Genomic DNA, 71,699 nt, shown 5'->3' with positions numbered 1-71,699 from the left:
ACTGAGATGTGCAAAGGAGTGTGTGTGGCCTGGAACTACAGACTGAGATGTGCAAAGGAGTGTGTGTGGCCCGGAACTACAGACTGAGATGTGCAAAGGAGTGTGTGTGGCCCGGAACTACAGACTGAGATGTGCAAAGGAGTGTGTGTGGCCCGGGACTCCAGACTGAGATGTGCAAAGGAGTGTGTGTGGCAGTCACACACACTCGTGCGGCTGGTTCAGCGTGAGGCTCTGGATACAAAAGCTGCTGGTCTCACAGATTTCAGTGTCTACCCCTCGGCATAGGAATAGCACTGCTTCAGCAGGGCAGCCAGCTAACAGAGGAAGAAGCCTGGCTCACAGCTTCTCCTCTGACTGAGAGAAAGATGAAGGAGAATGGGTACCAAACAGCATCCTTTCACTTTCCAAAACGCCATTTCCAAAACGCCATAGCGCATAGACCGGAAAGGGCAAGAAAACTCAGCGTTCTCTTTGTGGTGTTTCTTCTGGCTGACAACAGTGTCTGATGCAGCTCAGGCTGGCCTCTACCTCCCTAGGTAGCCCCACTGTCCCTCATCTCCTGATTGTCCAGCTTCCACATCTGGGTTTCTGGGTTACAGCCCCTCCCCCCAACCCACGTACCGAAACGCAGCATTTCCATCCAGCAGATACCCTAGCCTGTGGTTCCTGACTTCATAACATCGCACCAATCTGTAATCTTGATTATGTCACTGTGTGGATGTCGTCTGGGGAACCGCAAAACTTAGCCATGTTTGCAGTACCCGAAAAAAAATACTGTAGACACGGCTTGGCACTCTGGCCCGGTGGCAGAGCCAGTAGCAGGCATAATGAGGCCTTTGCCCAATCCCTGCCCAGAGGGAGAAAAATAAAAGTGGGGCAGGGTGGGGGCGGGGCGGCCGTGGCCTACCGGCCTGTGCACTGAGATTCCTAGCCCTGCTGCCTCCGTGCAGGAGCACAGCTCAGGCAGGCCAACCAGGCCCCAGGGGCTTTTAGGAGCCACTGCAGCCTCCCTGCCGGCTGCAGCACTCAGCACCACAGCTTCCCCGCTTTCCTCCCTAAAGGGGGGGCCTCCACAAGGAAGTGCTGACCAAAGCCTTCACCAGCTCATCACAGGCACAGCCACCAGGGTAGGAAGGAGCAGGAAGTGGAACATGAGCAAAGGCCCAAGCAGCCCCAAATACACCGAGGAGCACACCCGGGCTTTCCAGAGCCCAGGGATGAAAAGTACAAACAGCGCTTGAGACCTTGCTAAAAACCACACTTCAGCCGGGCGGTGGTGGCGCACACCTTTAATCCAGTATTCAGGGGGCAGAGCCAGGTGGATCTCTGTGAGTTCGAGGCCAGCCTGGTCCACAGAGCGAGATCCAGGACAGGCACCAAAACTACAAGGAGAAACCCTGTCTCAAACAAACAACAAACAAACAAACAAACAAACAAACAAGAAAACACAGTTTCCCACACCCAGAACTCAGCATAGTGGGATGCCTGTAATCCAGGTACTGGGGGGCCTGGGGCAGGAGGATCTCCAGTCCAAGTTCAGCCTGAGCTACAGGGTGAGGCCTGTCCCAGAGCAAACTCCAGCACAGACCAGCAGTGCTCTTGCTTCTGAGGAGCCACAGAAACACACACTGGCCGGACACTGATAGAGGCTCCTCCCTGCACTAGGCTGTCCCCAGACAGCTCACACTAGGAAATGGCACAGAAGGGAAGTCCTGTCCTCTGCGCAGCACAGCAGAGGGACCTGGCAGAGGACATCCCTTGTGGGAGACAGGACTTGGAGGCCCCGATGGATGCCAGGTTGTCTGAAGCTGTGACGGAGATGTGCCCCACTCCTTAGCAACTTTCTGCAGACACTGGAAGGAGCTTGGAAGGATGGCCAAACGGCTGCCCTGATGACTAGAGGCCAACCAATGTGTATGGGCCCCGACCCTGTGTGTCTACAGACAATGTGGAGAATGTCTGCAAGTCGGTTCACTATATCTGAGGTCAAGCTGTACACTCTGGGTGCATGAAGGATCGCCCTCCCCAAATTCCATCAGATTTGACAGCAAGAGGGCACAAGGGACAAGTTGGAGACAGAAGACAGTAGCAAGGAATGCTGGTCAGATGTGATGAAACTTGTCCTTCAGGAAGTCCCACATGAAGGTTTGAGACTGGCTCTTTAGAAATGTCGGCAGACCTTTTCACATGGAAAGCCAGAAACTTTTGACAGAAAACAGTGCTTAAGTATATGCATCAAGAAATTAGCCGGGCGGTGGTGGCGCACGCCTTTAATCCCAGCACTTGGGAGGCAGAGCCATGTGGATCTTTGTGAGTTCGAGGCCAGCCTGGGCTACAGAGCGAGATCCAGGAAAGGCGCAAAGCTACACAGAGAAACCCTGTCTCGAAAAACCAAAAAAAAAAAAAAAAAAAAAAAAAAAAGAAAAGAAAAGAAAAGAAATTCAATGTTAGATTTAGTAAAGAAATGAGGGCTGGGATGTAGTTCAGTCCCAGAGCCCTCCTAGCTTGTAGAATGTCCTGAATTCCACCTCCACCTGCAGTGTGGAAACACACACACACACACACACACACACACACACACACACACAGAGAGAGAGAGAGAGAGAGAGAGAGAGAGAGAGAGAGAGAGAGAGAGAGAGAGAGAAAGGAAAAGAGATAGTTGTTTTTGTTTTTCCCCAGACAGGTTTTCACTGTGTAACAGTTCTGGCTGTCCTGGAACTCACTCTGTGGACCAGGCTGACCTTGAACTCACAGAGATCTGTCTGCCTCTGCCCACTCCCCACAGTGCTAGGATTAAATGCATGTGCCACCACGGCCAGGCTGAGAGAGGACATTTTGTAGTGTGATTTGAGGGAGAACTTGGTGAGGCCCTGGTTTCTGAGTAAGGAGAAGGAAAACTTCTCATCAGCTGTAGCAATGCATAGTACCTCTTTGCTCTTAAATATTCTGTATTTGGTCTAGGTGTAATAACACTAAGAAGGAAAAATTAAACTTAAATGTTCAGCAATTGTACATTAAACTCCATACAGTGAGAACCACTAAAAGTAGTTATTATAGCCTGGCGGTGGTGGCGCACGCCTTTAATCCCAGCACTCGGGAGGCAGAGCCAGGTGGATCTCTGTGAGTTCGAGGCCAGCCTGGGCTACCAAGTGAGCTCCAGGAAAAGCGCAAAACTACACAGAGAAACCCTGTCTCGAAAAACCAAAAAAAAAAAAAAAAAAAAAAAAAAAAAAAAAAAAAAAAAAAAAAAAGTAGTTATTATAGCTAGCATAAACAAGCCAGAAATTAACCCTCATATGAGTGGTCAGGTAATTTTTAACTAGAGTGCCATGACAAATTAATGGGAAAAGAATACTCTTTTCAAACACAAAGGTGTTTGACTAAGCTGCATGTGCACATACAACAGAGTGAGGTAGGGTGCTTATTTGCCATTATATGAAAAAATAAACTCAAGCCAGGCGGTGGGGGCGCATGTCTTTAATTCCAGCACTCGGGAGGCAGAGCCAGGCAGATCTGTGAGTTTGAGGCCAGCCTGGGCTACAGAGTGAGTTCCAGGAAAGGTGCAAAGCTACATAGAGAAACCCTGTCTCAAAAAACCAAAAAAAAAAAAAAGAAAAGAAAAGAAAAAGAAAAAGAAAAAGAAAAAGAAAAAGAAAAAAAAAAAAAGAAAAAGAAAAACAAAAGAAAGAAAAAAGAAAAATGAACTCAAGGGCCAGGAAACTGGCTTGTAAGTAAAGTACTTGCTGTCCAAGCACAGGACTAGATTCAGATCTCCAGCATCCACATAAGAACATGATGGCACACATCTGTAATAACATTGCTGGGGAGGCAGAGACAGGTGGAGCCCAGAGTCAATGGCCAACCAGTGTCACTGGACCGGTGAGCTTCAGGTTCAGAGATGAACCTTGTCTCAAAAATTAAAGTAGAGCCGGGCAGTGGTGGCGCAGGCCTTTAATCCCAGCACTCAAGAGGCAGAGCCAGGCGGATCTCTGTGAGTTCGAGGCCAGGCTGGTCTACAAAGTGAGTTCCAGGAAAGGCGCAAAGCTACACAGAGAAACCCTGTCTCGAAAAACCAAAAAAAAAAAAAAAACAAAAAACCTAAAGTAGAATGTGATTGAGAAAGACATTTGATATCAATCTCTAGTGCACACAAACGGGGAATCACACATAGACATCATACACACACACACATATAAACACACACACACATAGTCTCAAACACAAGGAACTAAAAATGCATCAGAAACCAAAATAGACCAGTTAAAACCATAAATGCTGCCAGGTGGTGGTGGCGCATACCTTTAATCCCAGCACTTGGGAGGCAGAGGCAGGCGGATTTCTGTGAGTTCGAGGCCAGCCTGGTCTACAGAGCGAGTTCCAGGACAGGCACCAAAACTACACAGAGGAACCCTGTCTCGAAAAGCAAACAAAACAAAACAAAAAGAAAGAAAGAAAGAAACAAGGTTGTATGTGGTGGCACATACCTGTCATTTCTAGAGCAGTGGAGGGTGAGGTAACAGTACCTCAAGTTCAAGACCAGTCTGGAGCACATCATGAGTACCAGGCTAGCCTGGGCTGCAGAGAAAAACACTGCCCCCAAAAAGAAAAAGAAATGGCTTATGTAGGTGGTCCTCAAATAGCAGTTAGATTTCCATCCTGTGCCAATATATCATTCTTCAAAACAAGTACATTTACAAGTTTCAAAACAGGAACATCATACTTCCTAACAAAAATAATCTTGGATAAATGTGATTCACCAGAGGAGCACATATTTGGTGCTTAATCACAAATCATTATTTCTTTCTTTCTTTCTTTCTTTCTTTTTTTGATTGTTTTTTTAAAGATTTATTTATTTATTTTGGGTTTTTGGGGGGATGTTCAAGACAGGGTCTCTCTGTGTAACAGCTCTGGCCGTTCTGGAACTCACTTTGTGACCAGGCTGGCCTCGGCCTTGAACTCACAGAGATCCACCTGCCTCTGCCTCCCAAATGCTAGGATTAAAGGTGAACACTGGGGTGGGTGATGATGGAGCACTCATGGCCAGCCTGGTCTACGGAGTGAGTTCCAAAACATGCACCAAAACTACACAGAGAAACCGTTTAAAAAAAAAAAAAAAAAAAAAAAAAAAAAAAAAAAAAAAAAAAAAAAGGGGGTGAGTGCCACACCACCCAGCAAGATTTATCTACTTTTTTTTTTTTAATGTACATTGGTGTTTTACGTGCATCCATGTTGGTGGGAAGGTCCTGGAACTGGAGTAACAGTTTTGAGCTGTTCTGTGGGTGCTGGGAATTTAACCCGGGTCCTCTGGAAGCTCTTAACCACTGAGCCATCCCTCCAGCCCGAAAATTATTATTATTCTGAATGTAATATCACATGAGATTCAGTTTCACCTTGTGCACGTAAATTGAGGCAAACAGAATCTCAGGCTGAAATGGTATTTTAGTGATATTTTATTTTATTTTTTGGTTTTTCGAGACAGGGTTTCTGCCTCCGAGGGCTGGGATTAAAGGAGTAAGCCACCACCGCCCGGCCTTATTTTATTTTTTCTTTATTCTTCTCTCATACAATACATCCGGCCCACAGCTTCCCATCCCTTCACTCCTCCCAGTCCCCCGCCCGTCTGCTCCCCCCGCCCCCCCCCCCCCCCCCCCCCCCCCCCTCCCCACTCCGCCCGCCCACCCGCCCCCATACACACATACTCCTCCCCTCCGTGAAGCAAGAAGCCTTTGGAAAGGCGCGGGCCCTGAGCATTGCAACTTGTGATTGGCTTAGACGACATTTTCCCTACCCTGCCCTGCAGACCTTCCTGATTGGCTGCCTACATTGCCTCGCCTACTCCGTGCTTGGCTTCTTCTCCTTCCTTTGCCTAGTGGCTTGCGGGTTAGTCTCCCTGCTCCGCTTGCTTGCTCTCTGCCCCTCCTTCCGGTCTAGCGCCGGACATCGTCGCCCTCCTGCCGCCACTCTGCTTTGTTCTACTTGGCTTTGTGCTCAGCCTCCGGAGTCTCCGAGTCTCACGGTCTTCCACTCGAGGTCTCATCTGGCCCCACGGTCTAGCCTCGCAGCAAGGTCAGTTTGCCTCCTCCTCTCGGGTCTCACCGCCCCTCGGTCTCACTGCCTCTCGGTCTAGCCTCGCAGCAAGGTCAGCTTGCCTCGTCTCGGTCTAGGTCGTCTCGTCTCGGTCTTACCTTGTCTCGGTCTCCTCACCTTGCATCTCGGCCTCGCGTCTGGCTCTCACCTTGTCTCGGTCTCCTCCATCTCGGTCTCGCCTCGTCTCCGTCTCGCCTGCCCGTGTGGTTTTGCTTCCTCGTTTATCTCTTCTCCACAGATTTGTGCTCTGCCCCATCAGCCATGGAAAGTGACCTAGTGGTTCCAGAGGGCAGCCAGGATGCTGCCAGAGTGGAAGCGGCAACGGCCTCGTCACCCCCATTCCAGGCCCCGCTTGCTGTAGCTGCCACAGCGCACTCAATTGCCAGGCAGGGTCGGTCGGCCCAGAGCAAGACAAGGATTCAAGACCGGTCAGGATACAGGCTTCCTAACCGGGAGCGGGAAGGGGCCAGTCGGGAGGAGCGCCTCGTTTCTCTCTCGGAGCTGACTCCGTACATCTCCTGTTTTGTTTGCAAAGGTTATTTAATAGATGCAACAACCGTTACAGAATGTCTTCATACCTTCTGTAAAAGCTGCATCATAAAACATTTTGAACATAGCTATAGGTGTCCAAAATGCAACATTGTAGTGCACGAGGCCAAACCTCATAATCACCTGAGGTCGGATCCACAATTACAAGCCATAGTCTACAAATTAGTGGCAGGTCTAGAGGAAAAAGAAAAAAAGCAAAGGCAAGAATTCTATAAAGAAAATTGTCCAGAAACACCAAAACCTGATGCTGTTCCACAGCCAGGCCCTTCAAGCGAAGGGAACACTGAGGAACTTGTGGAATTGTGCCTTAGTTCACGTGAACCTAGTATTTCTTTGTTACTAGAGTCTACAGGCACTAATGCAGACACTGAGCATTTTAAACCACTGAAAATGAAGTTTGTGCAGATCTCAAGAAATGCAACCATTGGACATATAGAAAAATTTCTCAAAAGAAAAATGGGCCTTGCTGAAGCTTATCGGGTAGATATCACGTGCGGTGGTCAGTTGCTGAAGGACTTTCAAACTCTACAAGAAGTCCAGTGTAGAGTAGGGGATGCTGGAATGCAGGGTGATTTGCTAATGCTTTATTACAGTATTGTGCTTTCCCCTCTGAAGGTGACTCGCTAGGGGTAGTATGAAGGGACAGAAAGTAAGAAGGCCTCTGCAGAACTGCATCTTACTGAAGAGTTCTAGAAAACATGGAATCATTAGACTTTGTACTGTTTCTGACACACCTGTGTCCTACACCAGGCATCCTAGCATTTATAGGTACAGCATAGATCAGTGGGATACAAGACATTGACTTTTTAAATTCCTTGGGATTCCAAGAACTGTGAAGTTGAATGTTGCATCTCATCTTTGAGATAAGTTGTTGACAGTTTTCTTTTTGGTTGAGCCTGTTCTCTTTCAATTTGGTTGAGATTCTGCTGTCTGCAATGGCTTCCAGTGGTAGATGTTTTGAACAACATACTAGAGGTTCAAGGCCAGTCATCCATAAATTGCAGCGTAAACTCACAAAGACTACAGTTTTTTTTGCTACTTTTGTATGTTGTCATCATATTTTGAAGTTAACCTGTTTTTGTAACTGACATCAATCCTGAAGAGATGTTATTCAATTCTAAAGGTAAGAATTACTATCTTATGGGAAGAAACTGTCTCCAGTAGGATATGACTGAAGCCATTAGCCTTCAGTATAGTAAGAGCTCTTAACATGCCTTAAAATAAGAGGTGTTCTTCGTGATTTATACATATATAAATTATTAAATATATATTAAATATATATGTTACACACACACCATAGTTGCTCTCTGTGCTACTGGTGTCGTGACATCATGCAAGATTCTCATAGAATGATTACTGATGCCTTGTGATGGTAATGGTACCACTTCTAAAATAGAGAAGTTCAGGTTAACTTGCAACATCTATAGAGTACTTACTTACTGTGTCTTCAGCATGACACTTCTTTTGTTGTTGTTGTTTGGTTTTTGTTGTTGTTGTTTGGTTTTTTCGAGACATGGTTTTTCTGTGTCGTTTTGGTACCTGTCATGGATCTCACTCTATAGACCAGACTGGCCTTGAAATCACAGAGATCTGCCTGGCTCTGCCTCCCAAGTGCGGGGATTAAAGATGTGTGCTACCACCGCCCAGCTCAGCATGGCACTTTTACTGATTTAATGTTTGCTGTCTGTTTTCCTGTTATTTTGTTACTGGGATTAAGAAAATAAGGCTGAGCCGGGCAGTGGTGGCGTACGCCTTTAATCCCAGCACTCAGGAGGCAGAGGCAGGCGAATCTTTGTGAGTTCGAGGCCAGCCTGGTCTACAGAGTGAGATCCAGGACAGGCACCAAAACGACACAGAGAAACCCTGTCTTGAAAAACAAAATAAAAAAAGAAAGAAAGAAAAGAAAAGAAGGTTGTTTGTAAGCTCACTTTTTTTTTAATGTTGAGACTTCAGTTTTAAACACTTTTTTTTTTTTTTTTTTTTTTTTTTTTTGCCAAAAAATTCATGTCCTGGTGCTTTCTAAAAGATACCTTACAGGCTCTGTTTCATGGAAGAAACATTTAAAAATCTGTATTGGAAACTTTAAACACTGGACAAAGAATGGTAATTGTAAAGAACTTGTGAGCTTGCTGGGCATGGGGGAGCATGCCTGTAATGTTAGAGCTTGGGAAAGGAGTGGAGAATATGGGGAGTTCAAAGTCTCCTTCAGCTACAGAAGGAGTCGGCTTTATGGGGAGATGTTGAAAACGGTGAGAAGGGGGCGGGGGCAACTAGAGCATGAGCAGTGTGAGCCTGAGAGTAGATTGTGATACCCCTGTTCTCTTCTTTTGACCATGAGTTGAGCGCTCCCTCATGCTGTGCTACCTGACCACGGTCCCAAATCAACAGGAACAAGCAGCCAGTGGATTGGAACTGTGCAGACTGTGAGCAAACGAACGTCTTCTCTTTTCAGGGTGATTACATCAGTTATTTACTCTAATACCAGAAATCTGACTAACACCATAGTCCCGCATTTACAGTTGATGTTGAGGTACTAGTTAGTGAATTGTAGTGGATTATTATAATCGCATGTTTTTGTAGTTTCCATTTTAATACACATTGGATTAGTAAAGGTGGACACGTTTTCTACTTCTGCCTCCTTCCAGGTTCCGTGTGATGCATCCAGATTTGTACAACACCCTGATGTCTACCTCCCTGTGGGACAGCTCACAAGCACTTTGCCCAGGAGAAGACGCCCATAGCGGGCATCCACTGTACAGACAGGCTGCACGAAGGACCTCTTAGCTACAGCATGACCCCACCGAGCGTTGGCAGTGATGCCGGCCTAGTTGTTTTTGCTATTTGCGTTTTTGTCTGTTTTAGGAGTTTTGTCTTTTTCCCTGCCCACTGCTTGAGCAGGTGAGTGTGTATTCTACGGGCCCGTGCCCTTGGCCTGCGGTTGCTGTCTTTTCTCTTAAGTTTGAAGTAATACAAACTGATTCTGTTGTTTCATGCATGTGTCTGTGTTTGTTTTTGTACTGCCTCTTCTGTGTCATGTTGGACTGGCACACTGCCAAGAAAAGTTCTGGGGAAAGGCTTTTGTAGGTAGTGGCTATCAAGTCAGTCAAGAGTCATAAGGGTGCACACCTTTATTCCCAGCACTCGGGAGGCAGAGGCAGGCGGATCTATGTGAGTTCAAGACCAGCCTGAGCTACAGAGTGAGTTCCAGGGGGAAAAAAAAAAGCCAGGCATTGGTGGCGCACGCCTTTAATCCTAGCATTCAGGAGGCAGAGGCAGGCGGATCTCTGTGGGTTCGAGGCCAGCCTGGTCTACAGCGTGAGTTCCAGGACAGGCTCCAAAGCTACACGGAGAAACCATGCCTCAAACCCCCCCTCCCCCCAAAAAAAAGAGTCATAAGGGTATCTTCCACAGCCACAAATTCTGCAGCTCCATCAAGGTCAGGCTCCAGGGAGACACTTCAAGTTCAAGTTAGAGGGAAAAAAATCCTTGTCATATCATGGAGGTGTATGTCCCTGGTTTGAGAGGCATAACAAGTTAGGCTCAGACTCCTTTTGGCTTATCTCTGGTCCTCCCACCTGGCTGAGACCATATGGGAAGGTTCTGGGGTTTGCTGTTGTGTCTGTGTTGCTGTCCACTGCTGCCTGTTGTGTTGTCTTGGTCCAGTCTTACCCACTCTCCAGCTAAACTGGAGGGCCATGAAAAGGTCTGAATTCTTCCCAGAACCCAAGGATTTCCAGTGTTCATATCCCAGTGAGGGTGTCCACGTGGTACTCTTGGTCGTTTTGAAACGGACCTACTAGTACAGTCAGATTGAGTCTACTCTCCAGGGTCGTCTGTGCTCCAGTGGTTTGTTCCAGAGAGACAGAAGGGAAAGGGTAAGCTCCAGTGAGGAGCTGTCAGGTAAATACTGGGCGGCTGTAAGGACTGGCGGATTGCAAGACAGGGACTCACATTCTGACCACCCACTAACATGGTGAGGCGGTAGATGAGGCTGGAATTTTTCAGCCTAGCAAAATCGGAGTGTCTCATTCACTAGGGAGAGAAGAATCCTCACAGGCCACAGTGGAAAACCTGCAACTTTGAGGGTAAAAATCAGGAGTCAGGGATGGGGGACACACCGGCAACTTACAGCACCTAGGAACCTAAAGGAAATAATAGCAAAAGAAAAAAATCCTGCTGCTCTGGTGGCCTCATGTCCAAGGGCAAAAAGGGAATTCTGGAGGCTGGAGACATGGCTCAGCAGCTAAGGGCACTGTCCCCTCTTCCAAAGGACCCAGGTTCAATGCCCAGCACCCATATGGCAGTTCACAATTGTCCGTAACTCCAGTTCCAGGGAATCTGGTATCCTCACACAGACAGACGTGCAGGCAAAACCCAAATGTACATTAAAAAAAAATCTTTTAAAAAAAGATTAAAAATAAAGATTAAAAGATTAAAAATAAAGAATTCTGGACTTTAATTACTAAGTAAATACCACATGTAGGGAACACAGTCCTCTTCCAGATTACTTACCATTCTGTAAGCAAGCCACTAGAGAAGACTAACGGGAATGTTAAATCATTATAGGTACATAGCATTTTAATACTAGCACATGTTAAAATATATTCGTGCACGGGACACATACCTTTAATCCCAGCACTTGGGAGGCAGAGGCAGGCGCATCGCTGTGAGTTCGAGGCCAACCTGGGCTACAGAGTGAGTTCCAGGAAAGGCACAAAGCTACACAGAGAAACTCTGTCTCGAAAAATCAAAAAAAAAAAAATTTATATATATATTCATGCACCCATAAATTAGAACTAAATTTTCAAAAAATCACATACTTGGATTCAAAGCCGGTTTGGATACTTTCACTGGTTTCAATTTGAAGATCCAAATCAAACAACCTGCAATTTAATTCAGACCTGGCAAAAGGTGAGGCTCCATGCCTTCAATCTAGTAATACAAGCCCTACAACTCAAACTCCACCACTTATCAAAGCAGCAACTGATGTATCACCACATAGTAATAAGTCAGTTCTAGGCCTTGACTACAGGCTAAATGTTCCCTTGTTTTGTGAGCTAGGGGTCTCTCATTGTCCTAGGGCTCACTGCTTAGGTTGTTTGGCTGGCTACCTGCTTATCTCCAACTTCTCGAGTGCTGGGAATGCAATCATGCATTTTTGTTGTTGGTTTTGGTTTTTTGAGACAGGGTTTCTCTGTGTAGCCCTGGCTGTTCTGGAACTCGCTCTGTAGACCAGGCTGGCCTTGAACTCACAGAGATCTGCCTGCCTCTGCCTCCCAAGTGCTAGGATTAAAGGTATGCACCACCACCGCCCGGCTTTGTTTTCTTTAATGTGGGTTCTGGGTGAAGGAGGATCAGGGGTAGTTGGGCCAATATTGAAAACAGGGACTGGTTCCTTAAGGAGGAACTATTCTCTGCTCTCCTCCCCCAAGGATGTTGGATCCCTTACAATTTGCTAACTGAAGGTGGGCAGGACCAATGAGGGAGAGAGATCTGCCTGCCTTTCTCTCCTTGGTGCATTAAAGGCCACCCACTAAGCAGGTTTGAACTGCTCACTCTTGCTTTTTTAAAAAAAAAAGAGAAAAAAAAAAAAAAAAAAACAGGGTTTCTCTGTGTAGCCCTGGCTGTCCTGGAACTTGCTCTACAGACCAAGCTGGCCTTGAACTGAAGTCACAGAGATCAGCTTGCTTCTGCCTCCTGAGTACTGGGATTAAAACATTGTACCACTACTGAGCGTCCTGAATTGCTTTTTCAATGGCAATCATCTGTAGATTTATCACCTGAATGATGATATGAAGTGACTAAGGTAATGCCATCTTATTCTGACTCCATTTTATGTCTGCTTAAATAGACCCCCACCCCCACCCCCACCCTGCACCCCCACACCGGCATAGCCACATCCACCCTGGCAACATTTTGGGGCTGTCTGTGCCCCTGACCGTGGTCCAGATGTATTAACCAAAATAATTAATGTTTATGTGAAATAAAACTAAAATAACTGCCGGGCGGTCGGTGGTGGCGCATGCCTTTAATCCCAGCACTCGGGAGGCAGAGCCAGGTGGATCTCTGTGAGTTCGAGGCCAGCTTGGTCTACAGAGCGAGATCCAGGAAAGGCACAAAGCTACACAGAGAAACCCTGTCTCGAAAAACAAAAAAAAAAAACAAAAAAAAAAAAAAAAAAAAAAAAAAAACTAAAATAACTAGAGGAATCTTAAATCAAAAATAATCTTAAATTGATTTAAATCTTAAATACTGCTAAGTTCTGCAAAAAGACAGATGTTACAAGGTTACTCCAACCCCAGGCTCTCCAGCCGAACACTGATGTAATTGTCGTCTTTGTGGGTTTTGTCTTTAAAAATACTGTACACCTAAGCTTTGGCACCAAGAGGCATTTTGGAGGTGTTAGCTTATTCTTGGTCTGGTTGTTATTAAAGAAGGGTCAGGGGTAGTTGGGCCCATACGGAAAACGGGGACAGTTTTATTTATTTATTTATTTATTTACTTTAATGTGCATTGATGTTTTGTCTGTGTGTACGCCTGTGTAGGGGTAGGGATGCCGGGTCTCCTGGCACTGGAGTCACAGGCAGTTGTGAGTCACCATGTGGGTGCTGGGAATTGAACCTGCGTCCTCTGGAAGAGCAGTCAGTGCTCTTAACCTCTGAGCCATCTCTTCAGCTTCAGGACTCATATTCTTATTTGGCTTAATTAGTGTGGTGGCCACTAATCTGACATGGATCATTTCAGATAAAGCCTATACTTTTGTTTTTTGGGTTTTTTTTTTTTGGGGGGGGGTTCCTCAGAGGGTGTCATATAGCCTGGGCTGGCCTCAAGCTCATCATGTAGCTGAAGCTAGCCTTGAATTCCTGAGACTATGGGTATATGCCACTTATGAGGGTTTTATTCTTGTTTGGATTGCATCCATTACACAGTATCATAAAGTAGGGGGGAAATTGCTTTGAGGTAGTTTGGGGATTATTTTGGGCAGACAACAAAGTATAGAGAAGTGTTAAAGGAAGCAAAGCCAACATAAATGACAGTGGCCAGGAGGGTGGAGTGGGACACTTTACATTCTGTATTGTAAGGGTGTACTTTAGATTATAGGAAGGCATCTGCATGGGTATGTTAATGGCTTAACTTATGGAATGTTAACCATTTGTTCTGAGTTAACTCCCCTCTCCTAGGACAGATGCCTCTGGAGGAATACAGGTTGATTGTTGTTACAGGTCTGACCCCAGAGATGAGCACTCAGACGCAGTTCAGAGCCAATTGAAAGTCTTTACTCCAGGCAGTCGGGACTACACTCAGGTATTCGGGACCCAAGTGTAGCCTTGAGTGTTTAGGATAAGGGGTTTTTAAAGGTCAAAACCTCATCCTGGTATCTCACTTGGCAGTTGCCGGGTGTGTGTGTGTGTATGTGTGTGTGTGTGTGTGTGTGTGTGTGTGTGTGGTGGTGGTGTCTGCACAAACAGGCAGTTTAACAGAAGCTAAGACATATTAGCTGGGGCATCTTGACCTTAGGTTCCTAGGACAGAGTTGGGTAAATTTCCACAGGATTCTCCATCAAGGAGCTCAAAGTCAAGTTAAAACTAAAATGGCCTCAGCAAGAATCCAAGGTGCACTGTCTGGCCCTGTCATTATTATCCCCAAAAGCTAACTAGACTTGGTGTTTGTCTATGTGCTTGAGCCCAGACGTCCACAGAATAAGAGGAAAAAAAAAAAATGTGCCTGAGCCCAGACATCCACAAAATAAGAGAAAAGACTGCCGGGGATGATAACAAGACAAGCTCAGACATCACAAGTCTCAGAAATGTGGCTGGCCGCCTGACCAGAGGGGCAACCTTGAGCTCTGGAGTGACTGATTCCTCTCTTTCCCCTACCAGCCTCCTTCCTGTAGCATGTGCTCTGGAGAGATGAGGAGGTGAGCAGGGAGGGCTCTTTTGTTTTGAGTCTTCATTTTTAAGACCTGCCTTCTCAGACTGCTGGCTCTTTTGTGTAAAGCACATCTTGAAGAGTCAATGCCTGTCTCTGCCCCGTGGCCTCTGGGGTGACAGCCAGAACAAAAGGCCAGCATCCTGGCTACACAAGAATGTGTGCTTAAACGGGCCAGGCTACAGGTAAATCACGAGCCCTTAAGGGTGTTCTGTGTCTGATTGAAGGCCATGAAGATTATTTACAATCACGCGTGCATCATCCGGGCCACCCTGCCAGTTGCCCCTATGTTTTGTAGCAATTTCCTAAGAACTGAAACATTCCCTCCAGGAGGGAGAGGGCTTCATGGGGGTGGGGGTGGGAGGTGGGGGTGTCTCTTGCAAATAGAAACTTGCAAGACTCTCAAAGGCTTCTCCCCAGCTTCACAGAAACAGTAAACAACTACTGGAGGAGACTGCCTAGCCCAGCTGTCTAGGGGCTAGATGAGCTCTGGCAGGTTTTGCAGGGCTCCAGGGGTGTGTACCTTTCTCCAGGGTGAGGGATTCACTGCTTTTGGTTAGTACGTGTAGCTAACCACTCACCCACCCTCCTGTCCGAAACCCCAATTAAAGCTCAGAACCGGTTCCCCAAGGTGAGCTTTGGTACAGTCTTACTTTGCTCTGTCCTGTGTGTACCCTTTCTGGGTTAAGTAGATCAGTATGTGCTGCAATCCCCCAGGAAAAGTTCGTCACAACGACCTGGGTGACCCAAGAGGGACTTGACAGAAGCAAGGATAAGGTGGGGAGAAGAAGGTACTGCATGGTCCTTCCTGTCTATAGGAAGCAAGGCATGTATGTAATGGAGGTTGAGCAAGCTGGAGCGGGGAGTGGAGACTCATCTGAGGAGGGAATTCCGTACGTAACTAAGGTTGAGCCATTGGGAGTTGGCGGGTGAGAGGAATCCCAGGCAGGCAGTCTTCATCTTTGTGATTTGGGGTGGCGCATGCCTGGCTGATGAGTGGACTCTAAGGCGTGACTATGGAGATGGTCTGAAACGGTGAAAGATTCCGAGTAAATTTTGGTCTTCGAGAGTAGCACAGAAGGGCTGAAAGTATGAGCTAGCATCTATGGAGGTTGCCTGGCTGTTGCTGTGTGTAAGAAATGCTTCTGAGGCAGGGGCTGCAGCCCAGCAGGGACCTGTTAGTGTAAAGGAGGAATTACAAGAAAGACAGACACGTCTTCCATGTTGGCCTCTGATTTGGCAGGCATATTTGATAAAGAAAGGATGAGATAGAGGGGTTAGTTTGCCATTTCTTACTTTCTTTTGTTTTTCGCGATAGTTTCTCTGTGGAGCCCTGGCTGTCCTGGAACTTGCCCTGTAGACCAGGCTGGCCTCGAACTCACAGAGATCCACCTGCCTTTGCCTCCCGAGTGCTAGGATTGAACGTATTTGCCAGTTTTGCCGTTTCTTATAGCTGTGGCAATGAAAGGAATGTACAAGTTAGGTGTGTGCTGAAGAGCCCTTCCTGGGATTGAAGAACTTGGAACCCCTGGAACCCATGGGATGAACTAAAAAGTGAGGAAGAGGAGGAGAAGGAGACTTTGGTAGAAATGAGAAAAGATACACTTTGAGTCTAATCTTTAATAGAGAAGAAGGGAAAAATCTGTGATCCAACATGGGGGGAGCAACCCTTAACAATATTCCAGCACAAAACACCTATGATGCTGGTTTTCATGTTTTTGTGGACGCATTGTATGCACTGGGGATTGAACTCAGGTTCTCAAGCTTGCCTGGCAGGCACTTTATTAGCTGAGCCATCCCTCCATCCCCTATCTCAGATTTTTTTTTTCTTTTTTGAGACAGGGTTTCTCTGTGTAACAGCCCTAGCTGTCCTGGAAATCACTTTGTAGACCAGGCTGGCCTCGAACTCATAGAGACCCTATCACAGATTTTGACATGCCTTCCCCACTAATCCTGATCACTTCATGCTTTTAGTTTAAAGATACATGTCTCTTCTTTGCACTTGAACACAGAGGCTGCTGGAAGGCTACAAATTGCCCTAATTTAATATTGCTATGTATCAGGGAATAAACAGGTAGACCCGAAAAACGAGCAGATGTGGGACTCGCTGATCAACACTACAATCAGCCACATATTCATTTATTAAGTTCATAGACAGAGTTCAAGGTCCTGAAAAACTATCACAATGTAGCTGCAAAAATAACCGAACTTCCAACATCTAGGCAGACAGGAGAACGTTTTAAATACCATGAGAATTTAGGAACAGGTGCAAAGGAAAGAAGTTAACCCAATGACAGAAAAAATAGTGCCACCAGGTAAGGCTTGCCTGGTGCAGAGTGCTGACAAGTATTCAACTAAAAAAAAAAAAAGTATTTGGAAAGTACAAGCTAAATCAAAAGAAAACAAAGTATGCCTGTATTTCCCGGGTTCGCTAAATGGGTGCGAGCAGCAGGAATTCCGTAGCTTCTGCGGCTCGCTCCCAGCCCCCCAGTGGAAAGGACAATTGAGTTAGTTGTTTGCTTCCGGAGTTTAAAGAGCTTAAGGCTGCATGCAAAATGGATGGTTTCACAATAAGCATTCTACTAACACCCTACTGAAGAACTCAGTCGGGATTCTCACCTAGTCCATAGAAATGCAAAATACACAGAGCAGGTAAAAGATCACCTTCCCACACCCTTACCGTCTCCAGGACTTTAAAAGGAAAATTGACATTAGCATCTCACTAGGGGTTAAGGCCTTACTACAGCAGCTTGCTTTGACCGTGTTAGAATACTTTCCTACAAGTCTTAGCGAGTCAACACGAAATTTGCAAGATAGCAATTGTTCAGAATACTAACTAGAAATTTTCACAACTGATACATATTTAGGAAACCAGTCTCTTTAAGTAACTTCCTTTAAATAACATATTTTGGTACATTATTAAAACTCATGTTTCTATTTTTTAAATGCAATCTAAATGTACATTTTATGTAAGGAAGTGATAGCATATTACAACTAGCAAACAAAAACAAGTCTTTTTAACTCCACAAAACATACAAAATATGAAATTATAACACTATTTAAGAAACATTTTTTCTTGTTTTTTTTCCCTCGAGACAGGGTTTCTCTGTGTAGTTACGGTGCCTGTTCTGGATCTCGCTCTGTAGACCAGGCTGGCCTCGAACTCACAGAGATCCACCTGGCTCTGCCTCTCGGAGTGCTGGTGTTAAAGTTGTGTGCCACCACCGCCCGGCTTTTTTTTTTTTTTTTTTTTTTTTTTTTGTTTCCTAGACAGGGTTTCTCTGTGTAGCTTTGCGCCTGTCCTGGAACTCACTGTAGACCAGGCTGGCCTCGAACTCACAGGGATGTGCCTGGCTCTGCCTCCTGAGTGCTGGGATTAAAGGCGTGAGCCACCACCGCCTGGCCCACCGCCCGACTTTATCTCCTCTTATTTACTGTTGTCTCATACTCAGATGGTCCTACAGCAATCCAGTTCCATCTATCTGGGTTCCTCGACCATCCTCCAATGCCTGGAAGTCAGCAGGAGTGGAGACCCTAAACCCCTTTACAATCCCAGTGTCAGCTAGAAGCAGATAGATTGACTTGATGCCCATATTCTAAATAACTTTAGAGTCTCAACTCTTGAGGGGAAAATATTAGCTAGCTAGATGTTAGCAGTCTTGGAGGCTACTCTCTCCCACAGAATCTTCCTCCTTCAAAATTTCCGGGACTGGTCAGGCAGGTGTCGCACAGCTTTTATCCCGGCCCTCAGGAGACAGAGGCAGGCAGGCAGATCTCTGAATTCAGGGCCAGCCTCATCTACAGGGTGAGTTCCAGGACAGCCAGGGCTACACAGTGTAACCTTGTCTTGAACCCCCACACACACACACACAGACACATAACACACAAGCACACAAGGTCCCATTGATGAAGATGCCACTCTTGTCTAGAGAAAAGAGTTAACAAGGAGGACAACTGTGCCCACCCCTTCACCTGCTGTGAGAAATAATGGTACTCACTTTATAATAACAGTACTGGAGGGTTTTACAAGAACAAAGTTGAGTGGGTAGGATTGGGGGAATAGATCTAAAAGGAGTGGGGGGTAGGGGTGAATATGAACAAAATACAGTGTAGGAAAAAGAACTAAGAAAAAATAAGGGCAAAAAGAGTGTTGGAGACTCAGAGCAGTGAAAATCAAGCAGTTTCCGACTTTGCATCAATCTGGAATGGCAGGTGGGCTGACTGAGTGCACTGAGAAATTTATACACCCCAACACACCACCTTTCCTCTGGAGGGCACAGTCTTTACACTTCATCCAGGTATTATCTTTCCCCGAGTTGCATTTGTTTTTTCCTCAACAAAAAAGCTATGCATGGCCGGGCGGCGGTGGCACAGGCCTTTAATCCCAGCACTCAGGAGGCAGAGCCAGGTGGATCTCTGTGAGTTCGAGGCCAGCCTGGTCTACAGAGTGAGTTCCAGGACAGTCAGAGCTACACAGGGAAACCCTGTCTCGAAAAACAAAACAAAACAAAACAAAACAAAACAAACAAACAAACAAAAAACTATGCATGGGTTCATCTCTCCATTTTTACATCTTGTTTATTTGAAAGCTTATCAGATGCATAACCTTGCAGGCAAGTTTGGCTATGAGTAATTTAATTCTCTACATTTCTAGGTGGTGGTGGTGAGTGTAGTTTAGCAGAGTTGGGGGGGTAGGGAATAGGTAGTTCTAGCAAGGACTGGTGTTTTCTGCTCATTTGTAGCTGGACTTAAAGCTTGATGAACCTTTTTTTTTTTTTTTTTTTTGGTGAACGTTTGAAAATGAAGCATCCCATGGCATTCTAACACCTATCTGAGAGAAACCAAAGTCAGGAATGTTAGCCAGGGCCATGCTATTTTGCAACATTCTTCCAACTTGTTTTTCTGGATTCTTGCTCTCTCCACCCTCATAGCTGATTCAGCTTAAAGGCCTCAGGCTAACAGGCTCCCTTCTCCACTGCCAGCCAGGATGAGACAGCAAGTATGTACATCAGTCATGTGGTGTAGGACTTCTCCTTTCCTCTAAAACGGTAAGAGGGACCCTCTGCCATGTGGGCTTTATCATTCCAAAGAGCCCCTGCCATGCTGCCCTGTCCATCAATGGCATTAATAATCTCTTACCAAATAGGGAAAAACTGAAGGTCTGGGCGTCCTTCACAGTGTAGTTTATCAAGGAGATGATCTGGAGCACAGCCAGAGCCAGGAGGTTTCCAGTCACTCTCAGGAAAACAATCATTTGGGGGCCCCAGAGGGCAGAGAAAGGGAGGACGAAACAGGTGGCCCAGGTTGAGGAATCTGCAAAAGAGTCCACGAGGCTCTGGCAGCCATCTGGATCAGAGCCATCCCTCCTCTTTGAGGCATCTCCACCAAATCAAGGACATTTGGAGGTGATGCTCCAAATGTCTGGCTGCAGCCAGCCACCAGCAGGAGGAGGATGGTGAAAGTGTTGAGCAAGAAAGAGCAGGACAGGAGCCACCTGCAGGGCCAACAGGCCAGGCTGCAGGCAACGTGGCCAGGGGGAGCCGCCACAGACAGCAGCGAAGAGTTCCCCACAAATGACATTTTGTGCAGATTCTGTATCATGCAGCTTGGCTGAATTTGTGAGTTCTAATAGTTTCTAAGTGGAGTCTTTGGGGTTTGCCGTGTAATGCTATGTCGTCTGCAAGCAGTAGTAACAACACATCCTGTCTTCCAATTGGGCGCCAGTCATTACTTTTCCTTGCCTAACTGCTCTGCTTAGTACTTCTGCTGAATAAATGTGGTGGAAGTAGGAATGCTTGTCTAGTTCCAGATCTTAGAAAGCTCCCCCCATTCAATATTAATTAGTGTCAGCTGTAGGATTATTATATGTGGCCTTCAATATGTTGCACTTTCATTCTATACCTGTTTGTTAGGAGAGCTTATTACACTCTCCTCCTCTCCTCTCTTCTCCTCCCCTCCCCTCCCCTCCCCTCCCCTCCCCTCCCTTCCCTTCCCCTCCCCTCCCCTCCCTCCTCTCCTTCTCTCTGATCCCCTCCCCCCTTCCTTTCTTCTTCTCTTTCTCTTGTTTTTTGAGATAGCGTCTCACTATGTAGCTATGGCTAGTCTGGAGCTCACCTATCCACCAGGCTGGCCTTGAACTTGCAGATTCTCCTGTCTCTACCTCCCAAGTGATGGGATTATAGGAAGGCCCCATTATGCCCAGCTCTTTCTCCTCTTTTGTTGAATCATTTGAAGATTGGCGTCAGTATTTGGACCTCCTTCCTTCTCTCCTTCTTCCAACCACCATGCTTGCCTCCTTTTTGTTTCTTGATTGTTTACTTTAGCTTTTGTTTGTAGGTTCCATGAAGTACCCTTAAAACAACTTAAAGTTGCAATACTCTGTTTCAAGATGCTAAAACACTTAATTTTGATAGGAACCTTTCTACATATTAGCCCATTCCTTCTTCTGATATTGAAAATTTGAAATAACAATTTGAATCTCTTTGTTAAGTGCACCTTCATAAATCACTGTAGTCATTTGAACAGTTTTGTCTTTGAAATATTCATGTGAAAACTTTGTTAGCACATGACTCTATGGTTCTATTCTGTTTGAATCAGAATGTGTACTTAACTTCTGTGAACCAACACATTATACTCTTTGATTCTGTGCCCTCATCTCTCCATTCGGCAAATTATTTGAGAAACTAGAGTTGTTGTCTTCACGTAAATCGCATAAAATGTTGGAACAATTGTTCCATTCAGTTCAGTGTTTGTTTCATTTATGATAAGTTCTGTTCTTTGTTTTATCCAAAAAGTGGAATCACCCCCAGGCAGTGGGCCCCAACTTGTAGTGAGTTTCCTTGACTAATCTTCTTGTTATTTTGTCGCGATCCCTGACCCCCCCCCAACCTGCACCTGAGGACCGAACCCACAGCCTGGCTAGCAAGCAACCTACCGCTGAGCCAAATCCCCGACCCCTACTAATCTTCTTATAGTTGCTGCTCAGACAGTTTTCCTCCTATTGTTTACAAACTATTACTTTCCTATATTCACTCTCCTATATTCAGACTGTTTTCTTTTACCTTGATGAGTTCCACTTTTACATGGTGTGCTAGAAAATTATTAGTATGAGACAAAGACGATACAGCCAGCTTGCACACATCACCTGGGTTTCCTCAGGGAATGACATTTCCAATAAATGAAGAACAATACCCAAGCCACATTAACATTGCATGTTACCACATGTAACAGGCCCAGTCATAGAAAGGCAGAGAGAACTCTTCCATCCTTACAATGACATCCCTACTCCTTTACGTATGACCTTTCTCTGCAATTTGAAAGAGATGAAATCAATGTTTTCTAAGACCTGTGATGTTACAGTAAGAACAATATGGAGGGGTTGGAGAGATGGCCCTGCAGGTAAAGAAGGTACATGCCACCCTTGAACTCTATATAAAGTGAAGAGGAGAGAACTGACTCCACAAAGTTGTCCTCTGACTCCATACACATGCCACAGCAATACATGCCTGTGCACACAGACACACATATTAATAATAAATTTAAAAATAACAAAGAATACTATAGAAAACATTTTAAAAATATTGTCATGGGAACAATGGAACAGTCCCCAAAATGGGGTTAACAAAAAAGCCTTTTCCAACTGTACATTAGACAGAGAATTAACATCAACGAGGGATTAACAAGTTCTTTATAAAGAACTTTACAAACTAAACCTCTCAAATTCCCACAAATTATCCAGCCAGTAAGTGAACCAAACACACACACATGAATGCAAATGCAAATGGTCAATATTTGAAAATGGGTCCATCATCCTAAACCATCTGGGAAATGAAAATTAGAACGATTTTGATATTCCATGTCAACCCAGTGACAAGGATGTGGAGAAAGAAAAGCCTTTATTCACTGTTGATGTCAAGCATTGACTGGTACAGCCGCTATGGAAGTCAGAGTTCTGAAAAGATTAAAAATAGAACTGTTAGGCTAGGCATACACATTTAATCCCAGCAGCACTCAGGAGGCAGAGGCAGGCGGGATCTTTGTGATTTTTTAGGCCAGCCTGGTCTACAAAGCAAGATCTAGGACAGCCAAGGTTATGTAGAGGGACCCTGTCTAAAACTGCCCCCCCCCAAAAAAAAGAAGAAAAGAACCAAACATAATGTCGTATATGGATGCAAATGCTACAGTGAAATCCATTGCTTTGTTTGCTAATTTAAAAAATTAGTTTCAAAGACGTCATGAATAATAAGGAGGTAGAATAATATACTTAGTATGTTGTTATATGAAGTAATGTGAATATTCTGCATGTGATAGTAGATCACAGTTTTCCAGGATGTAGTGGCTTATGGATGTCTTCTCAGCACGTGGAAGGCAGGAGGATTAAAAGTTCCAGGCCACCCTCATCTACACTGGGAATGCAAATTTGAGGCCAGCTTTGTCTCAGACAACAACAACAGCAGCAATAGCAACAACAACAACAACCACAACAAGGAAAAGAGCTAATGGATGCTAATTTCATGGATTATTTTATTTTATGTGTGATAAATTTTGTTTATTTCCCTCATAGTTCGAATTAGTCATTATGGTGAGCTTAAGCAAACCCACTCAAAGTAGAAATACTGTACAAACAAGAACACATTAAAAATATGTAAGAAACATCAAAGGGTAGAGAAGAAATTTCTTGGGCACCAAAAACAAAGAAATCAAAGCTACTACAGGGAAGCCCGGGCAAGAAATGTGGCCAAAGGGGGGGTTGGGGGGGAAGGGCTGCCTGCAGGAAGCCAAGACATCTATCCAAAAAGAAAGGGCTGATTCACCGCTCCACAGCACCACATAAAAGTGCCTTTTCCTGTCACTACCGCCCTTCTGTGCTGAATGTTAGCTCAGTCCAAGAGAGGAGATGTTGTGCTCCTACTGCATCTTGCCTTCCCTTCCTATCCTTTTTCTTTCCTAATGTTTAGCTAGTCATGTCTTTCGCCTGTTTCTCCTGTTAACTCTTTAAGACCATAATTACTAAGGCTCTGTTGTTTATATGCAAAGCAAGTTAGGTTTCTTCTGAATTGTTTGTGGTATATTTTATCATAAGTTTTTATTTTAAACGTATATATTTAAATGTATATTTAAGGACTTTTGTATTGGAAAAATTACTGCAGCCAGGCAAAGTGGTGCACGCAGGAGGCAGAGGCCAGTTAGACCTCTGAGCTCCAGGCACTTGTATAGTGTGTTTACATTAACTTTTGCATAGAAAAAAAAATCACTCCTATCTATTCTGTTCTCCCCCGTCCCCCGCTATCTCTTCTCTGTTCTCTCTGTCTCTGTCTCTGTCTCTGTCTCTCTCCTGTGCACGTGCTTCACCCCAGGCCTGGTTCTTTTGTCTCCCCTCCTCCTACTAAAGCTCTGATACCCGGGGTGGAGGTGGGAGGGTGGGTGGGTGGGTGGGAGGGGAGTAAAAAAAAAAAATCAAAAGTAACAGGAGTTTGGAAAAAGTTGATTCCAGCCTTAGTGGGTGATCTTGGGAATGAGTCAAGATTTCGGTAGAGGAAGTAACCTCAGATGTAGTAAAAGTGTCAAAAGTAGAATTAAGAAGGCGTTGGGGATTTGCCTCAGTGGTAGAGCGCTTGCCTAGCCAGCACAAGGCCCTGGGTTTCGTCCTCAGCTCTGGGGGGGCGGGGGAGAAAAGAAAGAAAGCAGTCTAAAGATGTTGCTGAATTGCTGCAATTGGAGAGATGGCTCAGCAGGTAAGAGCACCTGCAGCTCTACCAGAAGCCACGGATTTGGTCCCCCCCCTCCTCCACCCCCCACCCCGACCACATGGCAGCTCCACTGCCTGTAACTCCCGTTCCAGGGGATCCGACACCTTTTTCCAGGTTCTGCGAGCATATGCTCACACGCATGCACACGCATGCATGTCACACACACACACACACACACACACACACAGAGAAAAAAATCTTTAAAAAGATATTACAGAATTGCTGCAATCTTATAAACAAAACTTTAATGGATGAGGAGTTTGCTTTCTTACAAGAAAAAGAACAGGTTACTCGAGATGGCTTTTCTGCCTGATGAAGATATTGTTAGCATTTTATATCACAAAGAATTTAAACCGTTCCATTCACTTAGTTGATAGCACAGCAGAAGTGCATGAAAGCACTGACTGCAATTACAGCTCCAACATAGCATGCTACAGAGGACGTTTGCATGGCAGGAGGAGTCAGCTGATGTAGCAAACTATATCGCTTTATTTCAACAAACGCTCAGCTACCCCGTCACTGTGGGTCAAAGGAGGCACAGAGTCACAATGACTTTCAGGCAAAGGGTTTACTCAACCCCATGGCACAGTATGTCTGCCGCAGTGGTTCAGGCCACCCAGGGAAAGCAACGGGCCTTGTCTTAAGGTCCTGTAGTGAGGGAGAAGTGTGCCACAAGAAAGCCTCAAGTTGGTTGACATTACCAAATTGGGTTAAAGGTCACTGTAAACTTTGTAGTTTGGCCTGGGCCAGGTGCTTGGAAAGTCTTCAGCACATCTCAGGATAAAAAAGCATCTGAAAAATTCTTCAGGGCAGCGAGCCTCGTGAGTGTATGACTTATGAAGTGTGCCAGTGCCCAGCAGCTTCTAGGCCCTGAGTGCCAGGGAAGCTGAGTGTGCCCTTGCCCGCAGCTCTCTTTGTTTAGGGCTTTGCTACCTGGAAGGCCCATTTCTGAGATGGACACACTCCTTACTTACCTGACATAGTATTTTCAGCCTTATTGTCCATGTAAAAGGAACAGAGGGACAATTTTATAGAAAAGGAGGTGGTGGCGGAGGCTAGGTGGCACTGAGATCACTCTGGCCACTTGCTGCTGACGTCATTATCAGGTGGCAGTCTTTGACTCAGAGGTTGGTGTCTCAGTTCACACGTCAGGAGGATAGTGCTCACGTGTTGCATGGTGCTTTGGGTAAATCTGGATAGCAGACGGACTAGAGAAGGACCTATGGGTATAAAAACCAAAATGGTTATTATCAGAGTGGTGACAGCTGGCAGAAGACAGTCACTCAGGGTGACTTCTGAAACCATTTGTTCCAGAATTCGGAAAACCACTTCCAGTTTTTGAAATAAGTCAGCTTTGTTGCTACAGCCTGACCCAGTCGGAATGATTTATAGAAAAGCACCACTGCTTTCCCCCAAAGAGGCAAAGTCCCCTTTTCTGTCCCTAAGTGATTTAGGCCTCTTCTGTTTTGGAGAGTGATTTTTAAAAATATTTTCTTTTTAAAATATTTATTTTATGTGAATGAGTGTTTTGCCTGCACGTACCACATGAGTGTCTGGTGCCTGCAGAGGCCAGAAGAGTGTGTTGGACCCCTTAGAACTCTCAGAAATAGGAGTTACAGGCAGTTGCGGGTGCTAGGAACTGGTGTGGGACCTGAATTCTTATCCCCCCCCCCCAAAGCTGGAAGGAATCAAACCTAGCAAGGATCTAGCAAGGAACCAAACCTAGATTCTCTGGAAGAGCAGCAAGTGCTCTTAACCTCTCAGTTAACCCTCTACTCTCAATCCTAGATTCTTGTTAGACATTGAGAACCTTCATCAAGGATTGATTGTATGTTTTCAATAAGGAATGATACACTTAGACCTCCTAGTCCTGTGCCAACATCTGCCATTACCCTATTATGATAACAAAAGGGTAAGAATCAGTTATGTGTCTTTTATCCTATATGCAACCAGGCAAAGGAGACAGGAAGCTCTGGTGATTGGTAGCAACAGTTATGCTGGGGGCATGAGTTTATCAGGGTGGAGGTCCAGTCTAGTTGATGGAGACACAGGTCAAGGTGGCACTAAAGAGGAAGCCTTGTTCAAATACACAGAGGGTAAGGCTAAGGGAGAGGAAATGGAGTAATGGAAAGTATCCTCATTTTGGGGGGTTTGGGATCATTCTCCCAGACTGAAAGGGAGCCAGCTAAGGTTGCCCCCATCAAGTGTTGAAGTATGATGTCATGGAGTGCACGTGGAAGCCAGAGGACCCCAACGTTCAGGAGTCAGTTCTGCCCCTGTGCCTCCTTCTCCAGCCTAGCTGACCAGCAAGCTTCTGCCTGATTCTCCTGTCTCTGCCTCCCATCTCACCGTAGGAGTACCAGGGTTCCAGATGTGTGCCACTGCCTGCAGCTTTTGTTGCTGTTGTTGGTTCCAGGAACCAAACTCAGGTTCTCAGACTTGCAGTGCAGGTGCTTTGACCCACTGATCCATCTATCTCCCTGGCCTGGCCCTACGATCTTGAACTAGGAGCCATGAGCTGTCTGCTCCTCTGCCAACTAGACGAGGCAGACTATAGGAGGCGTCGGCTGGTTGGAGGTCCTGCATCGAACAAACAAGGGGAAGGACAGGACAGAATCCCGAAAGCCTCCATTCTCCTCAGGTGTGCTTGCAGTCTCACACACCACAGAAAATCACACAAGCTTAAAAAAAAAAAGCGTCCAAGACACAGACCCATGAAAATGTATAATCTGTTTTCTCTCCCTTCCTCCTCTTTCTTTCTGCCCCTGTAGCTCGACACAGGGTATCATGTAGCTCAAGGTAGTCTTTTTTTGTTTGTTTGTTTGTTTTTTGTTTTTTTGAGACAGGGTTTCTCTGTGCAGTTTTGGATCTTGCTCTGTAGACCAGGCTAGCCTTGACCTCACAGAGATCTGCCTGCCTCTGCCCCCTGAGTGCTGGGATTAAAGGCGTGCTCCACCGACACCCAGCTCCAAGGTAGTCTTAAACTCCATGGGTAGGTGAGCATGACCTTCAACTTCTGATCCTCATGCCTCTACCTCCTGCTATGATTACAGGCAAGTGTCACCAAGAATGGTTTCAGGATTTATTTGCACAGGGATGCAATCATCATACAACTGGGAAGGGTGATCCTTTTGCAAAAGATGCTGAAACAATTGACCACATTAAAACAACAACAACAACAACCCAATACCTCACTCATTCTACAAATGTTCATTCAAGTGAATCCTAGATTCCAAGGTACAGAAGAAAAGTTATATGGCATCTATGAGGAAAAAGAAAAGATAACGTGTGCATTGTTTAGAAATGGATTGAAGGAACAATCCTAATGCTAGTCGGTACATCTGGGCTTCCCCGGAGCATCTGCAGCCATGAAACCACTTTACACACAGAGTAAAACACAGAAGTGAGTGAAGATGCCAGGACCAGTTTTTCTATTGTCAGAGAAAAGTTTAAAAATCAACTACTACCTCCATCTCAGACTAGAATTAGAGATACTTCTGTGTATTCATGCTTACTTTAATAGGTAACACACATAGCCTTACAGTGAGATAACTAAACAGACACCAGAATTACTATATACACATATTTCTTTTCTGGCTCGCTGCTTAGACCGTCCAGAAGCAGTGCAGACTCACCAGGACATCCAATACTCACACTTTACCTTCTAAATCCATTTTTCAACCAAAAAGTATCCAAGTGTGAAAGCTATGTGACCCTGGTGAATGGACAAGATGGGCCCCAGGAAAAAGGGAGAAATAAATACTGAGTTCTAAATTAGGAAAGGGAGCAGGGCGCAGGGGTATGGAATAGGGCACTACCATGAGACCCAAGGACATAATTTATAAGACTAAGACATAATACATCAAGCAGATGAGACATACTCCCTGCCAGTCACAAAGCTAAGGAATGTCATGAAACACTAAAAATTAAAGAATACTACAGGAATAAAGACAGTTACATGGAACAAGACGTCTGAGGGACGACACAAAAACCACCTGAGGGGAACATGATTATTTAGGACACCAGGCTATGTATGACTCCCTGTCAAACGCCCTGTAAAGCTGGGGTATCATTCTGAGAAGAGCAAGTCACTTGCTCTGCCTTCAACTCCAGAGCAGTGGGGCACAGGCTGAACCCTGAAAGGCACAACCCAGAAAGGCACCCTCAAGAAAACCGATTTGGAACACAATGGGGGAAAGCAAAAGGCTAAGGATGCTCCCAGTCACAATAGAGAAGTTGGTGGTGAGTAACAAACAGGAAATTCTAAGGAGCTGAAAGCAAGGAGGAGAATAAAGAGCCATGGGGCTAGATTCAGCAGAGAAAACTAGTCTGACTAGTCTGACTAATCACTCAATCTGCCCCTTATGAAAGCTCCCTAAAGCAAGTGACAGACCAAATAAGAAGAGAAAAGACTTGCAAATGGAAGCAGTCATGAGCCTCGCATAATTCGGAAGCTTACATATGCCCATTTTCCATAGAGGAGCAGAAAAGTGGGGGATGTATACAGTTTGGGGGGTACTATAGTGATTTATATGGGCCTTCACTGAATTTAGAGAAACAAGGAATAGGCTAGGACTTTCTATTGAGCCTACAGACCAGTGGTTCTCAACCTGTGGGTTGCAAACCAGTTAACAAACCTCTATCTCCAAAAATATTTATAATGCAATTCACAACAGTAGCAAAATTACAGTTATGAAGTTGCAGTGAAAATAATTTTATGGTGGGGGGGGCTCACCACAAAATGAGGGACTGTGCTGAAGGGCTGCAGCGTTAGCAAGGTTGAGAACCACTGCTCTAGACAGACAACTGCTGGTGAATGGTTTTCTTTGGAATACTGAATGAAGCCTGAGACCAAGGCAATGATGTACAGCAAAGGGCTACTACCTGGGTCTTTCTCCCTGTGATACAAATCAGTTTAATGAAAACCTAAGGAAGAGCCTGGGATGGTGGTGCATGCTTTCTTAGTCCAGGGCCAGCCTGGTCTGCAGAGTGAGTTCCAGGGCAGCCAGGGCTACACAGAGAAACCCTGTCTTGAAGGAGCAAAAGAAAACTCAAGAAAGAGGATAGAGGTAATTATTGCATTCCTCAGCAGGTCTGGGCTTTATAAGGAGACCTATACTTTTCTAGTATCTTCTGCTCTCGTTTAATATAATGAGCATAACAGGGCACCATATTTGGGAGTGGTCATTCTTGGGCTCCTTCATAGGCCTCAAATACTCCCTTGTCAAAAGGACATACATTTATCTGCATCACACTGTGGGTGAATTTTACCAAGAGCCACAGGAGGGGTGAGGGAGCCAGTTCAATGAGTCAAGCACTGGCTATGCAACCATGAAGACCTGAGTTCAGATCCCAAGCACGTCTGTAAAAGCTGGGCATGGTGGCACACTGCAGCACAGTGGCAGACAGGTGGGACTCCACGGGCTGGCCGGCCAGCTGGTCTACCTGAAGTCCAACGAGAAACTCAGTGTAGCGGTTACTTTCCTACTGTTGTGATAAAAACAATACAGAAGAAGGAAATGATTTGGGCTTATGGTGCCGGAGGGTTAGTCCATGAAGGTGGAGTGGAGGCTGCAGGCACGGCAGCTGGAGCAGCAGCTGGAGCAAGCGTGACGCAGAGACAGAGAAGTCACATAGCTCCAGGCTTTAAACCCACAAAGCCTGCCTCCAGTGCCATGCTTCCTCCAACCAGGCTGTACCTCTTCAGCCTTTCCAAACCATGCCATCAACTAGGGACCAGGTACTCAAAGGCCCGGGGCCTATCTCATTCAAGCCACCACACCCTGACTCAAAAACATAAGGGAAGGGAGGTTGGAGAGATGGTTCACCAGTAAAGAGCATTGGCTGGTCTTCCAGAGGACCCAGGTTCATTCCCAGCACCCATATGGTGTTTTATAATTGCCTGCAACTCCAGTTCCAGGGGATCCAGTTCCCTCTTCTGGCTTCCACTGGGGCACCAAGCATACAGTGGTATGCAGACATGCATGCATGCAAGACACCCATACACATAAAATAAAATGCATTTCAAAATTTCAAAAGGAACAAGTGGAGAGTAATAGAGGAAGACACCCGAAGTCAACCTCTGAACTCCAAATAAGCTAACACGCACACACAATCACAAAATCACGCACACAAGTACCTGGGATAAAAACAATAGATTCTCTTGTAATTAATACAAACTAGTGGTTAGATATGACAACAAGAGCAGAGATTAAGCTTAAGTTCAATGCTGTTCCCTCCTAAGACTGACATCGAGGATAAAGTGCAAAAAAAAAAAAAAAAAAAAAAAAAAAAAAAACAAAAACCCACATTAGTTGAAGTCCTATCAAGTCACTCAGTGAAGAAAGTAGACCAGACTTTAAAAGGACAGGAAGAAACAGTACTCAAAATCCCTACAGTGAGCAGGGTGTGGGTCATCAAGCCTACAACCCTACACTCTGGAGGCTGAGCAAGAGGACTGCTGTGAGTTCAAGGCAGGCCTTGGCTACTAGTGACTTCTAGGCTAGCCTGTACTACAGAGTAAGACCTTGTCTCAGAAATACCCTCCAATAAAATAAATCAATGCAGCATATTACCTAAAATCTTTGGGTTTCAGCCAAAACTGCAAGATATCCAAGGAAACAGGATGGAATTTTATCTACAGAACAGGAGCCTCAGTAACAGAAAATGACTGGAGAGAACACAGCTTACCCAGGCAGCCTGGGACTGTTGATGAGGACAGGAGCTAGAAGATGTTCAAGCAGCTTAGGGAATGCACCTTGAAAGCAACAGCTCTGAGTTTTGTCTTTGCTCAGAAAGTGGGAAATGCCCTGTCTCTGGCTGGAGGCCAGGAATGCAAAAAGGACCACTGTCGTAAGAGAAAGAAAAAATAATTTATGGATGTCAGCAGTTAAAAGAACAGCCATGGCAACACCCCACGCAAAGTATGACCAATTAAGACAAAAGGAAGTGTCTCCTTGGAAAACATAAACTCTCAGAGTTTGGTGAAAACAAAAAGATCAGCAGAAGCATGTTTTAGTTACTGTAGGAACCAAATCCATACCAGAAAGGCTTCCCCTGTGCACAACGAATCACCAGGCTTTAGTTTCCTTTAAACACCAGCTCTTCAGGTAGGCATGGTGGCTCTTGTTGTAACCTCAGCATCCGGGAGGGAGGCTGAGTCAGGAGGCCTGCTGCAAGCTTAGGGCCCATCCAACATGGCGACTGCCCGGCCACCTTGAGCTACAGAGTCAAACTCTGTCTTTAAAACAGAAACAAACAAACAACAAAAACATCAGCTCGCCATGAGAAGCAAAAGTCGCTTCCCAACTATTGCCCTGATTCCATATTGCCCTGATACCAAACTGCAAGCGAGTGAAGAAAACATAAAAATACAGATCAGTATCTCTTGATACAAAACCTGTACCAAAATATGAAACGAAATCAAACACTGTGTAAAAGGAACTAGAGGTTGGGAGATAGCTCCCTGGGTAAAGCGCTTTCTGGATAGCATGGGGGTTTGAACTCAGATCCCCAGCAACCATGGCTTTTGTTGTTGTTGTTGTTGTTTTGTTTGTTTTAAGGCAGTACAACAGTGTCTTCCTCCCCCTCCCCCCACAAGCTGAGGACCAAACCCAGGGCCTTGAGCTTGCTAGGCAAGCACTGTACCACTGAGCTAAATTCCCAACCTCTTGTTTCCTGTTTTCCTTTTCTTTTAATTTTGATTTTTTTTAAAGTGTCTATTAGTCACATGGTAACTCACAATTCACTGTAACTCCAGTTCCAGAGAATCTGACACCCTCACAAAGGATACATACAGGCAAAACACCAATGCACATAAAATAAAAATAAATTATATATAGATATGTATACACACAAAACAAAACAAAACAAAACAAAACAAAAAAACCCTCTCAGCTAAATAGGAATAGAAGATAATGCTACCACAACCAAGGGTATGCACATATAAATCGGCAATGCTTCAAGGCTGACATATTTCTCTAAAGATTGTAATTAAACGCTGGGTGGTGGCGGCACACACCCTTAATCCCAGCACTCACGAGGCAGAGGCAGGTGAATCTCTGAGTTCAAAGCCAACCTGGTCGACAGAGAGAGCCAGGACAGCCAGGGCTACACAGAGAAACCATCTCAAAAAAACCACAACAATAAAATAGACCTTGGGTACAGGGAGAGTGATGGCATGGAGCGGCCCAAAATTCTTTAAGACTTTTACAAAGCACATGCCCCAGTTACCTTGAACTATCAACTCGACACAGCCTACAGTCCTCTGAGGGATTGCTCAGATCACATTCGCCTAAAGCAAAAGGTAGTCTCAATTCCCTGGGTGGGTGGTGCTGGCTGTAATGCTAGCTAAGCATGGGCCTGTGGGCGAGCCAGCCAACAGCATTCCTCCATAGTTTCTCCTTCAAGCCCCGGCTTGAGTTCCTGCCCTGACTTCCCTCAATGGTGGACTTACGATGTGGGAGTGCAAACCAAATAAACCCTTTCTCCCTCCATGTTGCTCTTGGTCAGCATATTATATGACAACACTAGAAAGGAGACCAGAACATAATAAAGGCAAAAGACACAGTTTAAATAGACCAACATGGGAGAGAGAGACGGCAGCTCAATGGATAAAAGCACTCCCTGCTCTTGCAGATGACTAGAGCTCCATTGCCGACATCGTGTCAGGCATTTTGTTCACTTTCTGTAACATCAGCTCCGGGAGCTGATGCCTCTGACCTCTGAAGGCACCTGCATGCACACACACACACACAGATATGCAAACATATGCATAATTTTTGCTTCTTTTATTTTGTTACTTTTATTCATTTAAAATTTCAATTTATTTGGGCTGGAGAGATGGCTCAGTGGCCAAGAGCATTGGCTCCTCTTCTGAGGATCTGGGTTCAATTCCCAGCACCCACATAGCAGCGCACAACTTTCTGTAACTCCAGTTCTGAGGATCTGGCACCCTCACACAGACATACATACTTTGGCAAAACACCAAAGCACGTGAAATAAAAATAAATCTTTTTCAAAAAGCAAATAAAAATTAATGTATTTATTTAATTTATATATGTATGAATGTTTTTCTTACATGTATGTTTATGCATCATGTACCTGGTACCAAAGGAGGTCAGAAGATGGGTTGGATGCCCTGGAACTGGAGTTATAAGGGATTGTGAGCTGCCGTGCAAAAGTCCGACCATGCTAGAAAAAAAATGTCACCAAAAAATGTAGAAATGGATGTGGGCCTGTAATCCTTCTGCTGATGGATACACAGGTTCTTCCTTGTTACTTGCCACAAAAAGAAAATAGCACAAGCATCCTCTTTAGCTATCCATACCCTTATTTATATAGTGATGTTTTTCTTTTCTGAAGGATGGATCCTTAAAAGTCAGACTACTGAGTTCCAGGTATTGGACCTTGGTATTCCATATACTTGGTCAAGTAATATCTGTATTTTTATTTCCCTAAATATTGCTACATTAATGCTTCCAAATGGTTGTAACAACTCATACTTTATTCAGCAATACCTAAGTAAGATAATGAAATTTCTTTAGACAAAATAAGCATCCAACAACAGAACATAAGTCCTATTATAACAGGCATTCAGATGCTTCCAGACCACATATTCAGTATTATATACTCGGGTCCTCATTTAGGGTACATATGAAAGGCATAGAAAAAAAAAAAAGCCTAATATACCATATTATATGTATGTTACAAACAAGTTAGCTTTATCAAAGTACTAAGTTTTGATAAGAAAGAGCTGAGGCCCAAGAAGTTAAGCTGTTCTTGGAGGCCTCCGGGAGCTGGAGTAAACACTCCATTTTGGAGACTCGCGGTATCTGTAAAACCCCAATTAGACAAAGGAAAACGAAAGGAAACCTCTACACCGGGTCTTTCCTAGGAATCGGCCTCACCGGCTTCACGGCTTCATCAGTGGAGGTCGGGTGATGCAGGGACTGAACATTTATCATGTACTGTGAAGTAGGGGAGAAATAGGGAATGCAAGCCGGCTACTCCGCCCGCTCGGCAGAACACGTGGTCCGCAGCCCGGGCCACCTCTCTGACGGGAGCGAGGCCGGCACTCACCCTGACACATTATAACTGGCCAGCTTCTCCACTCTCCTTATAGAGTCATCCTCTAGCTGCTTTGCTAATCCCGGGAAGTAAGCAAATGTCCCGCCGCCGCCATTTTACAAGTTATACAAGCCTGGGTCTCTGGCACTGAGAAGGGGGGGGGGACAGGAAAAGGGGGCATGACACAGATGAGCATGCGTCTCAGCCAAATAGTCCCTGTGCCGCTCCCGAAATGGCTCCGCGAGTTACGTGACCCGGATGGTCAGCAGCAGCTTCCGCAGATGACTGGCCACTTGCGGTTCATCTCACGGCGTCCTGTGTTTGCTCCTTTCATATGTTCCCACTCTTTTTGCCCTTCTTTCCTTTGTTTTCCTTTTCTCCTCCGGAATTTCTTTTCTTTTCTGCTTCTGTAGAAGATGGGCTTGTGTCTTATCCTGAGACCTGTATCAGAGCAACTTCTGTAGTTTTAGCCGTCAGCATTGCTATAGTGGCTGTAATTGCTGTGGCTATCCACATGTTACAGGTTAGTTGGAGAAGTAAATTATAGGTTTGGGAATGTCCCCTAACTTTGAATAAAGACTTTCACTGTTATACCTTGTCTCTAGGACATTTATAGGGCAAGGGCACGGGGCCGAGGCTGACAACTTTTGGGCATTCTCACCAATACTGGTTACTACACGAATTAGAAAGGGATGCTGGGTCATCAATAAAGGAAGAGAACAAAAACCCCCGTTTTAAAAAGAAGACTCTCATTTTACCTATTGTACCAAGAGGCACAGGGGCAGGAGACCACAGGCTCCGTGGTTAAGGGTACAAAATGCTCTAGCAAAAGTTGAAGTTCAGTTGCTAGCACCCATGAGGGTAAGCCACCCTCCCCCACAGCTGAACTCACATGCACATACTGCTATACAGGCAAATATACATACATGAACATGACTGAGCACAATAAAGGCACCTGCCTCAAAGCCTGATGACCCGAGTTCAATCTACCTCACAGGATCCACATTATTCAAGCAAAGAACTGTCCATCTGATCTGCATACATGTCCTTTGTGATACTCGAGTGCATGCACGCACATAGACACACACAAAATAATATATATTCATACTTCTTTTTTTTTTCTTCTCTCTGTTTTTTTCTGAGACAAGGTTTCTCTGTGTAGCTTTGGTGCCTGTCCTGGATCTCGCTCTGTACACCAGGCTGACCTCAAACTCAGAGATCCACCTGGGTCTGCCTCCCGAGTACTGGGATTAAAGGCGTGCGCCACCACTGCCCGGCAAACAAACATTTTTTAAAAAGACAGACAGACAGAAAGAGGAAAGATGTATGGAAGGAAGGAAGGAAGGAAGAGAAAGAAAGAGAGAGAGAGAAAGAAAGAAAGAAAGAAAGAAAGAAAGAAAGAAAGAAAGAAAGAAAGAAAGAAAGAAAGAAAGAAAGAAAGAAAGAAGTCTCATTTAAATTCAGGCAATGAAGTTCATACTACGGAGTCCTGGGACATAGGACCCCCAGTAACAAGGATAGAAGCCCACTGAGATAGTCAAATTCCATGCTGACTGCTTTCACAATATTATGTACTATCCCACTGCACTCCATGTACATATACACACTGAGTTTTGCTTTTTCAAGAGAAGGTCCACAAACTGCCTATAGCTGAGGATAACTGTGAACGTTCCGTTCCACCTGTCAACATGCTGGGATTACAGCAGTGAGCCAAAAACGACAGCAGTTAGCCAACAGGTCTAGCTTAAATCAGAACTTCGCCAAAGAGACTTGTTTCTTAGTCACAGGTCAAAGAAGAGCACCAGAAATGTACGTTTATAGTAATGAAGTGATGCTTATGTTGCTGATCTTGGGACCTGACCTCTGAGGAAAGTGATATATTGTTGTTAGCATTGTTGGAATGTGTTTGTGGGTGGTCTTGTGAGTTCGATGAGACCATCAAGCAAGGGAAGCCAAAGACAACCTTACGTGTCAGTGGTTTGAGACAGGGTTTCTTTGCTTTTCCACTATGTATGTGAGCCCAGCTGGCCCACAAGCTTCAAGTGGGTTCTCCTGTCTCAACTTCCCACGTCACTGCAGGAGTGCTGGGATTATACATGCGGCTTTTATGTGGGTTATAGGGAGCTGAAGTTAGGGTCTCATGCTTTTGCAGGTCAAGCACTTTTACGCACCCAGCCATCTCGTCAGCCTCAATTTGTTTTTGAGATATGGTAACACAGCCTGACATGAAACTCATGGCAATCCATGGGAATTATAGGTGTGAAGCACTCTTCTGGCTTTATTCATTTGTCTTCATGGTCTTTCTGCATGTGTCTCTTTTGAAGTTGTGACTGTGGTTTGTTTTTCCCTTCAATGAGCAGTACTAGAGATGAAGACTTGGAGGGAAAGGTCCTCACTACAAAGCCAGAAGAGATACCATCTCAACACGTGTTCAAATCACATAGAAATATAAGAAATAAGAAAAAAAGTCTTCCAAATGTTGGTGGGTGTTTTTGCAGAGGAGCTGGGTCCAGTTTCCAGCAGCTTTAAGGCAGCTTACAAGGGTCCTTAACCCCAGCGTTGGGGACCTGGCACTCTTTTGGATTCTGTGGGCACCAGGCACAAATGCAATGAAATGGTTTCAGAAAGCTCAGAATAGCAAACAAATCAAGCAAAAATATGTGTCTTATCCCAGCCCCTCTTGAAGGTAAAGGAAAGCAGCTGGAAGAAAAACCAGTGTGGCAAGTTACAGGAGGGTGTACACCACCAGTAGCCAGATCTGTGTCCACTGAAAATCTTCGGAGACTTATAATGCCTGAGTTATTGACTTAACATAAGGCCATGTAAGTGAAAAAGTGATTAAAAATGCATTGCGGCCTGTAAGATATCCAATCATGGATATTACATCATATCTCAGTCTGCCAGTTTCTCTTAGAGGTATGGTTATGTAAACAGGATTTGTAGATTTGGAAGTGAACTGTGGATACAACATGGTCACATCATCTGGGTAAAGGCACCAGACACATAACTCGTGAGACAGAACATTTTTTTTTTTTTTAGCAATAGTCCATTTATTAGACTTTATAGAAGCAGGAGTCACAGAAGGAACTAACAATCCACATGGAAACTTCAGAATCTTTTATTTTTAGTATTTCTACATATTAGATCCAGAGAGGGACATGAAGGCCACACACATGAAGCTGAACCGTGTTGGAGCAATTTTGATTTGAACTATTCTGATAGGTGTGGCTGTTGAGAGCATCTTATTTTTGCTTTGGACTACATGGGCAACTATACTCACATGCACATACACTCTCCCAAAACGTACATGAATAAACATTTAAAACTAAATATGAATAGCTGGAAAAGACTTTCTGCCGTATTATAGGTAGCTCCAGTTCTTACATTACGATCTTTGGTACATTGTCAGTTGATTCTGTGAAGGGTGAGATAGGTATCTTCTATGTGCGGATACCCAACAAGCTGAGCATCTCGTCAAAGATGCTGCATGTCTCGAACATAGTTTTGGCACCTGTCAAGGATCCAAAGGCTATAGCTGTGTGCTTGACTGTAGGTCTATCCTACTATTCTACAAGCCTGACTGTGGCAATTCCATGTTGATTTTGTGGTACAACTTGTTCATTTATTCATTTGAAGCTGGAAGTCATGTAGGTCAATCTGGTCTTCGCAGATCCCTGAGCCTTGAGAGAAAGGGCTTGATAAAGACATCTCATCTAGGACCAAGTGCTACCTGCTGTGTTAACCAGGCTGGCCACTGAGATGCACCTGCCTCTGCCTCCCAAGCGCTGGCTGGGATCAAAGTCATGCGCTACCACCACCACCACACGACTTGGAGGACCATTTCTTATTTAACATCCCTTTGTGGTTCTTTCCTTTTTAGTGGTCCTGTCACCTCTTTTTTGGCTGCTAAACTTCTTCTCCTCTGACTCTTCACGTTTACCTGAAGAAACCTTCAACACTGCCATCTTACCCCAGATGTCCCGCTGTAGTACTTTTTGTCTTGATGTTAAGAATGTACAATGAATTGCCTAGTTAAGTGTACATGAACTGAGCTTTAACACGTATCATTTCATGCTTCTCATAAGACTAGAGAATGTCTCCCAACCCTGACACCTTGAAGCATATGGTGTGTGCTAGAATAATGAGGTTTGCAGGAATTGGGGCTATGTATTAGACAGGGCCTAAGTTTAACTCTTCTATTTGATGATTCTCCCAAACATCCCCACAAAGTGGCACACTGCCTCGCATCCGCTGTGATCAGTACCTCGAAAGTTCTACAACAGTCTTTCATCTTCGGACAGCTCATTTAGAAATCCTTGTTTGTATGAAGCCACATACATTGTGGATGTTCTCAGCTGTAAGGAGCCCTTCCTTGGGTCATATTTTTTTTCTGTAACATGTTCCTGTCTTTGACTACTTATCACTGGTAATGATTTTGGAGTGTTCCCATGTGCCTCCAATTGGTCCATCAAAGTTTCTATTAGCGTTATTGCCTTGAAGCAAGGCAAACTCGGACTAGGTGAACTCTTACGATTCCAGGAAGCTGAATGGTTTTCTTTCATCATTTCTCCTGCTACCAAACTTAGACAAAGTAGCCTTTGGCCGTCAATTCAGATCTTAATCTTTCTGGACTCCAAGTCTGGCTTCAAATGCCTTTGAAAGGTTCCTGCCGCCATCTGCTGGCTTATCCAGGCTGTGTATACCATTCATTTATTTCTTACTTTCATTTTCTTTTGTTGACACAAGGTTTCTTCATTTTGCAATAGAGATCCTTCCATCCCATTGGAACCACTACGATGTCTGGATTAGTGAATTTCGGGTACTTGGAAGGTCCTTAAACAAACAATTTTGTGTTCTTTGTTATTCACCTGATCCCTAAAGATAACTTAGAATTAAATTTGATTTATTTTGTTTCACTGCATCAACAAGACAATGTGTTCTTCGATTTTTCTAACATCTGGTGTATAATCTCTTTCAAGTGGCTATCCAGTGTTTTTCAGTGAATAAAACTGGACAGTTCCCTAAGTAAACTGTTTCTCTAGGGCAAGCACTATAGCACTGAGCTGTTCCTCACCCTTTGCTTTTGGCTTTTAGGAATTCTTTTCCATCCCTGTGAGTAAACTTCTTTACCGCATTTTTGGTTCAAAGTATGGAGTCATCAGATTCCCGGAGTAAGTATAAAAATGGTAAAGATCCAAAACTCTGAGCTTAAGCAGTACAAATAGGAACCAAGGAGCGATTCTGTGAAGCAATCAATCCCTTTCCTTACTTCGAGCTCGCCAAATAATCCGTACGAACTTTTAGTCTCCAAGCTGAGGAGCGATACAAGGCAAGTAATCCGTGGGAACTTTTAGTCTCCAAGATGAGGAGTGGTACAAGGTGGGATGTCCAAGTATATGATATATTGAAAATATGCATATACACGGTGTGTGACCGCATGTACATTATACAAATGCTTACGTGCCTTTAACATAAATGACGAAATAGAGGTTAATCCTTCAATATTACATAAAATCATGAAAAATTGTGTTTTCTGTTATAAGTTTTGGTCCCAGCGTATTCTTTACGTTAATTATTACTTGTTAAGAATACAGTTTGACCTAAAGCACCAATAGGAAGCCAGAGAGTTACGTGTTTGTGGCCACTCCTCTTCTCTCTCTCCGCCTTTCAGCGCCTTGGGTCCGTTAAAACGTAGCAAGTTGCCTGCTGCAGCCATTTTTCCTAGTTTCCGTGGATGTGAGGCACTTTAGTGGTCTCTCTCCATATAACGGGGTCCCTGGGATCATTTTTAGTTCCCCTACCACCATGCCTTATGGTGTCTTTAAGAAAATATATCAAGATTTTTATGTTCTGGTAGGCTTTTTCTGACAAGTCCTCCTTATTTTTGGATATCTGTAATATTTTTAGACAGTTTTTCATTTTTAATGAATATTTCCTTGTCATGCCTTTTGGTTGACATGTCTGTTTGGTGGACTTACCTTTCTTTCATTCCATTTCTATATTTTTGCCCATCGGGGCCACGGATACCTGTGTGTCCTCCTTCTCTTTCCTCTCACTCCATGCCCAATGGGGCTGGGGAACTCGCCTGCCTTCTAATTCTTTCTGTTCTTTTTTCTCTCTCTCCTCCTTCTCCTCCTCCTCCTCCTCCTCTTCTTTTTATTCTTATAAACTTGCCCATCCGGGCTGTGGATACCTGCTTTTATTATTTTTTTTTTCCTTAGCCCATCGGGGCCGTGGATACCTGCTTTTTACATAACCCCTATCTCTTGGTCCATCGGGACCTCGGATACCTGCGTTTAGTCTTTTTCCTTGCCCATCGGGACCTCGGATACCTGCGTTTAGTCTTTTTCCTTGCCCATCGGGGCCTCGGATACCTGCTTAATTTTTTTTTTCTTTTCTTTTTGCCCATCGGGGCTGTGGATACCTGCTTCAGTTTTTTCCATTGCCCAACGGGGCATTTGGTGGATGGACGTATGTTGGTTTTGTGAGTTATTGCACTGTCTGGAATATCCATACCTTTCTGTTTTCCGTCTTACTGCTGCTGATGCTGATCGTTTGGTGGTGTGAGTGAACCTATGGCTTAGAAAAATGACTTTGCGCTTAAGCTGAGTGGGTGTTCAGGGCGTGGAGGGTTTTGTAAGTTACTGCGCTATCTGGAATATCCATACCTCTCTGTTTTCCGTCTTGCTGCTACTGATGCTGATCGTTTGGTGGTGTGTGAACGAACCTATGGCTTAGAAAAATGACTCTGCGCTTAAGCTGAGTGGGTGTTCAGGGCGTGGAGAGCCCGTGTCCGCCATCTTACAGTTGCTGCGTGACATGGCCATTCCCGAGCCAATTACGGCAAGAATTAGGGAGTCGAGGTGGACAGTGTGCTGGACAGAGGCAAGGATGTGTGCTGCACCAGGTGCTAAGGGCTTGATAAGTGTGGGTTTGGACTTGATTTGTGGGGCTTTTTAGTAATAATCACGGTAACCGGAAGTAGAAAACCACGGCGCGCTCTCGTTTGCGTGTCACGGTGTATGTAAGGTGAAAGAAGCGGAGGACTTCGTTTTCGTGAGTGGTGTTAGGTGAAAGAAGCGGAGGACTCCGTGTTCGTGTGTGGTGTTAGGTGAAAGGACCAGGACTTCGAGATAGGGCTCGAAATGGGCATTTCGATATTCCTGGGGGGGTCTGCCCGGCTCCAGGACGTGCTTGGTAAGGTCCACAACATGGCGGCCCGGGCACTGTACTCGACAGCCCAATCTTTAGCCTAACATGGAGCATGGCGGAAGGGCATTTAGGTTATACAAGAGAAGATGGCGGATTGAGCTCTTGCTGCAGTATAACGCAGCGGGCTTTTTTTTTTCATGTGGCAACTTGGTGGCTGAGTTAGCCTAGGGGACAATGTAGCACATGCTCTTGAGCGTCAAGATGGCGGTGTGTGTCACATGATCAACCCTTGCGGGCATTTTTTTTAGTACAGCTTGGCGGGCTTTGTCCAGGCGTGGCAGCCTTTGTCCAGGCTTGCGGGCTTTTGCCAAGGTGAACTTGGTGCATTAAGATGGCCAGTGGTTGGTTCTACCTTGTGCCACTCGAAGCCTAATTGGAAGTGTTGGTTGCCTCTTGACTTAACTAGTCAAAAGTGGGTACTACTACGTGGTGTAGAGGATGGAAGTAGTCGGTGAAGAGTCACTGTCCTGCTTGAGTTACCTTGGCACCTCACGTCTGTCTTTAGTCATCGTCATTTGAAGTGTCTACCCGGGTGCGAGAGCACATGCTCGTACTTCTAACATTTGAGGTGTTGAATGATGATCCAATCTGAGACTTGAGGCCGGAGGGAGGTTCCTGAGGTTGAGGTCGATGTGGGTTGTACATTGAAACCTCACCTATAAAAGGAAGAGAATCAGTGATGAGGTCAGGTTAAAGTATCTCTCCGAGGAGAGTGCCTAAGGTGACTTAAGACAGTCGACCCTCCTATTTGCCTAAGATGGTCTTTTGCATTGCGCTATATAAGGCGGTGCAACGCTAAGCCTCACCCCATTCCTTTGTATTAGTTCCGCTTGTATTGGTTCCGCGGCTTAAGAACTGTCTCCTCACTCCCCGGCCTCTTATTTAGCCAGCACTGCGATCTGAAGCCGTTCTCCAGGTCTGCGATCTGAAGCCGTTCTCCTCCAGGTCTGTGATTTTAAGCCGTTTTCCAGGCCTGCTGTGGGCACAGGGGTGATCCTGGCCAGAGTCATAATGGACTACAAATAAATCACTGGCCAAGATGTGGAATCCTACCTTCCTCCAGAGGATCATCTACCCTATGGCTAATGCTAGGGGTAAATTTTGATTTACGTGAATGTTTTGGATGTCAGCAATAAGTCTGGATAGTGCGGTTTGCTAGTGCTTGAATTTAAAGCTGGAGTGATTATTACAGAAATGTATTTAGAAGCTTTGTTTACTTGGAGAGTTCATTTTAATTACCTTTAATGAGTTTTCACTCAGAATCCTTGAAGTTTTTAGTTTCTTCTAAATTCATTAACTTTTTTGGCAGATGATACTCAAATTATTTGGCACTTAAATTTACTTTCTTTCATAATGACCTATTGAACTACTCTTAAAATTCTTAAGAGTCGCTGGGCGGTGGTGGCGCACGCCTTTAATCCCAGCACTCGGGAGGCAGAGCCAGGCGGATCTCTGTGAGTTCGAGGCCAGCCTGGGCTACAGAGTGAGCTCCAGGAAAGGCGCAAAGTCACACAGAGAAACCCTGTCTCGAAAAACCAAAAAATAAAATAAAATAAAAATAAAAATAATAAAAAAATAAAAAAATCTTAAGAGTCTTATGACACAGATACTGTTAATGTAAAGTTAATTTTATAAAAAAATCTTAAGAGTCTTATGACACAGATACTGTTAATGTAAAGTTAATTTTATAAAAAAATCTTAAGAGTCTTATGACACAGATACTGTTAATGTAAAGTTAATTTTATAAAAAAATCTTAAGAGTCTTATGACACAGATACTGTTAATGTAAAGTAAAGTTAATTTTGTGATTGGATCTCAAAGGGAGTACTTGAAGATCTACACCAGTCCAGGCTTTGCTTTTATTGCCGTCTTTGATGCTACATTGACTAATGACTTGACTTATCAGGCAGGAGCCTTGAGTGGTCTGGTGTCCTCTATCAGACTACTTACTATTGGAATAGTAACGCCCACATTTTAACTTTCTATGGTTTCTTGCCTTTGTAGCATCCTTATACCCCCCCCCCCCGCAAACACTGATGTCCCTGCCCCAGCCCCAGCCCCTGGCCTAGCCCCAACCCAGCCCCGCCCAAACCCACCCCAGCCCCACCCATGCCCATGCCCTTGCCCCTGCCCCAGCCCCAGGCCCAAGCCAGTCCTACCCCAGCCCCAGGCCAGTCCTAGCCACAGCCCGGATTCTCTCAACCCCAGCCCCAGTCCCAAAACCCACCCTAGAGACATTCCAATCTTCATTGATTGAGTGCTAAAAATGCAGTGTCCATAACTCATCCTGGCAAACTGAGCTCTCCTGTCTATCCCCTCCGTGCTCATTGCCTGAGTCCCAATTTTCACTTAATGGACACAGTCCTTCCTACTGGTACACGGACTCAAAGTATTACAACAAAGAACTCTTGTCCCACATGTTAATCAAGAAATGCCCACTGAACAAGAGTTTCATTTCAGAGAATTACCATCAAGGCACCATCTCCTAAATCTCCTTTCTTTAAGGAAGGAAAAACTAGTCTGTCATTGCTGCAGTCCTCACAGTCCCAACTGGCTGAGCAGCGCTCAGTAGCCTGTTCTCACACACTGTCTTGAGCACTCTTTGCACTGAGTGATTCTTATTGTCCATAATTTACCCACTGGATTAGACCCCAGCTAGTCCAGCCCCATTTGCGTTCAGCAGAGGGGCAGACACAAGTCTGTTAACAGACAGTTAAGGTGCTCAGTCCCAGTTCTCAAGGCCTTGAATATTAAGGGGCTACTATATCCCACTGCATGGCATCATGGGTGCTATCACCCCTCGTTATATCTTTTAAATTGATGGACATAAATTCGTTTGTCCATGGTAGTGTGTACCAGTCCCATCAGCTACCCTTATTTCAGATTGTAGCCGAAAACTCTGCACTGGGACAGTTTATGTGGATAATCCTGATGAGGAAGTGAACCTTTTCTCAAAGTCCTTGTACAACTTTAGCTTTACGTTAAGAGGGTGCTTATTACCTAAAATAAAGCCTCTTATACAATTGTGCAAAACTCTAGTTGCTCAAGTCTGTACTAACCAAGATCCCATACCCTCACACCCCAATGGGTGACAATGGGGGTGAGGGGGCAACCGACAAGGCCCCTTCTTTGTTCTGGTCTTTTGGCTGTGCTTGGGATCAAACTAAGTCTTGTGCGTGCTAGTAAAGCACTCTGCCATGGAGCTACAGCTCCACCTGGTGGCTGTTTGAGAATAAGCATCTTTATGACGCTCGGGGCTGGCACTTAGTTCTTCTGCTTCTCGGTCCCAATTACTGCAACTACGGGCATTGCCACCACTTCTGCCTGTCTTTATGTGCACATTTGCATTTGTCCATCTTCCTGAGCATTGGATAAAGAAACCAAACTCAGTCATTTCTTTATTTATCAAGACCTTTGAACTCAGATTCAATCTGTTCTGTTCTTAATTTCCAGGCTGGCCCAGAACTTATTTATATAACCCAGGCTGGCCTTGAGCTTAGGATCAAGCCTTTACTTCACAAGTGCTGGCATAATTGGTGTCTACCACCATGGCCTGCAGTCTCTCAGGCTGTGATGTGCATACTTCATTTTGCTGTAGTAGTTAGTATGCACTGGGTAAAGACCTTAACCATTCATTTGTATTGCGGCAGGAGGTTAACTAGTACGTAATTAAGATCCTTAAAAAGGTATACGTGCACAGTGTTAATTGTCTCGAACATATTATGTCCACAGCCGTGCCTTTTAGATCAGGACCCCTGTACGTACCAAAACAAAGAGGCTCACTAACACTATAGTCTCTTTCTTGAAACTATAGAAATGATTGTAATATTGCCAATGGCCCTTCACTTAATGGAACTATGTGCTGTTCACTTAATGCTTTCTCAACCTGCTAATGTACATAATGGCAATTTCAGAAGGATCAGTTTTACTCTTACTTTGAAGTACAGCAGTGGTGTTGACCTATAAGGTCCTATTTTGTGGCTTGCTAATAATGTCTGATTGTATTTGTCCTTTTCTGTTTGCTACAGAAGGAAATCATTCCCCACCCTTATGCCTTTCCCTTTCATCAGGGAATGCACATTGCCAAAGATCCTTATGTCTGAACAGTCAAAGTATAAAACTATAATGGCCACAATCATGCACCTTGAATATTAGTGGGCCATAAATGGCACATGACTCATTCCATTGAATAAGATTCTACTCTCAGACCTTTTGCAGTACAGCAAGGGTCACTAATCTCTTGACTTCTCCATCTTCCTGGACACTGGATAAGGATATCCTCTCCTTTCCACTGCCTTTGATTCCCAGAAGTGTCCATTACTTTAAGATCTTAATATTGTATAAAGGGTGTGGCTTTAATTAACCACACTATGTCCCTTGAACATTAATGTACTTAATAGGGACATGATTCATTCATTTTAATAAAAATATTTGGACAGTTATCCACAACCTTATTACTTTGAGGACCTTTGTATCTCTTTTGCACTACTGCAAGGGATACTGTTTTTCCCAAGGTCCCTGATAGTGGAGCATTAATACAGTGGAAATTATCTTTTGTCTTTGTCAGTAGACAAAGTTATACTCTTTCATTTGCACTATGGCAGGGTATGCTGATCAACCAAGGCTGCCTTCTTTGGGACTGTTAGTATGCACTGTATGTTTTATGTATGAATATGCATTTCCTCCTGCTCTGTGCACTAGAAAAGGATCCCACTCACTTCCTTATCACCTTCAGCGGGAAGTGGAAAGTTCACATGCACAGTGTCTAAGCACTTCTTGTATCAGAAACCTTGTACCCTCTTCCTCCGCTTTAAAGCAGAAAGAGGCTTTTACACTGTGCCGTTCATTTGGACTTCAATGTGCATTAATGCAGTTGTCCATCCTTACCTTTGGAGTAGGATTTACATCCTTATACTCCTTTGACATCAGAGGCATGTTAACATTTTTTTCAGCACTTCTCTTATATATATATATATATATATATTTATATTAATATGTATACTTATACATATGGACTTGTGTGGCAGAAAAGGTTCCTAAGTTTCTACCTTTTGACTGGGGCTGCTGAGGAGTGGTTAATTGTTTAGAACCTCAGCATCTGGATGATTACAATGCAACAATGTCAGTGGTCGAGTACTGATTACTAGTTGGACCTCTGTACTCTCTTTGCATACCATCAGGGATACTGACCAACCAAGCCCCCGAATTGTTAATGTGCATATTTGTAATTACAAATGCCTAGAATACTATGTTCTCATCCTCCCTTTGCATTACCGCAGGGGCTGCTGGTCCATCTAAAATGTCTGGGACTGTTAATGAGCACAGTGATTATGACCAATGGCTTATTTGGGGACTATTAATAGGCACAATGGCAGCTCTTGGTGGTTTATTTTCTCCTCTCATTGGCATAGTAAAGTAAAATATCGCAGTATGTCAATGCTTTTTCCCCCCCACAACGACCCAGATTTCCATCCCCTTTGCATTTCCAGTACACAAAATCCTAAATGGCCACGACCTCATACTTTATACAGTTTTCCCTCTGCCCGGCCCCTTGTCCATGGGATACTCTTATTATGACTGGCCTTCTCTTGACTTCAAGTCAGCAAGCCCAGAAGCCATCAGTTACCCGCTTCCTATGGCTGCAATGGTTCATTTGCACTCTCCTTGGTCCTACCCATCGAACAGAAACACTTCCACTGCATTATTCTGTCAGTTGCCCAAGGCACCTTGTGTGTCGTGAATGAACACGGTATTGATTGAGACTACTTTGATGTGTTTATACACGTTAACTATCAAAAGCAGGCCAAAACTTGGTGGATGGACCTTCACTATTTAGCTTGCATTTCTTAATTACTCCAATTCCAATTGCATTCTAGGGCCAGGAATCATTCCATTCCTGCCTACCTTGATTAATGCTTTACTGTGCAAAAATATTCCAGGCAAGTTGCTCAGGGAGCTGAATTGCCACCTTTTATTTGGGGCTTTCCTTGTACAGTATCAAACTGAAAACTGTCTCCCAGAGAAGGAGGAGGAGCTAGCACTTGGTTTACAGTGTTCCTCCAGGAGCCAACTGCCTGCTTAAGAACCGCAAACTTGCTTCATTTTTGTGTGTTGCTATTGTTAGAGTGCCAACTGCCAGAAAAGTTCTTGATGGTTGATTCCTTAAGAAAGGCGTTTGGATGGCAAGGTGGAATGGACTGTGCGATCATTAGCTTTTCTGAAGTAAAAATATCCGTTTCTATTATATATCTGATGACCAGCGGTGTCTCTCATTTCCTGAGGGTGGCGAGTCTGTGGACAGATCACTCTAACTGTTGCTGTTCCAGTACCATCAAAGCAGTTGTGGACCGGAATGCTTAAGACCAGCATGTCTGTTTGGTCTGTACTACCAGTTTAAAAACAAAAATCAACCTTTGTGTGACCTTTAGTGTCATTATCTTTTAGGAAAATGACCAAACTCTCTAATCTTCAAATTTGGTCAGACATTGAACACCAGCCCCTGCTTATTTTAAAAGGGTAGCTGTGAATGGATGAAATGAGAGACGATGTTAAGTTGCCTTTGAAAATTCTAGGTCATCACATTTGATTAATTCACTATTATCTGCCATTAAATTCTGGCAATAATTTGAAGTAGCTTAAAAAAAAAAAGAACCACCCTAAAGTGGGAACTTTAAAATGATGGAGCGTGTTTCCCCCACTTACATGTTAAAACATATAGGCCAAGATCTCATGATTCTTTTGAGAGTATACTTCAAAGAGAGATCTGCCTAGTAAGAAGAGGGTTTTGCGGCCGCCGAGTATTTGAGCTTTTTGGTTTTTGATTTTTTAACTAGTGTGTGTGAATGTGGCTGTGTGTGTGTGCTCACATGTGCACTCGAGTATCTGTACAAGTATTCACATGGTGACCAGAGAGCAACTAGTTTTTCTATCTTGTGGGTCCTGGCGATCAAACGCCGATCGTCAGGTTTGGCAGCACGTGCCTTTTCCATCGGAACCATCTTGCCAGCCCGCTGCTGAGCTTTTAATGTGACATTGCTGATGAAAACAGGCATCACAACAGCAGCAATTCTTCAAAGTTACTGAAGAAAAAAAAAAGATACTATTTTTCTGAGAAGGATATCAAGAAATCCACCCAGTTCACGATCCAGCTTGAACTTCGGCTCTTCAGACAGCTACAGTATAGACTAGCTGTTTCAGACTACAGTAAGTACTACTTTGTGGCTACTAAGCAATCTTTCCCATTCCACTTTTTCTCTTATGAGAAGTCAGAGGGACTCAGTTGCTAGCTCTTCTCAACTTGTGCACGATGCAGACGTATGCCAATGAAAGAGTAGAGTTAATATTGTGTACCCAACCCTATGCCGGGGTACACTGAAGTGAGAAGCATAATTCCTTCCCCGAAATGCTTGTGTTGTTGAAGACTTAATGTAATATAAACACACTTGAAACCATTTTAGGAAATGATGGCCAAGTGTTGTCTCGTGTAAATTATAAGTACTTTAGGAAGCCTACTGGGGTTGGAAGGTCATGACTTCTTAAAGAAGAAAGTGACTACTTTGCACCCTTGATCCAGATTTGAATGCCACCTGTTTCTACCTCTTGGAGGCAAGGAAAGATATTAAGAGTAAAGGACCCAGCCATTATATTTGGCTATACGCCAGTGATGGCAAGGGATGGTCACCGAGTCCCAGAAGCTTGAGCTTGGGAATTTGGCTCTTTCAACCATTTTTACTGCATTTTCTGTCCCAGAACAGATGACAATGGGTCATACAGATCAGAGGTAACTTTAGTTGAAGTTGTTTTCCCAAAAGGGCTATGGAGAAGAATAAGTTTCATGAGCAAACCTTGCTATGGTCTACCGTATGCTGTAGTAGTATGCACCCTTCTCCTCCCCACATTTTTCTTTTTCTTTTTAAAATTAATTCATTCAGGGGGCTGGAGAGATGGCTCAGGGATAAGAGCATTGGCTGCTCTTCCAGCGATCCTGAGCTCAATTCCCAACAACTGTATGGTGGCTCACAACCATCTATATAGTGTTCTGGTGCCCTCTTGTGGCCTGCAAGCAGATATACAGGCGGAACTGCATACATAATAAGTAAATCTTTTTTTTTTTAGGTAAATACATATCATTAGTGGCTGATTATTTCAATTCTTTTTTCTCTTTTTATTTTTCTTTATTAAGAAATTTTCTACTCACTCCTCATGCTATCCACAGACCCCCCCTCCCTCCTCCCACCCCCAATAAATAATCTTTAAAAAAATTATTCATTCATCATTCATTAATTAATTTTGTTTTTGTTTCTTTGAGACAGGGTTTCTCCATGTAGCCTTGGTTGTCCTGGAGCTCTGTAGACCAGGCTAGCTTCAAACTCGAGATCCACCTGCCTCTGCTGCCCGAGCCTGCCTCTGCCCTCATTTGGAGGGCTGCCTCCTAAGCAGACCACTGCCTTGGATACAAGGGAAGACTGAGCTGCGCTGTGCTGCCTTTTTTGTTTGTTTGTTTGTTTTTGGTTTTTTGGAGACAGGGTTTCTCTGTGTAGCTTTGCGCCTTTTCCTGGAACTCACTTTGGTAGCCCAGGCTGGCCTCGAACTCACAGAGATCTGCCTGCCTCTGCCTCCCTAATGCTGGGAATAAAGGCGTGGGAATAAAGGCGTGCGCCACCACCTGCGGCGCTGTGCTGCCTTTGTAGTGCTGGGATGAAAGGCGTGTGCCCTCACTCCCACCCCTCCCAAGTGTGTCAACAGTACTTTAAATTAAAAAAAGCTCACACTTATTCCTGCTGTTGGACAAGGACCAGCTGAAAAAACATCCTTCAACGTTTTGCATTTGCTTTCTTCTCCCCCAGGGCATGCAAATGATTTTCCCACCATCCAAATGCTTCCCATCCTCTGGCTGACCAGGGGAGAATATAGTGGTATTGAATCCCGTGGGAAACAAGTATCGTGGCATTGTTTTTCAAATAGTTCAAATAAGCATTTCAAGTAATGCTTTTGAAGGAACCTTCTTTTCAAAGAAGATCTAAAGAATGTAGTTAGAGCACTGACTCTTAAAAACCAGCTGAAGCTAGATTGCTGTCCCAACCTAGCATCCCTGGCCACGCCTATACCCAGGCTTGCTGAGGCTCCCAGAGCTCGCAGCCTGCCCCCTATGGACAGAAATAGAGGTTAGAACTGGTTTGAGTCCAGACAATAGCTCAGAGGAAGCTGCTGCTGCTGCTGCTGCTGCTGCTGCTGCTGCTGCTGCTATTCACGATCAAAAGCAGTGGCCAGTCCCCTATTCAAAAGAGAGATCAGGTTGTGTGAGCAGCCGCTCATTGATCGGGGCCAATTCCTTCAAAGCAACCTGGCACTACGTGACCCCAATGGCACCATAAGGCACCCACTGCTTCATTTAGCAGGGCATCTGGAGAACGAGTTTGTCCCTGGTAGAGATGTCCATCAGGAGGTGCTACGCCACAAAACTAAGGATCCGGAAGCCATATTTGGTAGGAAGTAGAAAGAGTCCCACCAAATTGTCCCCTGATCTAGCCCTCACTGTCAGCAATCATGGAATGGAAAGCCAGCCAGCCACTGTCTTCAGGCTGCCTGGAATACTACATTAAGAGTGAGCTTTCTCCCAAGCTGTCCAATGGCTCGTTCCAGACTTGCAGGAATTTGTAAACAAAGACCCCGGTAGTTTCAGAAGGTGCTTATGAGCCATACCTTCATTAAGGGGTGGGAAGTGGAAGCAGTGGATTCGGCCGGCTGCTTGTACAAACCCCTGTGGTAGAAGCAGACCGGGGCCTCCACAGGGGCACTGCCCTGTATTTTAGCCACTGCCCAGCCTGCATCCTGCCCTCCCAGTCTAGTGAGCCTGTTCTCTCTGCCTCTTGCCCTTAGTCCACCGGCTCACTCCTAGGGAAGATGGCTATATTGGTGTAGTTTATCAGGGAACTTTGTTACTTAAGTTTAAACAAAACGTAATGAGAAAGCCCACTAAAACAAACAAACAAACAACAAAAAAGAAATGAAAAAGGTCTTTGAAATGTAAACATGTTTTTCAATTTCAAAGACTTTTCTCTTCACAACTCTTAGAACGTGGGGGATTCATAAGAACATACCTACAACTCCTCAGTTCTTACCATTCCAATTCAAGAAACACAAGTCTGTGCATATGCATATTGTATTGCTAAGAATCAAATTATCTTTTGGTATCAGGGTATAACTACCATTGGAATTTGTTTTCCAGGGATGAATTGGAGTTGGTTTTGTACCCTGACTGAAGAAGGATGGCCTGGTTTTAGAGGGATGAATTCCAGACAGCATCCAAAGGTGAGTATTGAGTTGGAGTTGATAACTTGGTTGATTGAGATAATCTCTGCCTTTTAAGGGTCTAATACGTCAGGTTCTAATTCCTAGACATTTTGTTTTCTTTTACCGTTTGGGTTTTTCTCAAGAGTTTTTGTCATCTAATGAAAGCCTTGTCTTTCTTCACAGGGACAATCCCAGCATGAGACACTAGGATTGCCAGCAGCTGATACAGGCTTCATTCAAATTCAGATCTTTCCTTTTGAGACTCCGGACAAGCCTAGCTAATCTGAGCAAATAACTTGCAGGCCACATGGAGAAAAAGGTACTTTGGAAAGTTCTTATTCTTGGGTTTCTGTCTTTTTTTTCTTTTCTTTTTTTCTTTCTTTCTTTCTTTTTTTTTTTTTTTTTTTTTTTTTTTTTTTTTTTTTTTTTTTTTTTTTTTTTTGGTTTTTCGAGACAGGGTTTCTCTGTGTAGCTTTGTGCCTTTCCTGGAACTCACTTGGTAGCCCAGGCTGCCAGGCTGGCCTTGAACTCACAGAGATCCGCCTGGCTCTGCCTCCCAAGTGCTGGAATTAAAGGTGTGTGCCACCACCGACCAACCTCTGTCTGGTTTTAAGACCTCTTTCTTGTGAAAGCAGAAGCAGCAATTCCTACACCATTTTCTCCTTGCATATGAGCGCACATTTCCAACGTCTCCCATGTACTTGGTCTGTCTCCGTTATTCTGAGACGGGCTCCACTGAGGTGGTGAGGGCAGTAAGCATGTGTGATCTCTGTTTCGTCAGAGAAGGAGAGAGGCAAGTCAGTACAGCACACCTCCTCTCATGCAGAGGCAGTTAGCCAGTGAAGACACTTGCCTCGAAATTGTTCCCACCATTCTAAGGCTGAACTGAATCTCTAACAGTTGTTTGGAAAAGCCTAAAAGACAGAGCACCAGAGGAAGCGTGCCTGTCTGTGAAGGCGAGCTCCTGGCCTTTTGGATTTGATAGAGTAGATGTAGCTGTTATCACAACTGACATTTTCTAGGCCTGTCACAATTCTGGCTTCTCTGAATATCCTCCAACTCTGGAGGTGCGATGCTACACCAGTTGCTAGAGACGCACCACAAGGATTGAGCAAAACACAATTCTGTTCATTTCGGTGGTGTTCCAGCAGTGTGGCTTAAAGCACAAACTAAAAGAGAGAGATGCCCCACAACCAGGTGACAGGCACTTTGATTGACGTGGATCGCTCAGTTTTAAAAGAACACTTCTCAGAGGAGTCAGAGGCAACATGACCGAGAATTCCTTTTTTTTTTTTTTTTTTTAAATCAAACTTTGGGGAGTCTGATGCCAGGCTGTTTATTACCAACAAATTTAAACACAGTACCATTTTGGGGAAAGGTGCCCTGGTGTAATACAGTCCCTGGTGCACAGGAAAGCATAATTGTATCAAAAGTCAACTCAGGGTCCATGTCATTTCCTCCAAGAAGATGCCCTCTAGAGGTAGGCTACCTGTACAGCTTAGTGGCCTAGGGAAGCCTGGACTTCATAGTTGCTACTTGGCTGAACTCAGTAAAGCCCGAACACGGGCACAAAAAAATTACAGGAAGCAGCAGAGGACAACAGAAGGGATGGGGTGAGGGCAAGTGTGGGAACCCAGCTGGGTGACTGGCTCCCACATTTTACAACAAGGTACTCGTAAGGAGAGAGGAATAGAGATATTAGACAGAAGAATAGAAGGGAGAGAAACAGACAGAAACACAGGATAGCCTCCGGAGGGCCTGGATCATTATCCACCGGCCCTTTCTGTCTCTTCTAAAGTGCTATTTATAGGAATGCCAAGGGGTGGAGCAAAAGCCCTCTCCTAGCTCAGCCAAGTGTAGACCCTTCCAATCACCTTGTGACCATGCATGTGGTCAAGCCATTCTGCTGGGTGAAGCAAGCTCAGTTCTCACCAGGAAACATTTGTGGGCCTCTACAACTCCGCCTTCTTGATATAATAAAGGGCCCCTCTGGCCCCGCAGATAGACTGTGCCTGTCTTAGGTCATTCTTCTTGATTAATTTTACATACATACATTCAGGAAATTATCAAGAAGAAAATTGCCCATTTTGGGGGTACAGAGCTTAACTCAGCTCTGGCCCACGTCCCTACTAAGAGCTGGCAAACATCCACAGTGATCTCCATAGCTGCCACACCTCCCAGTAAAGGAGAAGAGGATAATAAAGATGGGATACCTTTTTTGGAATGGGTCTAAGGTGACTACAGCAGTCTCAGCTGCACTAAGCCCTTTTCAAAACTCTCTTTTAACAGTGTAATTTTCAAGAGACTATTTTGATTCCCAGCAGAAACAGTCATTTCAAACACTTTAAAATATCCACTCAAGTAAACAAAACCCATGCTAATTATAAAGACACTTTTAGCTGTTTAAGTAGCTCATCTGTACAAACTAACTCGATTGTGCAAGGCCTACTCGTTTCTAAACAGAAACTTTTAGGAAGACAGAAAAGCTCCCCTAATGATGACACCTTAAGTATCTGAAGGTAAAAGAGTAATAAAAACAATTTTAGTATGAATATCACTATACACTTTTTTTTTTTTTTTTTAGGAGTCGAAGGGGTTTATTACATCTTACACTTAAGGGCACAGTTCATCATTGAGGGAAGTCAGGATAGGAACTCAAGGCAGGGACCTGAAGCAGAAACCGTTCGGGCTTATCGTCTGGCTTTTTCTAGCTATTTTATACAGCCCAGGACCACCTACCCAGGGATGGTGCCACCTGCAGTGGGCTATACTCTCTTGCATCATTTACTAATCGAGATAATTCCTCATGGACATACCCAATGACCAAAAGATAAAAGACAGTTCCTTAATTGAGGCTTCTCCTCCAGGTGACTCTAGGCTGCTTCAAGTTGATAGTTAAGAGCAACCAGGAAACTAGGCAAATTTCTGAGCTACATCACCACCACCACCACCACCACCACCACCATCATCATCATCATTTTGTGATGTTGGGGATGGTATCCAGAATCTTGCACATACTAGGCAGGTACCACTGAATGACACCCTCCACACCATTATTATTACTGTTACTATTTTGTGGTGCTGGTGATGGAAACTAGAGATGCTAGGCAAGCACTTTAGCACTAAGCCACCCCACCCCCCATCATCATCATATTGTGTTTAGAAAGGAAGCGTCCTGAACATTCTAACAGTCTACCACCAACAAAGTCACCCTATGAGTATGCCCGGCCTCCATACTCTTTTTTTAAAAACTTTCTTTTAAATGCCGAATGCCGTTTATTGAAGGGGGTAAGAGGTCTTAAATACAGGCTTACAGCACAATGGGAGAACCCCGGAGGGCAGAAGTTCACTACCGATGTTTTACAATCTTGCATCTAAGCTTTTAACACGCATTAAGCAGGATACACAGACGAGGAACTTCCCTTAAGCATTCAGGAGGGTGGAACCCGGCAGGGAATTAGCTCAGGGAGGATATCAAGGTCAAGGTCAGCAAGCAAGGCAACAGTTACCCAAAACGGGGGCCAGGGCCCTACAGGTCCCCCCTTTACTAATAAATGAGCTTCTGACTTAGGTTGGGTGGGACGTCAGCAGGTCACCTTACCCGCATGACGGAGAATTCTTACAAAACTCAGGGGATCTGGATGGAGTGTTTTCTAAGTGGCTTCATAGCCTACTTGGTTGATAAAAGCTTGGCTCCTCCTTCCACTGGTTTCAACTCTAATTTTGTTAACCCCTTTCTCCCCAGTGTATTTGATAAATGTACAAGGGCTTAAACAATCTACAATCTAAAGGATTACTCATGGGTAGACAATAGAGACAAAGGAGCTCAGACGGGACAATTCTCATGTTCCTAAGTCAATACCATAAAGATCTAAAAATCTGTAAGGGTCTACCCTCTGAGCCATACCACCAACCACCACCAACGAAAAGTCTACATGATTAACACAAGTGCTGGATACTACACAATGCTTTCCCAATGTACTTGATTTCAAGAATTGTTTTTTTCTTTTACCTCTTTTCCAGATCTTCCCCCAGAAGTATGGGCTTGTTGCTTTGCAGTGCTGGTGACCTATTCCCTTTGACGATCCCTAGGAGGAGATGGGGCATGAGGATCCTCCAGGGGAATAGCTCACCACCACTGGGCAACAGCCCTAACCCAGGGGGTTTTAGTGAGACACTTTGCTGAACCCAGCAAGGAAGATAGAGTCAAAGACAGCCACCCTACATCAAAATAGGTAAGTTTGCTGAGACAGTGTAATAGATCATTTTAATTTTGATGTTGTTTTTCACTGTAGTCGGCCTTTTGAGTTTTATTTTTTTTTTTAATGTATGAGTGCTCTGTCTGCATGTATACTTACATGCCACAAGAGGGCATCAGATCCTACTATAGATGGTTGTGAGCCACCATGTCCTGGCTGAGAATTGAACTCAGCACCTCTGCAAGAGCAGCCAGTGCTCTTAACCACTAGGCCATTGCTCCAGCCCCTGTAGTCAGCCTTTTACTTGAGTTATGCTTTGTTTTGTTTTTAATTAATTTATTTTTTTGATGTATGAGTGCTCTGTCGGCATGTACACGTACATGCCACAAGAGGGCATCAGATTCCATTATAAGTGGTTATATGCCACTTTGTGGTTGATGAGAATTGAACCCTAACCCTGACTGTGATAAATAATTTTAATTTTCATCTTGTTTTCCATAGTAGTCAGCCTTTTTAAAATGTATTTTTAATAACATTTATTCTTATTTAATGTACATTGGTGTTTTGCCTGCATGAATGTCTGTGTGAGGATGTCAGATCTTGGACAGTTGTTAGCTGCCATGTGGGGACAGGGAATTGAACCTAGGCCCTCTGGAAGAGCAGCCAGTGCTCTTAACCACTGGGCCATCTCTTCAGCCCCTGTAGTCAGCCTTTTACTTGAGTTATGCTTTGTTTTGTTTTTAATTAATTTATTTTTTGATGTATGAGTGCTCTGTCTGCATGTACACGTACATGCCACAAGAGGGCATCAGATCCCATTATAAGTGGTTATACGTCACTATGTGGTTGCTGGGAATTGAACTCAGCACCTCTGCAAGAGCAGCCAGTGCTCTTAACCACTGGGCCATCTCCCCAGCCTTATACTTGAGTTCTATTTATCATTTTCCTGTGTCTGTTTTGATAAGAACAGCTTCCTGACTAACAGGGAAGCATCTTGGTGGAAGGCTGTGAAAGTGGATATGTAGCATAGGCCTGCACAGTGAAATAGAGAACTGTAACTAAACTGTGCATGTGGTTCTTTCTTTCTTCTAGGAGAAAAGCTGCCACAGTAGTGGCACTGACTTCACGAGCAAGTCATTCTGTTTCATCTAGTTCTCAAAGCCTCCCTGGGAGCTCTGTTGGAGAACTTTACCAGCTGTTTACATACCTCAAGATTCATTGTGCTAGCGACGAGACAGAATATACGGTAAGTAGCTTATCTTTTTACGCTAATATTGGTGGTGACGAATGCCTCTAAGTACAAATAGAAACCTGGCTGAAAATGACACAGAAGTATCTATTATCCGGCAGATAATACTCTCTAGTGCTTCCTTCCTGACATTCACACAGCTTCTTTTGTTCTTTGTAGCTCCGTCTAGTAAATCCTCATCCTTCCTCAAAGCAGCACAGAGAGCTGGGTCTTCGGAGGGATCACAAAATGTGAACACAGGAAAGCAAGTCAGCTCTATGACCCAAGGATCAACATGGCTGCCTCTTAACACAACAGAATGAAGTAAGTTGCCCGAATTGCAGCCCTCGGAGGATTTGCATTTGCTGGAAGGTGGTGCTGGGTGGAGTGTGGGGGTCTAATGGGGTGATGTGAAGCTATCAGGCCTCCACATTATCAACTGGGTTCCCAGCAGCAACTCCAGCTGTAGTCTGCTCACCGGCAGCACGGCAGAGGGATCCAGCCTCTGGTTGCCTTTTGAGCTGGTGCTCTGCCATTCTTAGAGGCTTCAATGTTGGAGAGCCTTAAATAGTTTGCTTTCTTCTGAAAGGATTTGTTTTCTGCTCCATCTGTGAGAATGAAACAGTTAGGTTTCAAGATCTAGTGCAAAAAGAAATCTAAATCCTGAAGCAGCCATTATGAGGGTGAAGGATGTAAATACCAAGCCTGTTTTCTTAACTAGATGGGGAAGTGAAGCTGCCAATTCAAATATGCAGCCACCTGTGGCGTTTATGGAAATTACTAAATCCATGTAACAGAATGCTAAGAGGTGTTGATTCTGTGTTTAAATTTGCTACTCCTTAGTTGTACGACCTTTGCCAATTTCGTTTCTGGTGAGACTTGGCTAATTGTGAATGTCAGGTGAAATATGAACGGAAAGTGCTTAATATAGTGCCTGGCAAGTGAAACGTATCCCCTGGACTTGCACAATGAAGTCAATTGGTACAACGTTGGTTCAGTGAGTGCAAACCTTCAGTGGTGAGCAGAGCTAACGTGCTTCTTTGATTCCACGAGAAAAAATGTACGCATACAAGCAGAAGAGCATCTGCCTTAGTTAGCACAGCAGGCGATTGTGATGGACTGTCGGGAGTAGTATAGGGGACGGGTACACGAGTCACTTCTTGGACTAATGGCACTTTCCCCCTTCCCTGTCTCATGTTTTTCTTACCCTCTTCTTGTTGGGCTTTGCTTGCTTTCAATTGTAAGTGTGTATTGGGTTGTGTGTCCTCATTGTTTTATGCATCTATTTCTTCCTTGCTCTGTGTGTCCAATTCTTCTTCAGTGTATCTGTTTCTTCCTTGCTTTGTGTGTCTAATTCTTCTTCAGTGTATCTGTTTCTTCCTTGCTTTGTGTGTCCAATTCTTCTTAGATGTTTCTATTTCTTCCTTGCCTTGTACATCTTCCTTCCTTCCTCTTCCTTGCTTTGTATGTCTCCCTTCCTTGCTTTGTATGTTTTCCTTCTTTCCTCTTCCTTGCTTTGTATGTCTTCCTTCCTTCTTTTGTATGTGTTCCTTCTTTGCTTGATGTCTATGTCTTCTTCAAGTGTCTCTTCCTCCTTCTGTGTCTATGGTGTGTCTTCTTCAAGTGTCTCCTTCTCCTGTGTCTATGGTGTGTCTTCCTCAAGTATCTTTTCCTCCTCCTCCTGTGTCTATGGTGTGTCTTCCTCAAGTATCTCCTCCTCCTCCTCCTGTGTCTATGGTGTGTCTTCCTCAAGTGTCTCCTCCTCCTTCTTTGTCTATGGTGTGTCTTCTTCAAGTGTCTCCTTCTTCTGTGTCTATGGTGTGTCTTCAAGTGTCTCCTCCTCCTTCTGTGTCTATGGTGTGTCTTCCTCAAGTGTCTGCTTCTGTATGGTGTGTCTAAGTGTCTCCTCCTCTGTGTCTATGGTGTGTCTTCTTCAAGTGTCTCCTCTTCCTTCTGTGTCTATGGTGTGTCTTCCTCAAGTGTCTCCTCCTCCTTCTGTGTCTATGGTGTGTCTTCCTCAAGTGTCTCCTTCTCCTGTGTCTATGGTGTGTCTTCCTCAAGTGTCTCCTTCTCCTGTGTCTATGGTGTGTCTTCTTCAAGTGTCTCCTTCTTCTGTGTCTATGGTGTGTCTTTCTTCTTTCTATGGTTGTCTTCCTCTTCCTCTTCTGTGTCTATGGTGTGTCTTCCTCAAGTGTCTCCTTCTCCTTCTGTGTCTATGGTGTGTCTTCTTCAAGTGTCTCCTTCTTCTGTGTCTATGGTGTGTCTTCCTCAAGTGTCTCCTTCTTCTGTGTCTATGGTGTGTCTTCTTCAAGTGTCTCCTTCTTCTGTGTCTATGGTGTGTCTTCTTCAAGTGTCTCCTCTCCTTCTGTGTCTATGGTGTGTCTTCCTCAAGTGTCTCCTTCTTCTTTGTCTATGGTGTGTCTTCCTCAAGTGTCTCCTTCTCCTGTGTCTATGGTGTGTCTTCAAGTGTCTCCTTCTCCTGTGTCTATGGTGTGTCTTCTTCAAGTGTCTCCTCCTCCTTCTGTGTCTATGGTGTGTCTTCCTCAAGTGTCTCCTTCTTCTGTGTCTATGGTGTGTCTTCTTCAAGTGTCTCCTCCTCCTTCTGTGTCTATGGTGTGTCTTCCTCAGTGTCTCCTTCTTTGTCTATGGTGTGTCTTCTTCAAGTGTCTCCTCCTTCTGTGTCTATGGTGTGTCTTCTTCAAGTGTCTCCTCCTCCTTCTGTGTCTATGGTGTGTCTTCTTCAAGTGTCTCCTCCTCCTCCTCTGTCTATGGTGTGTCTTCCGTAGTCCCATGTTTCTTCCTTGTAGAGCTTTGAGCTTTGTCTGGTTTTCTCCTCTGACGCTTGTGTGATCTGTGCCTTGTCTGGGTCTGTTGTTCTCTCTGCTTGCTCTTTCTCTTAGCTCTTCTTCCACTCTTGCTGCCTTCTATGACTCCCCTTTGGGTCCCACGTTGCACGCATCCCTCTGCTTCCTTTGTGCTCACTCGCTCGCTCGCTCGCCTCACTTGTTTTTGTCTGTGTGATCTGTTGGTCAGCCCTTTGACTCAACATTTCCCATTTTCCTTTCTGCTGTTTCTGTCCTTAGCACATGCTTCTCTTCATTACACCTCCTTTCTGCCTTGGGCTCTTTTCTCTCTTCCGTCTTTGTGGCTGTGTCTTTGCTGTTGGTGAGTTCTGATCTCGGCATTACTCCATTGCGCTGTGCTCGCTTATGCTTCTTTCTTTCTCTTCTGCTTTTCCCTCTTTCTACTCACGTGGAGCATTTCAGTCTCTTTACAAGTCTGTGTCTCCCTCTCTTACTCTAATGTAATCCTCTCTTGGATATTTCTCTCTCTCTCTCTCTCTCTCTCTCTCTCTCTCTCTCTCTCTCTCTCTCTCTGTGTGTGTGTGTGTGTGTGTGTGTGTGTGTGTGATAGAGGGTCTTCCAAGCTAGCCCCTTCCAATAGGTGCAGAGTGTCACCTCATGCCAGACTGCCCTGCAAAATAACCTAAGACAAACACAGCACCGTGGTCAGGACTGGAGTAGATCTGAGATGAACACGTGTAAAGGCCCAAAGTGGAAGACAGATGTTCTGTGACTCGCGACTTAAGGACCAAGACACACAGAAGGCTTATCTGAACTGGCTGGAAGGTTCGTGTCTTAAGCTGGATGGACAGAATGCTGACAACCCAAAGGAGAGAGACTGACTGTTTCCACAGGACCCATGCGAAGTCTAAGAAGTGAGACCCGCGTCCTAAGACACAACCTGAGCTAAGTCCAAGCCAAAGAACTAAGGACTCCAGCCTATGTGGACATAAGGCCTAAGAGATAAAGGGTAGAAGTTGGAGGCCTCTAGCCTAAACCTGGAGGGCCAGAATCCTAGGACCGGGGGGGAGCTGAAGCCGAGACCCCTCCCACTGACGTCCGTACTGTTAAATCCCTTTCCTTCTCTAGGACATTCCCAGCACTCTGTTCTATCTCTTAGGTTTCCGTTTGAGCCAGCTCCGCTGGAGATGTACTTGTCAATGTTGTCCTTTGCCGGAAAGGAACAAGCTTTTAGACTGACAGTATTGTGCGCGGGTCGGTCGTTAATCTGTTTGAAAGCTGATTTTAGCCATTTGTTAAATGTTTGTGTTTTAAAACTTCCATTTCTCTTCACATCTGCTCCACTTGAGAGAGAGAACAAAATCCAGCCAGTGGTATCTAGTCTGACTTTTGCTATTCCCCTAGGAGCAAGCATCCATACAGACAGATACTGTACTTCCATCCTCCCTAACTCAGAAGTCCTAGGCTATGAGAAAGGGAAGCGTCAGACTATTGGGGAAAACACTATCAGGCTATCTAGAGAAAATATGAAGACATGCTCCAGACCGATGAGAAGAATTAGACAAGTAAGATGCAAGTGTGCCAGCCTCTGAGAAGCACCCGCCAGCATCCCCTGCCTTCTTTGGGCTTAGGTGAGCAGGGTATGGAATTTCTAATACTGGGAACAGTGGTTAGGTTTGGGACAGACAGACTGAGGTCTGAACTCCCTGCTCATTGTAGTGGCCAAGTAATTCAGTGCATTTCACTAAATCTACTCCTGGGTTTAACACCCTCCTTTAGGATTAATGAGGAGAGAATTTGGGACTGATTAGCAGGCTTCATGGTTCTCGTGCCCCCTTCTCCCCCTTTAAGAGGGAACTTGACTTTCAATGACTGATACCACACAGGAGAAAAAAGGAACATGCCCACAGCACACTGGCAAGCACGCACAGTTAATAGTGGGAAATGTAGTTGAGTTGTTCTTGTCCGAACTCAGACTGTAAACACCTGAGGCTTTGTGGGCTGTTGGTCTCAGTTGCATATTCTTTTCAAAACAAAACAAACCTTTTCAGAAGGTAAGAATCCCTCATTGGCCTATTGCCTGGACTAGCCCAAGCCCTGATATAAATGCCAGAGAATATGTCTGAATAACAGTCATTTCCTTCTCTATATCTATTTATCTTTGTGCTAAATACTAAGGATGTGATACTTAATTGTGGTCACTTCCGGGTAACAGGAAGATGTTACTGGGTAACATGAAAATATAAATACACTTTGTAAACCATAAAGCACACTAAAACTTCTTAGTGTTGAATGAATGTGTATTACTTAGTAAATGCATTCTACTGATCTATGTGCTATGGATACAATATGGATACAAAGACTGCTGTAGGAATAAAGAGTAAAAACATGCTGTGTAAAAAATATATAAACATAATATGGCTTGAATGAAAAATAATCCATATACTTAAGGCCAATGTGTTTTTACTGCTTTGGTGATTTTCAGTAAAATACATTATACCAGGCAGCAGAAAAGAAAATACATGGAAACCAATTTTAAATGACAAAATATGCAATTATGTGATTATCTTATTATGATCATCTTATAATTTGCAAAATACCATGCTCAGCACCAGGGCTAACAAAGGGAGACATTTTAGCACAGAACTAAAATTTAAGAAAGAACATAGTAAAGTGCTTTGTAAACTAAAGCACTATACAGCTACCAGTAGTCCATGTGCATGAATGAGTGAAAACTACCTACCTCCTACGTGTCAGGTATTATGTGCTAGGTCCATGAAATACAAGATCAGCTGAGCATAATGTTAATGTGTATGTTGGCATTTTAAAGAAAAAGGTTTATTTATTATGTATAAAGTGTTCTGCCTGCACGTATCCCTGCAGGCCAGAAGAGGGCGCCAGACTCTCATCACAAAGATGGTTGTGAGCCACCATGTGGTTGCTGGGAAATGAACTCAGGACCGCTGGAAGAGCAGTCGGTGCTCTTAACCACTGAGCCATCTCTCCAGCCGCTATGTTGGCATTTCATGAACGTTGGGGCACCATATAAACGTAACAGTTCATTTTCCTATTTGGTGCCAATTTCTAGGCTTTTAAAATTCTGTCACATTTATTATACTGTGCAAATAAAGCAAATAAGTAACTGTGGAACACTGTGAACATGAGGCATTCAGCATCAATGAATGCAAGACTGGATGGCAATTATTTACTACAAACAGTGCCCTTGCTAGGCACTGAGATGCAAAGACAGCATCCTTAGTGGCCCGTGTATCTAAAGAAATTATGTGCAAGTTTAATTTATAATTTGTAAGCTGCCATACATGCCCAGTAGTCAATTATTTGCTTTTATCCCAAGACACTGGGAATACAAAAATTCATTAGCATTATTATTACTCACAACAGAGATTCATGTGGAACTTTATGAAGTCTGCAGTTCTTGAGTAACTCTGCCATGAAATACGAATGTTTACATTCTATACTATTTACTTACAAGGAATGAGATAACACTTAATTTAATCAGTCAAGACTTTAGTGACGAGGCAAGCTAATACAAGAACATTTGTCCAGGTAACAGAGGAGAATGTTATGGTCATGTGCACTTTCTTAGCTAGAAAGCCCTACAGAACTCTAAGACATTACATATTTTCTATAGAAATAAAAATGGCCTATAAAACAGGCACGGTCTCTACAAAATTCTCATTGTATTCTTGGCCTTCAATGACAAGAATAGTATAGTTAGCAAGCTGGGTGTGGTGGCATATGCTCTGAGTTCAGGCAGCTGAAGCAGCGGGACCACTTGAGCCCAGACATTTGAGGCTGGCCTTGGAACACAGTGGATAAATCTCAGGAAACTCCGCGGTTAAATGCCTGCTGAGTGAATATAACAATATTGATTGTTTATATATGATATAGTCTTTCTTATGGGCACTGGAGAGATACACAGACTTACAATTCATTGTGCCCAAAGCTGAGAGTAATGTTAATGTGTATGTTGGCGTTTTTTTAAAAAAAAAATTATTTATTTATTATGTATAAAGTGTTCTGCCTGCACGTATCCCTGCAGGCCAGAAGAGGGCGCCAGACTCTCATCACAAAGATGGTTGTGAGCCACCATGTGGTTGCTGGGAAATGAACTCAGGACCTGGAAGAGCAGTCGGTGCTCTTAACCACTGAGCCATCTCTCCAGCCGCTATGTTGACATTTCATGAACGTTGGGGCACCATATAAACGTAACAGTTCATTTTCCTATTTGGTGCCAATTTCTAGGCTTTTAAAATTCTGTCACATTTATTATACTGTGCAAATAAAGCAAATAAGTAACTGTGGAACACTGTGAACATGAGGCATTCAGCATCAATGAATGCAAGAATGGATGGCAATTATTTATTACAAACAGTGCCCTTGCTAGGCACTGAGATGCAAAGACGGCATTCTTAGTAGCCTGTGTATCTAAAGAAATTATGTGCAAGTTTAATTTATAATTTGTAAGCTGCCATACATGCCCAGTAGTCAATTATTTGCTTTTATCCCAAGACACTGGGAATACAAAAATTCATTGGCATTATTATTACTCACAACAGAGATTCATGTGGAACTTTATGAAGTCTGCAGTTCTATAAAGCCAGGACATAACTGTTGGCTTCATCTGTGGACAATGATAACTTTCTGAGTTTCATCATGGCTAAAACTTATTCAGAATGCTTATCACCTAGTATATGCATTTTACTGTGCTACATGCTGTGCAAGCAAAGATTGCGTTCTCTCATGAAGTACTCACAGGACGTGTGAGATCCAGACCACAACCATACTTAACTTCAGTGATGAAATGAAAAAATGGATTTGTATAAGGCAGTATGCTAAATGTTGGGCTAAGTGGACTATCCTGTCTAGAAGGATACTTCCCTGCTGACTTGATTGAAGAGATGGAAAAAAAAAAAGTTTTCTTTGCTTTTTCCATCCAGTTTCTTAAATGTTGAATACTGCTGGCTGGAGATGAATTAGAACTACCCGGCCAGTAAAGGTGTGAAAAGAAAGGGCCAGAGTCAGGTAGTGCCACAGAGCATGGATATCAGGGAACAGAAGGGCAGGGAGGGGCCAGAGCATCAGATGCCTACATACTTGATGTGGTCCAGAACCTCCCCAAACCTCAGTACTGGCTGAGGACCAAGCACCCAGAGCATGAGCTCTGGGGACATTTGACATTCAAATTGTAATATCTAATAAAACATTGTTCTATAGAATGTGCTAATCTAGGTCCTAAAGCTAAAACGTAAGGTGGACCTAGTGTAAAGGGCAGCACAGATCACAGATCATAGCTGAAGAGGAGACACCAAGACATGGCCTCACTGCACAGCCCAGGCCGGTTCTAGTTGGTGAATCTCCTGTCACAGCCTCTCAAGTGCTGAGATTACAGATGTGTGTGGCCATGCCCAGCCTGTAGAATGTATCTGATTACTGAGTAAATACTGTTTTAGTGGCTGTTTGCTTGGCGGTGCTATGCTTGAAGAATTAGTTAAATAGGTCTGGTCTAGAAGACCCACTGACTTGACCTAGAGATTCTGAAAACCAAACGAAGGCCAAGATTTAGTCAACGTAAAATGGAGACATCCCTAACTAAGGAAGCTCCGAAGGTCGTTTGCTCATTGGCCTAGTTTAAAGTCAGGATAAGGGGACTTCAAGTCTGTCCTTTAATTCATTAGTTACACATCCTCCTTTCCTTACACTTGAAGTGTTTTAAAGGAGAATCAAGATGAACTAGTAATTCCAGAGGTATTCATTTGCTCATTGCCTGGCTCAGAGTCAAGGAGATGACAATAAGAAAATACTTTCACACTCATCATACTTAATAAGGTCTTCAGTGTGAATAAAGTGCAGTCCTAAGTGCTGAAAAGAATGAAGACACTTAAAGGACAGAACCTCAAGTATACTTTGTCTCAGTAGTTTGAGACGGCAGTAACACATGAGACTACAGCTCTAACTTTAGCTGAAAAAAAAAAAACTCAAGATAGTGAGAAGGAGAGTTAAATAAATAGATCGCCTTCTCATGGACATGCTTGGTAGAATGGGAATAAAAGAGGTTCTCTCTATTTCTTGAATTACACACATTGCAAAAGATCCTACTGGATGCAAAATGAAACACACGTGTTCCAAAAGGCACTTAGTGTGACGTACAGATGCCTTGAAAAGCAGAGTGATGCTCTTTATTAAAGAGACTGGCTTCAACATTTTCTAGACTGAATGCAACTTGCTTTTTAATTGGCTCAAGTTAGAATATAGGTGGAATATTACTATTTATTCATTTTCTTCATTTATTCATCTATTTTACAAGTATTTGCATATAATGCTCTTCTAGGACCTTCATTTGGCTCCTGAGACCTGAAAAAAATAAGCAAATAGGCATTCCCTCCCAGGGAACTGCTGAACTTAGGGGCCTGCTTTTTGGGTAGTGGCACGACTCAGTCCCCAAGTTAAGATGTAGTTTAACTCCTCACCCCCATTTCTCTGGCGCTACAATGAACAGGAAGCTGGATTTTGTAGTAAGTCTGCTCCTAAAGTTTCGAGCCCTCTACTCAAAGAAACAATGTTCTAGCCCATGACTTAATTTACCTATGACCGTGACCACTACTGGTCAGGAGGTTGACAGCCACTTCGTTCCCCAACTTCAGTCTCCTTAGTATTATCCCCGGGGAAACAACCCATTCTTGAGCTGCAGCAGGCTTTGAAATACATTTGCAAATTTTGCCTGTCTTCAGCTTTTTAAATTTTAAACATGCCAAAGCATAGAAACTGCCTGAATAGGTCTCTTTCATAGAGTCAGACAGCATACAGTAATTGTAAAGATGTTCTTACTGTAAACAAACAAACAAACAAACAAACAACCCCAATGTACTCAAGGCGGCTTGCTGTGGTAAAATAATGCCAGTGGATGAAAATAACAAAATTTGAACATGCTTGCATGAAATTTGAGAATAATAAAATTGGAAACAATCAGAAAATTGGAAAGAAAGACTATCAAAAGAACTCGGAAAACAAATGCCTTCTACAAGGAGGACTGAGCCCTCTGGCCTTTTCTGCTTTGTTTTCACTCACAGAGGGTGGGACAGGAGGAAGAGTGAAGGAAAAGGTCACAGCTCCATCTAGAGAGCAGCTCACCTCTGTTCTTCGTTGGTCTGAAGAACATCACTGCTTTCTGGAACCTAGACTGGGACTGCTTTTACTTGAATGCAGTTCCAATAACTAAACAGTGTTGAGAAGAGGTATCAATTTGGTCAATGTTCCTGAAAATATAGTATTTTCATCTAAATGGCTATCAGCTAAGTCTTGAGTTAAATAGGGATGAAATATATTAATTTAATCAATGTGACCTCTTTATCCAAGTTGCCTTAAAGCTGAAGTCACAATTTGCTGTAAGAAGGGCTTAGTCATTGTAGCCCATACATACTTTAAAGTATCTAGACTGAACTTTGCTTGGCAAGCCAACGTTAACATCTACAAATGGAGAAGGAAACAGAAAAAGAAAAGAAAGAGTAGACGGAGCCAGGTTGAAGAGGTCTGGGAGTTTTTTCTTTGTTTTCATTAAAACTAAATTGGGCAGACACAGATAAAGTGTTACTAATGTTAGCTTTTGATTTGTGGGATCAGTTAATATCCCTTTGTATGGGTAGGGATGGGGGCTACATTTCTGGAAAGTGCAAAGAAAACATTAACTAAAAGCCTTCCTTTCACAGTTTCTGCGATCACTACAGGTTAAGCAAAAAAAAAAAAAAAAAAAAAAAAAAAGAGCATCTTACCATCATCTGCTTTGGTTACATAAATGAACTTGTAAACAAATCTATTGTTAAAGACAGCGGCGCCATCTCCCCAAGAGCTCTATAGGAAAACACACGGAAGACACTTGAACTTTTGTGAACTGATGTGGAATGCGGAACTTTTTTTGACTCAAAAAATGCTGCTTAGCATGAATGACCACCAAAAGGCAATCTAAAGTCATAGGCGTCACAAGTCAGGGCGGGCGGGTGGGTGGGTGGGGGTGTGGGGGTGAGTGGGTGAGGGGTTTGTTGTCAAATAAAATGTTTTGTTTTGAAAACATCCTGTTTGAATACGACAATTTCTTCCCTTAAAATTGAAAAAATTAAATGTTATAAATGAGAGCTTTGTCTGCATGTCTATGCATTAGGTGTGAATGTTATGCCCTTGGAGGCCAGCAGATGGTGCTGTGTCCCAAGGAATTGGAGTGAGTGCTCTTAACTGCTGAGACACCTTTACAGCACTTTTCCCCACTCGGTTTTTAAAGATAGGGATTCCTGTAGCCAAGGCTGGCTAGCCTCCAAGTCCCAGTCCCATGTCCTCCTGTGTTACAATTACAGGCTTGCACCACCAAGCTTGTTTTCCATACGGTAGTTTTTAACTTCCCTTCATACTAGTTACCTCCGGTTTAATCCCCTACATAATGGGTCTCATTATGTAGGCCTGGCTACCTGGCTGGCCTGGAATGCATGTAAACCAGGCTGGCCTCAAATCCATAGAGATCCACCTCGCCTCAGGAATGCTGGGATTAAAGGCCTTCACCACCAGAGCTAGCCAGTTTTTTTTTTTTTGTTTTTGTTTTTTTTTTTTTTTAAAACTTTAAATCACCTCTTTTGCGGGTGATTTGAGGTCTCATTTCTTATAGTTTAAGTTGTGTGGGGGAAGGCTACTAAGAACACATCCAATCAAATCGAGAGAAACAAAATGTTCAGCATAAAGCAGGTGGGAGTATGCATAAACAATGGTCAGATTGTGGAAATGAAAAACGCATGCATGCTGTTGAGAAATAAATCCCTCACAGAGGAAAGGGCCTCTGATAGTTCTAGAATTATATAAGAAGTAAATTCTCATAGAAAAGTTTGTGCTATATGTAATTTATAGCTAGACGTGGCTCTCCCTAGCCATAGTTAACCTGTACAAGTGCACCAATGAACTAGGGCTTTCATTTCCATCCAGTGGGCCAGAGAGGCACCAGTGTTTGACCTGAAATTCGCCTGATACTAATACAAGGAGCCAATGAGAACACAAAATCTTATCGACCACTGGCTGGTAAGAAGAGGTAGACAGGCACTACAAAGGAATCTGGGGAAGGGAAGTGCAAGAGCCGGAGGTACCAGTGCAGTGGAGGTATTGCTGTGGTAGACCTGTTTTTTTGGAGGACTGTGGAACTGTGGGCTAGAAAAGCCATTGAGGGTTGAGATCGCAGTGGGATGTTCGGTGGGAACTTGGAAGATAAAAATACTGAGTTGAGAGCAGTGCAGAAGACAGAGGCCTGGCTCGTGAAATTTCAGAGAGAAGATTCAAGACTCTCTCAAGGCCGTTTGCTATTTTAAGATCCTGTGGTTCTGGTTAGCTGGGGCTGAAGAATCCGCTGTGATTAGCAAGATACCAGAACCACTAAAGTGAAACCTTTACACATTACCGGGACAATTGATGCTGGTTAGCTGGAGCTATGAAGTTAGTGGTGATTAAGAAGAGGCCAGCATCACTGAGGTGAAATCTTCTGGGAAGTGTTTCCTGAGAGCACAGAGAAGCTGTGTTCCAGAGATGGTCAAGGTCCTGAGTTCAATTCCCAGCAACCACATGGCAGCCCACAACCGTCTGTAACTCCAGTTCCAGAGGATCCAACACCTTCACACAAACATACATGCAGGCAAAACACCAATGCACAGAAAATTTAAAAAAATAAATAAATAAAGCAGGCTGAGCAAGGCAGGTCAAGTAAGCCAGTAAGCAAGCAGCTCCCCTCCCTGGCCTCTGTGTCAGCTCCTGCCTCCAGGGGGAACCTGCCCTGTTTGAATTCCTGTCCTGACTTCCTTCAGTGATGAACAACAATGTGGAAGTGTAAGCCGAATAAACCCTTTCCTCCCCAACTTGCTTTTTGGTCATGGTGTTTCATCACAGCAATAGAAACCCTAACTAAGACAGTCTGTTATGTTAAATCTTAACATTTTTGGAAAATAAGTATTGGCCCAGCTCCAAGGAGCCCACAATCACTTACTATTGGCAACTGAAGGATTGAGGGGTGGGGGTACCCAAATGTATACACTGATGATCCATCCCACCAGGCTATGATTGCTCCAGACTCAGGGTCACATAGAAGCCCTAGTTAAACTGTGAAACACTAAACAAGCCTAGTAAATGTGAGAGAGATTTTTGTAAGGAATAAGGGCTGGCCAGTGTGGGAGGGAAATCAAGGGGAGGGCGAGAAAGCAGAATATATTATATATACCTATGAAGTCAGAGAGCTAAAATTTATAATAAAAATCCTAGTCAAAAGAATAGTTCATGCTCTCCAGTAACAGCAAAACCATATGAAGCCCATGAAGGATTTCAGAGTAATAAAATTTTTCAGTTAATGGTCTCAAAAGAAATAGGATACAACTCATCATTAGATTTTCATGTGCCTCAGAATGGAGGTTAAACAGGCTAAGAATAATTTGAGTACCTCTTTGTGTGGTGCTGACGTCAAACAGGAAACACGGGTTAGAGGTTTTTTCATCAGATACATAACAACTGTGAAAACACGCTTTAGTGCCAAGAACTCCACTAAGAACTCTGGTTAAAGAAGAATCATTCATGCTTGAACTGGCGGTGCACACCCTTAATTCTATGAGTTCAAGGCCACCCTGGCCTACATATTGAGTTCCAGGTCAGCCAGTGGTAGACAAGTGAGACTCCCGTCTTTAAAAAAACAAAGTGCATTGACACTTTTACCACTGGTAGTGAAATTCAACATTAAAAGCAGCAATTATCGTCATAGGAAATCTTGAGAATGAAGTCAATGTTAAGTGTGTGTGTGTGTGTGTGTGTGTGTGTGTGTGTTTTGGTTTTTCAAGACAGGGTTTCTCTGTGTATCCCTGACTGTCCTGGAACTCACTCTGTAGCCCAGGCTGGCCTCGAACTCACAGAGATCCGCCTGCCTCTGCCTGCCGAGTGCTGGGAATAAAGGCGGGCCACCACCACCCAGCTAAGTGTGTGTTTTAATATAGCATTCTAACAAGGATACCATTCATTTGTCGAAAACCTGTTGGCCATCACAACCAAATCCTCACTTATGTCAGTGTCTGCCAGTTACTCTGGGTTCCTATTTTTTGTTTTTGTTTATTTAAGTGGGATTTCTTTTCATAGCCCTGGCTGTCCTGGAACTCTCTGTAGACCAGGCTGACCTCAAACTCACAGAGATCCGCCTGCCTCTGCCTCTGCCTCCCGGGTGCTGGGATTCAAGGAGTGTGCCACCACTACCTGGCTACTCTGGGTTTTTTATGTTTTGTCTCTCCAATTAACATCAACATTTCCACCATCACCTATTTTCTCTATAATTCCATTTACCTTGGACTTTCTCTTCCAGCCTTATTCTAGTCTCTTGGACTTCCTTTTTTTTTTAAAATTAATTTATTTCATTTTAAATACATTGGTGTTTTGCCTGCAAGTATGTTTGAATCAGATTCCCTGGAAGAGGAGTTATGAACAGCTAATGAGCTGCTATGTGGGCGCTGGGAATTGAACCCGGGTCCTCTGGAAGAGCAGCCAGTGCTCTTAACACTGAGCCATC

General features: G+C 44.1%; 1 protein-coding gene and 3 long non-coding RNA genes across 4 annotated transcripts; 3 read left to right on the top strand and 1 right to left on the bottom strand.

Moving 5' to 3' along the window:
• Positions 1 to 6,348: 6,348 nt before the first annotated feature.
• Positions 6,349 to 7,857, top strand: LOC114708586 (polycomb group RING finger protein 6-like). The gene has a single exon (XM_037198782.1). The coding sequence runs from the start codon at positions 6,349 to 6,351 to the stop codon at positions 7,261 to 7,263; it is 915 nt and encodes a 304-aa protein (XP_037054677.1). The 3' UTR covers positions 7,264 to 7,857.
• A 16,680-nt stretch (positions 7,858 to 24,537) lies between these two features.
• LOC119086644 lies at positions 24,538 to 31,868 on the bottom strand. The gene is made up of 2 exons (XR_005089990.1): positions 31,357 to 31,868; positions 24,538 to 25,534 (listed from the first exon to the last, which is right to left on the bottom strand). It is a non-coding gene; the product is annotated as an uncharacterized LOC119086644 (long non-coding RNA).
• Positions 31,869 to 43,706: 11,838 nt separating this feature from the next.
• Positions 43,707 to 58,690, top strand: LOC114708611. Its single transcript, XR_003736827.2, has 7 exons — positions 43,707 to 48,797; positions 51,823 to 51,905; positions 52,071 to 52,206; positions 55,911 to 56,122; positions 57,179 to 57,332; positions 57,495 to 57,638; positions 58,560 to 58,690. It is a non-coding gene; the product is annotated as an uncharacterized LOC114708611 (long non-coding RNA).
• Positions 58,691 to 59,532: 842 nt separating this feature from the next.
• LOC119086694 lies at positions 59,533 to 67,897 on the top strand. Its single transcript, XR_005090035.1, has 2 exons — positions 59,533 to 61,749; positions 67,846 to 67,897. It is a non-coding gene; the product is annotated as an uncharacterized LOC119086694 (long non-coding RNA).
• Positions 67,898 to 71,699: the final 3,802 nt, after the last annotated feature.

The sequence above is a fragment of the Peromyscus leucopus genome, chromosome X, assembly GCF_004664715.2.
Source record: "Peromyscus leucopus breed LL Stock chromosome X, UCI_PerLeu_2.1, whole genome shotgun sequence".
NCBI classification, from domain to species: domain Eukaryota; kingdom Metazoa; phylum Chordata; class Mammalia; order Rodentia; family Cricetidae; genus Peromyscus; species Peromyscus leucopus.
This window is presented reverse-complemented; position numbering and strand designations above follow the sequence as displayed.

Bases quoted from the DNA above. Each gene is read 5' to 3' on its own strand.
- LOC114708586 (XM_037198782.1), top strand. From the start codon at position 6,349: ATGGAAAGTGACCTAGTGGTTCCAGAGGGCAGCCAGGATGCTGCCAGA.